This window comes from Lathyrus oleraceus, chromosome 1 (genome assembly GCF_024323335.1).
Source record: "Lathyrus oleraceus cultivar Zhongwan6 chromosome 1, CAAS_Psat_ZW6_1.0, whole genome shotgun sequence".
NCBI classification, from domain to species: domain Eukaryota; kingdom Viridiplantae; phylum Streptophyta; class Magnoliopsida; order Fabales; family Fabaceae; genus Lathyrus; species Lathyrus oleraceus.
In genome coordinates, this window is record NC_066579.1 from 450379743 (window position 1) to 450451831 (window position 72089).

A 72089-nucleotide genomic window follows, 5' to 3' on the forward strand; every position below is an offset into this window, starting at 1 on the left:
TACCGGTGTTTCACTTTCCCTGATTTTCAGTTGTTTCCTACCATGGAGGAGTATGCTTATCTTTTGGATATACTAGTTTCTAATATGGTTCCTTTTTGTGGTTTGGAAGGGATTCTGGAATCTCAAATTATTGTTGGAGCTATTCATCTGAAGAAATCTGACGTAGATGCTAATCTCACTGTCAAATAAGGTATCAGAGGGTTGACTTCAAAACTTATGATTGAGAAAGCCTTTTCTTTTGCTAATGCTGATAGCATGGAGGCCTTTGAAATTATTCTTACAAAAGTCATCTGTGGTTTGGTCTTGTTTCCTAACATTGACAATTTTGTTGATGTTAATGCTATTAGGATATTTTTGGTAGGGATTCATGTTCCAAATTTTCTTGGTGACACCTATTTATCCATTCATCATAGGACTTTTAAGGGGGAAATTAAATTATTGGCTGCTGTGCACCTTTGCTGTACAAGTGATTTATTTCGCACTTGTTGTAGTCTCCTACTTTAAAAGAAAACAAGGGTTTTTCAAGATGGTCTCAAAGTCTGATGTCTCTCACCAATGATGAAATCACTTGGTATTCTTCTGTTTACGATGATGTCAAGATTATTTATAGTTATGGGGAGTTCTATAATGTGCCTCTTCTTGGTACACAAGAAGGAATCAACTACAATCCGACTTTGACAACACGTCAACTTGGGTTCACTATGAAGGACAAATCTAACAACACTTTGTTAGAAAGTTTATTTTTCTAAGAAGGTAAAGACGCTCAAGGATTGAAGGCTATAATGGTGCATGCTTGGCACAATATTCATAGGAAAGGAAAAAGTGAGCTAGGATTGAAGAATTGTGTAGCTTTGGAGCCTTACACTAGTTGGATGAAGAAGAGAGAAAAAGAATTCAAGATGTCTTACGCTTATGAGAAACTTATGTCTTTAGTAGTTGTCAAATCACCCACTATTCATATTGAAGGCATATATGGGTTAGAAGAAGTTTTGGTTAGGATGGAGCAAGAGAAAGATGCTTGGGAAGACAAGTTTCACCCTTTAAACCTCGAGAAAATAGAGTTGCAGAAGCAACTAAAGAAAAAGGATGACTTGATAGAGTTGCTTGGGCAACATGCTATGAAAAGGTCAAAGAACCAAGAGGATTTATTTTCCTCTAGCATTTCATCATCTACTCATTTTCCTACTTCCGGTGTTTGGAAAGGCATTGTAGATCAACGCGTGATGGAGAAGGATGCCATGAAGATCAACTACGAAGAAGAGATCAAAAGACTTTGTAAGAAGTATCAGCTTGGAATTGGGTCATCATCGGATATGATTCCATAAACTTAGTTTCTTTCCGCTTATGTTTTAGGATTATTGAGATTATATTTCAGATTGTAATCCTTTCAATTAATAATAAAATGAGATTTTCAGTATTTCAAAATATATTATTTCCTTTATGATGTTTGCAATTTTGTTTATATCTTGAAGTCCCTTGAAAACTTTGCAATTGCATTTGCATATGAAGCATCATGTTGCATCTTGGTCTTGCTTTGTGTGAGTTTTCCAAGTGTCTTATTGCTTCATTTTCTTGGTCTTCGTTCAGACAAGTTATCTCACCAGTACAACACTCGTGCTAATCAACAAAAGAAGATGGATCATTTAGAGTAAGAGGATCGCGAACTCCACGAGCAAGTGACTACTTTGAGGGACAATTTTGTTAACTAATAAATCGAGCTCATTTTTTGAGAGAAGGTTTGCAAAACTTGTTTCTACCTTTTAACTATTATGATCTTTAAAATAAATTCTAATTTAAGAGATATTAGTTTCACACCAAAGTTGCAGTTTTTGGTATTTTTTTACTCTATTGTTCCTTATTTGCGATCTAGGTTGCTTTGTAGTTTGCCTGTTGTTAGCACTAGTTTGTGCATCACATTGAGATTCTCTTGTACCCTTATTTGATTACAGTGGAGTAATTTCTTTGGTATGAACGACCAATGATTTTTCATACTCACATTGAGGGTTTTACACGTTAAAATATTGACATTTTCTTGTGCCTTTACCTGTTCTATTTGCTGCCATATATTTTTTGTTGATCCTCATAAGTTCTTACAAATTTGAGGAATTTTATTTCCGTTGTGTATTGATATGTTATTGTGTGTTAATTTCTCATCACCACATCACTTAATTTTGTAAAGGAAGAGGGAGTCCAAGACTATATAATGAATTCAAGTTTTCATAACAAAATGCACAAGTCAAAAATATTTTAAGCATGTATTTGACTTTTTATATTTTCTCATATACTCTTGTATTAGTGTGTTGTGAGAGGTGAATAAATATTTGCTTTAAAGAGTATGAATGAATTAGAGCCTTAAAATAATTGAGAATAATATATATATTGTAATAATTTTCAGATATTAGTATTTTATTTCCTGATACGTTGAGTTCTTTTTCAATTTCACTATGCATTAGTTTTTCCTAACAATTATAACTAATTCAACCTAGTTAGTAACCAAGTTGTTTCGTGATCAAAGTATGTAATCAAGCACTATAAAAATACGTTGTATCACACCATGAATATACAACCATACAATTAATATACAACCATTTTGATTAATTACCTCCCTCTCTCAATTGTTCCTTTAACAAAAAGAACAGTTGAATCTTTGAAAATGATTCAAGTGAAGTTTGTAATCCTTTACTTTATACACATTAAGTAGATTGTATTTTAGTCATATGCAATGATTTTCATTTTCATTTGACAGTTTCTCAATCTACCCCATATGGATGAAGTGAGAAACATTCTATTACTTTTATGAATTTGGGTTCATCCTTCATTACATAAGCAAGAAAAGCATCAACTTTGCAAATTTGTGAACAACACTTTTCTCACTCATGATGATAAGGCCCATCCAAATTAGATACTCTCACTTTACAGGTAATGAGATTAAAAACTAGTCATTGCCGACTCAAAAAAGAATATATATCATTAATTTCCACCTATAAATAGCAAGTTTTTCCATTTCAATTTAGAAAATGGACACTTTATACCGACAGCTATATAACTTGCAATAGTATGTTACCAAATTTTTTTGTGACTGACACTTGAATCTCAAGTAAAGAACAATCTCTTAGCATCAAGAATCTCATAGATCTCTTGAGTTTCATGCACGAAATTCTCAAAGCAAAAAAGTGCAACTTAGTTATACATAGCATTATATATAAACATCATTTGATTTTCTTCTTCAATCATATTAACACTAGCCCTTCAAAAATGGCTCAACCTCTCACACAACCACAGCCTCAAGCAACCAAAACCAAACCAAAAACTTCAATCCTACGTTACATTGCTATGATAATTTTATTCTTAATAATTCTTGTTGGCGTAGCAGTTCTCATAATTTGGCTAGTTCTAAAGCCAAAGCATTTGCAATACAGTGTTGAAGATGCTGCAATCCATAACTTCAATTTAACTGATGCAAATCATCTCTATGCAAACTTTGATTTCACAATAAGATCAAACAATCCGAATTCAAAAGTGTCGATATATTATGATTCTATTGAGGTTTCGGTTCGTTACGAGGACCAAACCCTAGCAACAAATGCGATTCAACCATTTTTTCAACCACATAAAAATGTTACGAGGATGCATGTGAGATTAACCGCTCAAACTGTCGCGTTGTATGATTCGGTGCCGAAGGATCTCAAGCTTGAGAAAACTTCTGGAGATATTGCGTTGGATGTGTTCATTAGAGCAAAGATAAGGTTTAAAGTTGGAGTGTGGAAATCGAAACATCGGGTTTTGAAGGTCTTTTGTTCTAATCTGTTGGTGAATTTTTCTAAAGCCAAGACTTTTGAAAGAGACTCTTGTGATGTTGAAATGTAAACAAGCATGCAAATGGAGAAACACTCTATCAAGACTTGATACTCTCTATTTTTCTGAATAATGATGTTATTATTATTTGTTTTTTTTATTTTTTTGGTTTTTCTTTTGTGTTAATTTTTTATTTTTTTTTTGAGTTTGCTTTTGGTGATATGATTTTTCTTTCAGTGAGTATATTATTGTAAGAAAGTAAAATTGTTATTGTTCATCCAAGTTATGTTGAAAATTGAAAGAAAGTAAAATTGGCTATTATTCATCCAAATGATGTTCTAATTATAGGTAACATTTTTTGAATTCATGAACATCGTGCGCTACCATTGAACTGATCATGCATCTACCTCATAACATTAATATTAGAATAGAAAGTTAACATTTGTAAAATTCAATTCCTGCCAGATATTTTGAGTATTTGTTGCAAGGTTTTTAGAGATGATAATATTAAATTTATATAGCCTTTAGTTGACTGAGTTAGACGTGGTCGTAGATGGATTCAGGTGATGGTTTGATTCTGGCATTTTCTATTAGAATTCCATGTTGGGACCATTGTCGATTGAATCCTTTGCATTAATGATTGGTCTGAGAATGAAGTTGACATGCTCGTTTTGGTTATAATACATTTTTCCTATGTATCGGAGTCACAAATCATGCATAATTCTTCATGATTGTGTTTTGATCATGATTTTTCTTTTTTCTGTGTCTAATGTTATTGACATCCCAACATCTCTACGACCTAGTCATCGGCTAAAATGTAAATGTTATTGTCCCTCCCCCAATGAATAATCCTCGTATAGATGTGGATGTGGAGCCATTACATCAGGTGGATAGTCGGGAAGTGGGTGTACCAGATAGTTTCAAGATTCTCCCTCAATCAAGCATAAGAGCTTGCAGGAAAAATGCAACTTGTTAAAGTTGAGGGCCAGGTCTCTCACTTAACTAAGCTAGGATTTAAGACCGTTGGTGCAAATTGTTGATGGCGAGAGTCGAGATTCACATTCAACCAAATGTAAGAGCTTGAAGAAGAATTCAACTTGCAATCCTGCATTACTAAAATATGTCCAATTCTAGATAAATAATTGTTTGACAATACATATAAATTAATAGTTGATGGGAATTTAAATTGTCCAAGGTGTTTTGATTGGTTAACTTGGTCGAATGTGAATCCATTTTGGTGGAGTATGTGGCTATTTTGGTTTCACACAAGGCCTTGATAAATCGATCTCCTTTCATCTTCTGTGGCAAAAAAAATGAAAGATAATAAACTCGGGTGTTACTATCAAAGAGTTATAAGTTGGCTTAACCAAGCTTGAATGTTAAATTTCTTTTTCTGAAATAAAAAGTATATAGGCTCTTTTCATCAGAGCTAGAAAGTTAAGTGAAAAAGCTTAGTTTTCTCTGTATATGATCCTATTATGCAACATATTCCTTCAGAAATATACCACTTTCGAAGGAGATTAACGTTTCCATCCATTGGCCAGAATTTGAATCACTTGATCAGACCTACATTACTCCCCAGTAGAGAGATTGATGATAGAACTATTTTTAGATCATATCGAGAAGCCACCTTTATCATTAAGCCCCCAAACCTAGGAATCCTCTTGATTAGTTTAACCATACTTGTAACACCATATAATAAGTATTTATAAATTACTATATGATGTTAAACATAATAATATTTAGATGTAGTCCTCTAAAATATAATCAATATCATCTTGATTTCTCATATTGGTTTCATGGGTCTCCTCACCAAAATCCTTGAGATGATGATTTCTCAATGGCACATACATGAGTGGGACATCAATCACAATTTCACCACTAGTCAAATCAGACTTATCAACATGTGAAATATCATGGAGAGCAATATCTAGAACATATTTCTTAACATACAACCTATAGCAGGACTCCAAGACATTAAGAGTAACATCAATTTCGGTTTTACCAAACACACAATCATGTTTTTGGTTAATCAAGACTCCAGTCATGTGAGAAGGAATGTCATAATCCATATTCTTCTTCTAAACCACTTTTGGTTGTTCAATGTTGGGAGGACTTCCAGCTTGACCATCAGTCATCCCTTCAATGACAAATCCTTTCTTGAGTCTCATATAGTCCATATGTGGTAACTTTAAAGCATGAGTAAGATGTTGAATCCTATTGTATGAAATCTAGGTTTGCTTCTCAAGGTAACAAACTTCAAAACTACGTCCTTCTTCAGCATTGAGATCAATACACATACGCAGCTCTTTCTGCAATAACCCCCAAGCTTTTTGTGCCAATGCTTGGTTTCCGTTTCTAACCTATCTTCCACGATGTCTGAAACATGATCTTCAACAATCTGCTCTGCAACCACTATCTTCATCTTTACAAATATCTTTTTTTTTTATGTCTATCAGAAGGTGCAACAAAGTTTCTTTCTCCATCATTTGCCTAATGCGACTACTTTCAAGTTACCAATCTTCACAAGAAAACTCCTTGTGGGAGAAACAAGCAACAAGGATATTAGGCTTGCCAAGCCAGACTTACTGATGTTACCTTTGAAATTTCTCATTCCACTGAGGATACCAATGTTCATGGTGTGGTTTCCTACCATACAACTTACAATAGTGCAAGGGAATAGAGGAGACATACTTAACGTGTTGGTAATCATGGTTGACTAGACATTGAGACATGTTACCTGACATTGTGCGATCTATTTTTTGAAGAGGAGAAATACTCTTTGAATTTGATGTCTCACCAATGTGCATAACTTCTTTAAAGTCTTTGAAGGTTACACCATTGTTTGTTAGATTAGATTCACCTTCTTCATCAATAGAGACATTGGAGATTCTTCTTTTTTCCCTTGGAACACTCGATCACTCAACTTGAATATGTCCAAAATCTTTGTAATTAAGACATTGGATCCCTCTACACCTGTAGGAATAGTTGAGATTTTTCCTTTCAACATCCTTCTCTTTATGTTGAATGTTCTTTACATTGGTAGTAACTATATTCCCATATCCCTTTTCAAGTCTTCTTATGACTTTATTAAATCTCTTAACAAGCCTGAGATATCCTTCAGAATTCCATTCTTCTTGGACATCACAATCTTCATAACTTTCAACATTCTCTGGTGGATTCTAAGCACCATAATAAACCTTTGGTTGATGAACAACCCCTCCTTCATCGAAATTCTCCATCTTAAATTGAATATGAACCTTAGAACTCACCCAAACAGAACATGATTCTTTCTCCGATGTCAATTGAAATTTTGATCCTCAGGGGGACAAAAGATTGAACAGATGCCCAAGACAATAAGTACTTTTGGCTTAATACATATTATAGATTTTAGGGACAGAAGCCAGACACGACGTCAGGAACCTTGTAAACCAGAAACAAAAAAAAATAGTTAGAAAGCAAGATATTACATGTTAATTTATTAAGATGATGAAGCAGAAAAGGATTAAAGAGAACACAAGAAATTGGTAACCCGGATCGGTGAAACCATATCTATATCTGGGGGACACTCTACCCAAGAAAGGAAATTCACTACTTCGAATTAGTACACTTAGTCTTACAAGAGCCAATAAAACCTATGTTGTGTAGAGCCTCTTCCTAATCCTAGTGACTTTCTATTTAAGAACTCCTCTAAATACGAGAACCTACTCACTTTCTTCTCAATCACACAACCTGTATTGGTGTTTACAACTTAATAAACAATGTTAAATATTACAGCTTAACTAAGACAATCCAATTATACCAAGTTATTGAAACATAGAGTGGTGTACACAAATATTCAACCCTAATCTCGTTTGGCATTAGCGTGGAATAAAAGAAACTCTATGATCTTAAGCTTATAGACTTAACATCTTGGAACAAGGTTTACAACTCAATTAACAAACCAAACTTTATGCCTTAAGATATGAAAGGAGGTGCTAGAGTGGTGCACAAATAAAGTCTCAAAAGATAAACCCTAACACTAGGTATCTTCACAAGTTGCACACCTCAAAAGTGAGGTTTGAGTCTTGTTAAATAGCAATGCTTCTTCTGGATTTTTTCCAATGGGCAATTTATTTGATTTCGTCTAGAAATAAATGCAATTATTGTTGGATATAAAATTTGTTCCATAAAAATCTCCAACAAAAGATATATTTGTTATTAACTTAAATTAAAATTTAAATCTCCATTTAAATTGATTTGATCTTCAATAGATGTCAAACAAATAACACAAACTCATTGCTAAAATACAACAACAAATCTGATTGAATCTTAACCAGATTTTTGCTCCAAAAACCCAATAACATTGGCCTGTTGAACTAGTATCAGATGTTGCACACATGCTAGAACATCATGTTCCACATGTGTCTCTTCTTTGGTACAACTGCACTAACATTTGTCTGTTGATAAAAACCAGATGTTCCAGCATACTGATGACAGTCTGCCATTGCATAAATTTAGTCGAAGAGTCTGAGCAAAACAAGTGAAAGATGAGCCAAAATGAAAAAGAAAGACCAAAGAATGAGGAAGAAAATAGCTAAGTGTAAAAAGAAAGATGAGTGAAAAAGGATCCAAATAGGATGCAGCTTCAGAAATAATCACATGCATCATCGCGCAACATCACGCGCGATAGGGCCATAAAGGCTGCATCGTGCTGTCACACCCTAATTTTAACTAAATCCATTCCCCTTCTATCCAAAATTTATGGCAAGTTCATAAGAATACTTAACAAGAGATCAAGGAATAATATCACAAATAATGTTAAAGACAACCAACCTCAGAACTTCAAAGGTTTTAATCCTCGGTGCAAACGAAAAGATGGGGAAAACAAACAAGGGAAATGGAATACAATGTCATGAATGTGAAGGATTTTGGACACATTCAGGCTGAATGCACCATTTTTCTTATGAAAGAGAATGAGGGATATACTGCCACTTTTTAAGATGATGAGTCTGACGATGTGAGTGAAATTGCGCTAACCAGCATTGTGGTTGCTTTCTCAACTTGCATAAGGTTCAACCTAAATGTGCATAATGATGATGACAAAACCGATGACAGGTTGTCTGACGATACTCTTGCGGAAGCCTATAAATTATTGCATCACAATATCTTGTTAGCCATCTTAATCAGTACTCTAATAATTATTCCAGAGGATCATATGTATGTTTCTATTATGGTCGACAAGGTCATATATGATCGTATTGTTACAAATTATAAGGTAGAAGACCCTTTAAATATTATCAATCTCACCCTTATTGGAATACTACAAAAGTCTGCTCCCTTTTGGAAAGCTAATAAGGAAACTCTAATACATATAGCCTGTAATATCGTAAGAGTCTCGACACACAAGGATTGATATTTTCATAGTGACTGCTCCAAACACATTCCACTGAGGTATTTATGGACGATATTTCCGTTTTTGGTAGTTCTTTTGACAATTTCCTTGATAACCTCAATGTCGTTCTTAAGAGATGCATCGAAAAAAACTTTATTTTAAATTGGTAAAAATGCCACTTCATGGTGACTGAAAGTATTATTTTGGGGAACGAAATCTCTTCAAAAAGCATCGAGGTAGATCAAGAAAAAATAGAAGTAGTTGAAAAGTTTCCACCTCCCACAAGTCTATATCAGCGTTTCCTAAATGAGTTCTCCAAAATTGTAAAACCTTTGTGCAACTTACTCGTGAAAGAGAATGATTTTAAATTTGGTGATGACAGATTTTCTAATGATGCTCTTGCTGAAGCCTATTAGTTATTGTATCTCAAATGGAATGAAGAAGGAAAATCTAGTGAAAATCAAAAAGGAAATATTGAAGTTTTGTTTCAAGACAAGGCACACCTCATAGTTACAATCTCGAACATGAAGGAAGAAGTTGATCATTTAAACTCAAAACTTGACTATATGACTAAACTTGTTCGCATGCTAAATTCTGGAACTGAAAACCTTGATGAAATTCTAGGGGTGGATAAGATGGAAAGAAACATAAATGGAGTTGGATTCAATTATGATTCATAAGTCTTGACATCCTGTTAGCCATCTTAATCAGTACTCTAATACTTATAATAGAGGATCCTAGGTATGTCGCTATTATGGTTAACAAGGTCAAAGGTGAACCCTTCAAATACTATCATCATCGCCCTTCTTGGAATGCTACAAAAGTGTACGCCCTTAACAAGTGTGGAAAGCTAAGGAGGAAACTCTAAGTCATATAGCCTACAATTCCGTAAGAGTCTCGTCACATGAGGATTGACATTTTCATAGTGAGTGCTCCAAACACATTACACTGAGGTATTTATTGACGATTTTCAGCTTTTGGTAGTTCTTTTGATAATTTCCTTGATAATCTTAATGTCGTTTTTAAGAGATGCATCAAAACAAACTATTATAAATGGTAAAAATGTCACTTCATGGTGACCGAAGTTTGTTTTGGGGAATAAAATCTCTTTGAAAGGCATCAAGGTAGATCAAGCAAAAATATAAGTAATTTAAAAGTTTCGACCTCCGAAAAATGTGAAGGGAGTGAAAAGTTTTTTAGGACATCCATATTTTTACCTACATTTCATAAAAGAATTCTCCAAAATTGAAAAACCTTTGTGCAACTTACTTGTGAAGAGTATGATTTTAAATTTGATGATGAATGTTTAAATTCTTTTTTCATTATCAAATAAAAGTTGGTGATTGTGTACATAATTGTTGCTCCTAAATGGAAACTTCCCTTTGACCTTATGTATGATGCATGTGATTACGCAGATTAAGCAGTTTTAGAACAAGGATTGGAGACAGTTTCCATGCCATATACTATGCTAGAAAAGTTTTGAATGAAAATTAATTGGATTACAAATCAATTGAAAGAGAGTTTATAAGATGTAGTATTTGCACTAGAAAATTGTGTCCTTATCTAATTCGTTCCAAGATTTTCATTTTTACAAATCATGTAATGTTAAAGTATTTATTCACCAAGGGAGACTCGAAACTCCTGTTGCTAAGGCGGGTATTGTTGCTACAAGAGTTTAATTTGGAGACTAATGACATTAAAGGAGTGGAGAATGTAGTAGTTGATAATCTGTCAAGGTTGGACAATGCAGTAGTGACTCAAAAGGAAAAGTATATCACTGAGGAGTTCCTAGATGAGCTTTTGTTAGCCATCAATGAAAGACCATAGTGTACATATACGGTCAATTACAAAGCAACAAAAAAGTGTATCTAAATAGTGCATCTGGAAACTAAAGAAGAAATTCTACAAGGAAGCTCACTTTTATTTGTGTGATGATCCCCTAATTATTTAAGGTAAGTCTTGACGGGTTGATTAAACGAAGTGTCGTAGACAAGGAAGCTAATAGTATAATACGGCACTGCCATAGCTCAGCTTATGGAGGTCATCATAGTGGTTATTGGATAACAACAAAACTCCTCTAATGTGGTTTCTGGTGGCCGACTCTTTTCAAGGATTGTAGAATTTATGTGCAAAATTACCCTCAATATCATAAAAACAGGTAACATTTCTAAGAGGGATGAAATACCTCAAAATGGAATCCTCAAGGTAGAACCTTTTGATTGTTAAGGTATAAATTTTATATGTCATTTTCCTTCATCGCATTCTTTTCAATATATTATAAATTGCGTGGATAACATTAAGAAGTGGATTGATGAATTGTAATGAAAACTTAACTAAATCCATCGCCCTTCTAGCAAAAAGGTATGGCAAGTTCATGAGAAGACTTTATCTGAGATCAAGGAATAATATCACAAACAACGTTAAAGACAACCAGCCTCAGAACATCAAAGGTTTTAATCCTAGGTGCAAAGGAAAAGATGGGGAAAAGAAATTAGAGCAATGGAATCCAATGTCATTAATGTGAAAGATTTTAGGCACATTCAGGCTGAATACACAATTTTTATTAGGAAACAGAAGAAGGGATATAATGTAATTTTTTAAGATGATGAGTCTGACGACGAGAGTGAAAACTCGTGTAAGGTCAAAACTAAATGTGCATAATGATGGTGACAAAATCGATGACGGATTGTCGGATGATGCTCTTGTTAAAGTCTATAAGTTATTGTATCTCAAATGGAATGAAGAATGCAAAGCTAGTGAAAAACAAAAAGAAAATATTGAAGTTCTGCTTCAAGACAAGGCACGCCTCATAGCTACGGTCTCGAAACTGAAGGAAGAAGTTGATCATTTAAACTCCAAACTTGACTATATGACTAAGTATGTTCGCATGCTAAATTCTGGAACAAAAACTCTTGATGAAATTCTAGGGGTGGACAAAATGGCAAGAGACATGAAATGAATTGGATTCAATTATGATTCATTAATCTCAAAGAAAAAGTCTCTTCCTCCTATCAAGAAGACTGAATATATCATGTCAAACAATAAGTCTCAACGTTCTATTAATCATTTTAATAAGCACTTTAATACTTATACCAAAGGATATTAGGTATGTCTCTATTGTTAATTGAAATAAAATTTTGTTTTTACCCTTCCAAATAATTAACAGAATTTATTTCTTTAGAGTCACTTTAGTTGTATCATTTTATTCTCAATGTATAAATACTTGTGTAACATTCCAATTCAAAATTAATGCCAAAATCTATACTCATCAAATATTACTCTTTTCTCTATTTCTCTCTCAACTTCATCTTCCCCAATTTTCTTTTCTTCCACCATTGTCAAACCTTCCAATTTCAGTTTTATGTTCTAACATTTGGCATCAAGAGCCTTGGTTATCGATCCTAATCCGCTGCAACAATGGCAATTGTTTCCAATGATCGAATTCCCATCAATCTCCCGATTCTTGATTCGAAGAACTATGATAAATGGGCAAAACAAATGAGGGTTTTGTTTGGTTATCAAGAGGTGCTTGAGATCGTCATCAATGGAGTTACACAATTAGGGGCAGAGGCTACCGACATTCAAAGAGCTACACACAAAGAAGAGAAGAAGAAGGATTACAAAGCCCTATTCTTGATTCATTCTTGTGTTGATAACGATAATTTAGAGAAGGTTGGCAATTGTGAATCGGCGAGGCAAGCATGGGAAATCTTGGAGAAAGCATATGTCGGTGCCGTCAAAGCGAAGGTTGTAAGGTTACAAACTTACAAGCGACAATTCGAGTTAACACAAATGGAAGATAAAGAAACGATCAACGACTACATTACGCACATTACCCGGTTAGTTAATCAAATCAAATCTTATGGGGAAACGATTCTTGAGCAGAATGTTGTATCGAAAGTATTGAGTTCATCAAATGGTTTGTTGATTCTAAAAGCGCCAATGGCTGCCAATAGAACCTTTAAGGTTGAGTTAAAGGTTATGGAGCATCGTTGTTTAGCTACCGCGGCAAGTAGAGATGAGTGGTTATGGCATTACCGTCTTGGTCACCTTAATTTTAGGGATCTAAGAAAGTTGCAACAAAGTGAAATGGTAACGGGGCTGCCACACATTAGTATTCCAACTGAATTGTGTGAGGAATGTGTGAAGGCTAAACAGCACAAAAATGTGTTTAGCAAAGATGCGAGTCGAAGAACCAAAGGCTTACTTGAGGTGGTATGTTCCGACGTTTTCGGACCGATGCAAGTAGAGACTTATGGTGGCAATCGATATTTTGTTACGTTCATTGACAATTTTAGTAGGAAGCTTTGGACATATCTTATCAAGAGAAAAGATGAGGTATTTGGAGTTTTCAAGAATTTCAAATCCGTGGTGGAACGCCAAAGCGGTCGGAAGCTCAAAATTCTCAAAACGGATGGTGGAGGTGAGTATGCCTCAAGTGAGTTTGGGCAGTTTTGTGATCTTGAGGGAACTGTACGTGAGGTGGTGCCTCCGTATACGCCTCAACAAAAGGGGGCTACCGAGAGGAAAAATCGTACAATAATGAACATGGTGCGTAGTATGCTTTGTGGGAAAAATTTGCCTAAGGAATTGTGGGGTGAGGTCGTGTCTACAGCCACCTACTTGTTGAATAGGTGTTCCACTGAGAAGCTGGAGAAACTCACACCGGAAGAGGCTTGGAGTGGCTTCAAACCGAATTTGAATCATTTACACGTTTTTGGATTGATTGCATATCGTCATATACCGGACCAACTTCGAAAGAAATTGGATGATAAGGGTGAGAAGCTGATATTTGTAGGATATCACTCTACTGGAGGGTACAAGTTGTTTGATGGAAAAAATCGGAAGATCGTCATAACCCGGGATGTGACTTTTGATGAAGTAAAAAATGCAGAAAATGTTGCAGTAACTGATTACCCTACTGGGAGTAATTGATTACTCACAGAAAATGCAGCAGTAACCGATTACCCTACTGGGAGTAATCGATTACATAGAGACAAACAACAACAGCAATTTTTTGAAATTACTGATCCAGAGGCTTCCGACACCGTTGTACCAGCACCTACAGTAGCGCAAAATGATGTTGTTAATAATGGTAGACCAGTGAGGCAAAGAGCCTTGCCTCATAGACTCTGAGATTACGAAAGATTCCAAGATAACAAAGTGAATAACGATGGTGATTTTGTTCATTTCGCGCTTATGGCCGAATCTGAACCGGTAAATGAGGAAGAAGCCTTAAGTGATCCTAAGTGGATATGTGCAATGAAAGAGGAGTTGGAATCTATTGAGAAAAACGGTACTTGAGAGTTGGTTGATTTACCACGTGGAAAGAAACCAATAGGTGTGCGATGGGTCTATAAGGTTAACGCAAATCCCAAAGGTGAAGTAATCAAGCACAAAGCTCGATTAGTGGCAAAGGGGTTCTTGCAACGAGAAGGTATAACTATGAGGAGGTATTCGCACCGGTGGCTAGATTAGAGACTATTCGCTTGGTTGTTGGTATTGCGCATAGCAACAATTGGATGGTTTACCAAATGGATGTCAAATTTGTGTTTTTGAATGGTCCTCTTGTTAAGGAGGTCTATGTGGGGCAGCCACCCGGTTTCGTGATAAAAGATCAAGAGATGAAGTACTACAAGCTACACAAGGCGTTGTATGGTTTGAAACAAGCTCCAAGAGCTTGGAAAAAACGTATTGACGGCTTTCTTATTGACATTGGTTTCGAACGATGTGTATCCAAACATGGAGTTTATGTGAGATCGGATACGAATGATGGTGTGATTATACTTTGCTTGTATGTTGATGATCTCTTGATTACGGGCAGCCATGACAAGAGTGTTTCAAGGTTCAAAAGTGAGCTCATGAGAGAGTTTGAGATGACGGACCTTGGTGTCATGAATTACTTCCTTGGCATAGAGTTTCACAAGTCAAAAGTGGGGCTGCTTATGCACCAAAGGAGGTATGCTCTAAATATTTTGAAAAAGTGTGATATGGAGCATTGTAATGCTTCTATTACACCTTGTGAGGCTAGAGTGCAGCTGTCCAAAAGTGATGAGGAGGAGGATGTCGATCCAACGCTTTAACGGAGCTTGATTGGATCGTTATGGTATTTGTGCAATACGCAACCAGATTTGGCTTTTAGTGTCGGTATTGCGAGTAGATTCATGGAGAGACCGAAGGTGTCTCACTTGGCGGCGGTCAAGAGGATCCTTAGATATGTGAAAGGTACTCTTGGTTGCGGAATTCTCTTTCCCGCATCGGACACGGGGCGTAAGTGCAATTTACTTGGCTACACCGATTCTAATTGGTGCGGAGATAAAGATGACCGAAAATCGACGGCGGGGTACATCTTTATGTTTGGTAGTACACCAATCTCTTGGTGTTCGAAAAAGGAACCGGTTGTAGCACTCTCTTCTTATGAGGCCGAGTACATTGCGGCGTCGTTAGGTGCATGCCAAGCTATGTGGCTTATGAATCTATTGAAGGAATTAGGATGTGGTGATGATACTGCCACCACACTATTTGTAGACAATGTTTCCGCAATAAATCTTGCGAAGAACCCGATTGCACACGGAAGGAGCAAGCATATTGAGATGCAGTTTCATTACTTGAGAGAATTGGTTGGTGATGGAAAGCTTAGATTGAACTATTGTCGGAGCGAAGGCCAAGTCGCGGATTTGTTGACAAAGGGTGTGACAAATGATGTGTTCAAGAGGCTAAAGAAGTACTTGAGCATGGTGGACTTGGAGCAACTAAAGTGAGGTGGTGTGTTAATTGAAATAAAATTATGTTTTTACCCTTCCAAATAATTAACAAAATTTATTTCTTTAGAGTCACTTTAGTTGTATCATTTTATTCTCAATGTATAAATACTTGTGTAACATTCCAATTCAAAATTAATGCCAAAATCTATACTCATCAAATATTACTCTTTTCTCTATTTCTCTTTTCTTCCACCATTATCAAACCTTCAAATTTCAGTTTTATGTTCTAACCTCTACTCTACTGTGGTCTACAAGGTCATATACATCTATATTATTACAAATTATAAGGTAGACCCTTCAACTACTACCAATCTCGCCCTTCTTGAAATGCTACAAAAGTGTGTGCTCTCAACAAGTGTGAAAAGCTAAGGAGGAAACTTTAAGACATTAAACCTACAATTTCGTAAAAGTCTCGTCACACGAGCATTGATATTTTGATAATAACTGCTCCAAACATATAATAGGAGAAAAAAAAACTACTTGAATGACATAAAATCTTATTCCATCAACTATGTAGTTTTGGTGATGGAGCCAAAGACAAGATCGTTGATTCTAGTCCTAAAAATATGTCTCTCGTTTTTTTTCCAAATTATGGAAGCAATTATCCAAGCATTGACCTAGCAAAAACTGATCCTATTCACCCACATAAGTTAATAGCGATAGTTTGTTTTTCTGAAAGTGAAAATGATAAAAAAACCTTATTCAAACATGAATCAAAGTGAGTGCCGGGTCAACTTGTTCTTCTTTCTTCTCCACCTGCATTATAATAATTCCAAATAAATCATTATTAAGAACTACTCATTTCTCTTCCACATAAACACAAAACTAGACAATTCTCAAACATGAGAGGAGGTTTCTTCCTCTGCTTCTTCTTGTTCATCATCACTTCACTTTCTTTTCTCACAACAATCTCAACCTCTACCGTCACAGACACCTTAACCTCAAAACAAATTCTCAAAACAAATCAGACCCTTGAATCTCTTCAGGGATCATTCGTTCTTGGTTTCTTCTCAGGAACATATTCCAACCTTTATTTAGCCATATGGTACAAAAACATCCCAGACACAGTTGTTTGGGTCGCAAATAGAGACAACCCTCTTCAAAATTCAACCGACAGCTTCCTCAAAATCACTGACGATGGAAACATAGTACTTCTCAATTCATCCTCAGTTTCCGACAACAACAACAACAACATCGTTTGGTCTTCGAATCAAACAAATGCTAAAAACCAAGTTCTTGTTCTTCAGCTTTTAGATACTGGAAATTTAGTACTCAAAGAATCAAACGGGAACGATACAACAAAATATTTATGGCAAAGCTTCGATTACCCAACAGATACTTTGCTACCAAGCATGAGTATAGGTTGGAACTTTGACAAAAACACGGAAAAACACTTAACATCATGGAAGAACACAGGTAAAGATCCTTCATCAGGAGATTATTCATTCAAAATTGATTTTCATGGTTTACCAGAAGTTTTCCTGTGGTATGATGATACCATAGTATATCGAAGTGGACCTTGGAATGGTGAAAGATTAAGCGGTGTACCATATACAAGTTCAATGGTTTTAGATCTCTCATCAAACGAACACGGTGTAAACTACTCGTTTTCGTTCGGAAGTAACTCGATATATTCAAGACTGATTGTGAGTTCTCATGGTCAACTTCGAAGTCTTACTTGGGATCAAAGTAGTAAAATATGGAAAATTAATTGGTATATACCGGAAAAACAATGTGATGTTTACAAAGAATGTGGTCCTTACGGTGTATGTGATATGAACAATGAATGTGGTCCTTATTCTGTATGTGATTCTAATGCTACATCGATGTGTGAATGTGTGAAAGGCTTCAGTCCTAAGAATAAACAAGCTTGGAAATTGAGAGATGGATCTGATGGGTGTGTGAGGGATAAGGATTTGGATTGTGAGAGTGATAAGTTTTATCACATGGAGAGTGTGAAGTTGCCTGAGACAAGCTCCGTGTTTGTGAACAAGACAATCGGGATATATGAATGTGGTGAACTGTGTCATGACAATTGTTCTTGTACGGCTTATGCTAATGTTTATCTAACACATGGAGGAACTGGTTGTGTTATGTGGATTTCTGAACTTAATGATATCACAAGTTATCCCGGAGGTGGACAAGATCTTTTTGTTAGATTAGCAGCTTCTGCTTCTGATTTAGGTATGTTTTTTTTCTCTTTCTTTTAACTATTATTTATTTTATAGATTAAAAAAAAATAAAAGATAGAAAATAATATTTTTATTATTATACGTTATTATATATAAAAATAATATTAATTAAAGAATAAAATTAAAAAAATATACATTTTAGGGATTTTTTACCAATATACCCCACTTTTTCAAATAAATTCCCAAAATAACTCAGTTTTCAAAAAATTTCCCAATATACCCCACTTTTAGAGGGAGGCGCCAATTGGATTGGCGCCCCCTCTTAAAAATTGCAAGGAGGCGCCAATTGGATTGGCTAGGGCACCTGCCCTAGCCAATCCAATTGGCGCCTATGTGTAATTTTTAAGAGGGGGCGCCAATCCAATTGGCGCCTCCCTTAAAAAAGCCTCAAATGAAAAAACTTCCAACATGAAAGTTGTAGATCTTTTCAAGACAATGAATTTGGATATAAATTTTGCATCATTTGGATTTTTTATGAGAAAGTTATGAGCAGTTGAAGTTGGACTTCTGAGTTTTTTAACTGTTATCTGAGTCATAATGTTTTGTATTATTGCATGTGTTTCTTTTAGGAATATGAATTTTTGTCCAACATAACATTTGAAGTAGACATCTTAAATTTTCCATTGCACTTGGTCCCACCTCAAAATAATTAAAAATGACTGAGTTAGGTCCCTGCGAACTTGACCCAAAATTAGGGTTTCTGTCAAAACAAGTGTATGTGAATTTTGCCAAAAGGGACCAACTTCAAGCCCTTTAGTTTTAATGATAAAAGCCTCAAATGACAAAACCTTCAACATAAAAGTTGTAGATCTTTTCAAGATAATGAATTTGGACTAAAGTTTTGCATCGTTTGCAATTTTTATGAGAAAGGTATGGGCACCTGAACTTGGACTCTTTGACATTTTATCTGTTATCTGACCTATAATAATTTGTATTATTGCATGTGTTTGTGTTAGAGTTATGAATTTTTGTCCAACATAACAAGTGAAGTAGACATCTTAAATTTTCCATTGCACTTGGTCCCACCTCAAAATAATTAAAAATGAGTGAGTTATGTCCCTGCGAACTTGACCCAAAATTAGGGTTTCTGTCAAAACAAGTGTATGTGAATTTCGCCAAAAGGGACCAACTTCAAGCCCTTTAGTTTGAATGATAAAAGCCTCAAATGACAAAACCTTGAACATAAAAGTTGTATATCTTTTCAAGATAATGAATTTGGACTAAAGTTTTGCATCGTTTGCAATTTTTATGAGAAAGGTATGGGCACCTGAACTTGGACTCTTTGACATTTTATTTGTTATCTGACCTATAATGTTTTGTATTATTGCATGTGTTTGTGTTAGAGTTATGAATTTTTGTCCAACATAACAAGTGAAGTAGACATCTTAAATTTTCCATTTCACTTGGTCCCACCTCAAAATAATTAAAAATGAGTGAGTTATGTCCCTGCGAACTTGACCCAAAATTAGGGTTTCTGTCAAAACAAGTGTATGTGAATTTCGCCAAAAGGGACCAACTTCAAGCCCTTCAACATAACAATAACAAGTCCTTGAATTAGGGTATCTGACCTATAAATTTTTGTATTATGATATGTGTTTATTTTAGAATTACGAAAGAAACCTAATGTTTGGAGTTTACACAAAGATAAATTAGACATAATACGAATTGATATTAATAAAATTTGGATTTTACACAATGAATCCTAATGGTGATGACCGGGATCACCTAACCGACCTCCGGTCCCACATCCCCTAGCTACCCTAACCCTTGGCCCTAACCCACGTTGACGATTCTGCACCGGTGGTTGTTCATCTGATGGTCCAGGAGCGTCATTACCTCCTACAGGAGAAGATCCGTTGAGGTATTCAGCCAACTCAGCATAGTCTTCAGTATTCAATGATGGTGTACCGGCGTAGCTGAGCTCATGACCCATGCCAGAGAAGTTGGGGTGTGGTTGACTCATGGATGGGCGACCAGGACGGTTGAAGGGGGACATGGGTGACAATGATGGGTCTAGGAAAGGTTGGAAAGGTTGTTGGGGTGTTTGGAAGAGATATGGTTGTGGGATGTTTTGGTATTGTGATGTTTGGGGTTCTTGGCTACGGTAGGTGATGGGGCGGTTAGTGTTTTGGGTAAGGCGACTTTGGTAGGGTGATGGTGTGGGTGCGAAGTGATGTTCGGTCGAAGGTTGATGGTCCATTTGTTGGTGGTGGTATGGGGGATGTTCTTGGTTTTGGGGTTGAGTGAATGGCATGTTTTGGTTGTATGTTTGTGTGTTTGTGGAACGGAAAGTTTGTCGGATAGGTGGTTGTGAGTAACCAGGCTGAGAATGTTGTTGGGGGTTAGATGTTGAGCCTTCTTGTGTGTAACTTGTCTGGCGTGGGTCGTAGAGGTACATATCATCGGCGATGAATTGAAATCCAACTGATCTATACCAAGCCATATAAGTACGACTTGGTTTTACCTCATTTGGCATGACTGCGTCAGTTAAGACATGGTCATGGCGGTGCTTCCACTTGCGATACTCTGATCTTGCGAAGGTTTGCCAAGGGTTGTAGTTCCATTGGTCGTTCACTTTACGCATATGCCATTCTCCTAGGCTAGCTGGGGGATCTGGGATGTTCTGGACCATACCAAACTGCAGCTTCACACGATCGGTGTTGTGCAGCTCCACTGTTGTGAACCGTATTATCGGTGTGCATGTTGTCCATACGGCTGCGTCTTCAGGGTTGATCTGATGCTCATGATCCATATTAAGGTATGGACGCCAAATGAACTGAAATGTTAAAGACAATAGGATTTAAATGAATGTAGAAAAAGTCAACATAATATGAAGAAATAATGTAATTATTTTGCTTACGTCTGCCGGTCGAAGGTGATCCAACAGGTTGCGATATTGAGTAATACAGTGTCTCGGACATCTTTTGTAATTCATACCGCGTGCCGACCATCTACACCAAAAAGTTAAAATAAATTAGTTATGGGTAATAAACTGTAAGGAAGGAAGTAAAGATATAGCAATTTAAACAACTTACTTTTTTGCATATGGAAAAGTGAAGGGGTTATTATTGACCGGTGCTAGAGACGGTAGTCTTGACCATCCCCATGCTTGTAGCAAAACAGCACATCCAGAAAATGTAGAAGTATCTTTGTGGGAGTTTTTGCACAAAGAACTATAGAGATAGGCTAGACATGCGGATCCCCAACTATAACTACCTATTCTATCTATATGTCTAAGTAAAGGTAAGTACATAATATGCATGCTAGAACCACTACCTTCGGGAAATAAAAAGGATCCTATTAACAACATAATGTAACACCTAGTTTTGATGATTCGAGCATCTTCGGTGGAATGCTCATCTAAATAAAAACTATTATAATATGACTTTAGGCGTGAAAGTAGTATACCTTGTCCCCTAGCATTATCATCTAACAAATCAGTGTTTAAAAGCTCCATGCAAATTGAATTTGGAAAGTTGGTCTTACCATTAACAGCTTTGCCTTCAATTCGTAGTCCTAAAAGCATGTAGACGTCTTCTAACGTCACGGTACACTCACCGGTTGGAAACCAAAATGTGTGTGTCTCTGGCCTCCATCTTTCGCATAAGGCTAAAATGAACTTGTTATCTATAGACCAAGACATAATTTTGCTAAGGTGACCAAAACCGGCGAGTTCAACATAAGGTTGAATCATCGGGTCCATTGGGACAAATTCGTGGACTCGAGTGCGAAACCTTGAGACATCCTATAATAGAAATAATGTAACACTTGACTAAGTCGGTATTTCAAAATAAAATGGGGTTGGTGGAGATGAAACATAAAAAAGAAGTATAAGAAAAAACTTACGTATGTCGCGATGTTTGCAACTGTTCCTCTGTATGCTTCGCCCATTGTTAGTAAAGACATATTGTTGGGGAGTTGGTGTAGATGAAAATGGAAGATTTTGTTGAAGATGAAATTGTAAAAGAAGTAATGTAGATGAAGTAGTGAGAAATGTAGATGAGATAGTGAGAATGTTGGTGTGGAAGAATTGTTGAAGGAGTGGATCAATTTATAGGCAAATGGAGGACTGCATGGAAAATTGTGTTTGCATGGTGTCTCCACCTCATTTGGCGACCATGTACAACATTAAGGAGGTGGCGCCATTCAAATTGGCGACACCATAGGGTACATGCATGCAAGGCTAGTTCTGAATGCTTGGTTTCGAGGACTGACTACATGGGGGCGCCATTCAAATTGGCGACCATGTACAAGCCTTAAAGGTAGGCGCCAAACCAATTGGCGCCACCTTCTGCATGTCTGACACGTGGCATTGTTGTCTCCTGCATGCTGAACAAAACACTTATGGATGGCTTGCATGATTGACACTTCATCTCTGACCATCTTAGGTGTCCGACACGTGTCTGTCTTGTCTCCTGTATGCTGATGACTACCTTCTTGATAGCTTGCCTGGCTGACACATCAACTCACACTGTCTTGCAGGATTGACACATCATCTCAGAGACGTGGCTCTCTAGTATCCTGCATGCTGAATACTCACTTCTGTCTTGCATGACAGACACATCAAGTCTTGACTAGCTAGCATGCTTAGGTGTCCGACACGTGTCTGTCTTGTCTCATGTATGCTGATGACTACCTTCTTGATAGCTTGCCTGGCTGACACATCAACTCACACTGTCTTGCAGGATTGACACATCATCTCAGAGACGTGGCTCTCTAGTATCCTGCATGCTGAATACTCACTTCTGTCTTGCATGACAGACACATCAAGTCTTGACTAGCTAGCATGCTTGACACATCAACTCACACTGTCTTGCATGACAGACACATCAACTCTTGACTAGCTAGCATGCTTGACACATCAGGTCACACTGTATTGCATGACAGACACCTCATCTCTGAAATTACTTGCATGATTGACACGGTATCTCAGACTAGCTTCAATGTGAGACACTGATACCATCTATTTAAGTGTCTTACTATCACATTCATCTGCACTTGCAAAATCCTTTTCATCTTCACTCACATTCATCTTCACTCACATTAATACTTATCATCTGCAAAATACTTAGCATCTTCACTCACATTCATCTGCACTTGCAAAATAGTTTTCATCTCCAAAATGTCATCTTCATCATTATACAGTATCAACGTTCACTGCAACGGTGAAACTTTTGAGTCTGAGATTCATGGTTTTTGTTTTAAAAACACTGATACCATTAGAGTCACGATGAAGAGAAATGCAACCTTTTTGCATTTCAAAAAAAGAATACAATCCTTCATAGCATCAGGTAATGTGTCAAAGATGACATATCAGAATCCTATATTTTTTGAGAATGGTCAATGCAAGTTTTTCCCCCTAAAGATACGAGACGATGAAGATGTTGAAAGCATGTTTCTTAGTCATGAACATTCAGGCATGGATTGTATCGAGTTATACATTACTCTACAGCCATGTATACCGTATCAACAGTCTCAACTAACAGATCAGGATCCAGCTGGTGGAGATTCTGCAGATGATGCACAATGGTCAGATGAACTCAACCCAGAAGCAGAAGTAGAGGTCGACGTTATTGATGAAGAAGAAGAGGAGACTGAGATACAGGTTGATCACATCCTGAATAACGACGATGAAGATGAGGCTCAACCACCACCAATACCTCCTACTCATGCCTATATTCCTCCTCAACATATGACAAATATGGCTCTTAACGACGATGAAATGTCCGACAGTGTCTTCTATAATCCGTATCCTAGACCAGTAGGCGAATTAAAGGTGGGAGACATGTTTCGTACCAAAGAGGAATGTGTCTTGGCAATCAAAAATACCACATGAACAACTTTGCTGACTTTACGGTGAAACGCACTGATTCTAGAAGGTATGTTATCGAATGTCGTAACATGCTTTGTAAATTTCGTTTGGCTGCATCTTACAAGAAGAAAAATGACTCTTGGGAGATCGCTTCAATAGACCCACCACACAGTTGCGTCGCAACAACCGTTGAACAAGATCACCGTAAACTGAGCACAGCTTTGATATGTCGAGACATTCTGCCATTGGTAAATAAAGACCCATCAGTGAAGGTGAGTATAATTATATCCCATATCCGAACAACATATAATTATACTCCATCTTACAAGAAAGCATGGATTGCGAGGACAAAGGCTGTTGAGCAGGTTTTCGGAAACTGGGAGGGCTCATTCAAGGAATTACCACGGTTTTTATGGGCACTAAAAACTTATGTCCCAGGAACTGTGGCAATTCTGGAGACAGTGCCAGCAATGATGCCAGACGGAACCTGTGCTACAGGTAATAGAATATTTCACCGTCTCTTTTGGGCATTTGACCCGTGCATCAGAGGTTTCGCTTTCTGCAAACCTCTCCTACAAATTGATGGCACTTGGTTATACGGAAAATACAAGGGTACGTTGCTCATGGCAGTTGCACAAGACGGTAACAACAATGTATTTCCCATTGCCTTTGCTCTTGTTGAAGGTGAAACGGCTGGTGGATGGGGTTTCTTTCTTCGACATCTCAGAACGCATGTCGCTCCACAAGCCAATCTATGTTTGATTTCTGATAGACATGCTGCCATCGAAAGTGCCTACAACAACCATGACAACGGATGGCATGATCCTCCTTCTACACATGTCTACTGTATCAGACACATTGCACAAAACTTCATGCGTGCTATAAAAGATAAGAATCTTCGCAAGAAGGTGGTGAATGTTGGGTATGCTTTAACTCAACCGTCTTTTCAATATTATCGTGATGAGATTCGTCTGTCTAATGAAGACGCGGGGAGATGGATAAATAACATCCCAGTTGAGCAGTGGACAAGAGCATTTGACGGTGGTCGTCGATGGGGCCACATGACAACAAACATTGTGGAATGCATGAACGGGGTTTTCAAAGGAATTCGAAACCTGCCGATAACCGCCTTGGTAAGATCAACCTATTATAGGTTGGCTTCTATGTTCGCAACCAGAGGTGAAAGATGGAGTGCAGTGTTAATGTCTGGACAAGTATTCAGTGAGTGTTGCATGAAGGTCATGAAAGAGGAGAGCATCAAAGCTACGACACACGCTGTAACAGTGTTTGACCATCAAAGACAAAATTTCAGCGTCCAGGAAACAATGGGCAACAGCGACGGGAGACCAAACTTAGCCTACGCGGTTAAACTACACAGAAGTTGGTGCGATTGTGGAAAATTTCAGGCCTTCCGCATACCTTGCTCCCATGTCATTGCAGCATGCGCTTATACTCGTCAAGACGCTTACACCCATTTATCTGATGTGTACAAGGCAAACACCATCATGAATGTATATAGTCAAAGCTTTTCAGTACTACCAATGGAGGATTACTGGCCTCCATATGAATGAGATATTGTTTGGCACAATGAAGAGATGCGTAGAAAGAAGAAAGGAAGGCCAAACAACACACGTATCAGAACAGAGATGGATTCCACAGATAAAATGATAAGATTATGTAGTATCTGTCGTCAACCAGGACACAACAAAAATAACTGTCCCAATCAAGGAGCATCATCTAGATCTTAAGATTTTTGTAACATTTTATCTAGACCTTAAGCTTTTTGTAACATTTTGTCTTGATCTTATGCTTTTTGTAACATTGTATTTATGTAACAATCAATCAATATATATCATTAAGTTCTTGTTACAACGAGTTTCATAACCAACATCAGTACAAAACATCTGAAAACATAAATAATTCTAACTGATTACAACAATCAAATTAATGTCGTCTCGACCAAACATCATTTCCCTAGCATCCTTATCAGTCTTCATTCGCACCCAACCAAAGATACTGTCAAGTCTCTCAATACTTCTGATTTTTTCCCCTTCTGGTATTTTCCCGTCTAACCATCGAACCAGCTCCCTCTTCAGTTGATCTAACGTGGTGATATTCCAAAACAGCATCAGCAATTGAGGTTTGTCTCTCGCATAAATCACCTTACCGTATCGGCGACGAACACCAAACATGATAGCCAAATGATTATATGAGTTGTGGAACAATAGGTCACACAACGCATCTATTTATAAGACAAAAAAGGCATTTTATGAGGGACTCGCCAATTGAGTTGGCGCCTCCTTTTAAAACATACACATAGGCGCCAATTGGATTGGCTAGGGCACCTACCCTAGCCTAGGGCACCTGCCCTAGCCTAGGGCACCTGCCCTAGCCAATCCAATTGGCGCCTCCATTCAAGTTTTAACAACAGTCGCCATATGAACAACTTTCATGTTCATCAAAAATCCATTTGAAACTTGGAAGCTCATCATTCATTTCAAAACATTATAGATCATTTTGACAGAAACCCTAATTTTAGGTCAACTTCGCAGGGACCTAACTCACTCATTTTTAATTATTTTGAGGTGGGACCAAGTGCATTAGAAAATTTAAGATGTCTACTTCAAATGTTATGTTGGACAAATTTTCATAACTCTAAAAGAAACACATGAAATAATGCAAGACATTATAGGTCAGATTACAGTTGAAACCCTAATTTTAGGTCAACTTCGCAGGAACCTAACTCACTCATTTTTAATTATTTTGAGGTGGGACCAAGTGCATTGGAAAATTTAATATGTCTACTTCAAATGTTATGTTGGACAAAATTTCATAACTCTAAAAGAAACACATGAAATAATGCAAGACATTATAGGTCAGATTACAGTTGAAAAACTCAGAAGTCCAACTTCAACTGCCCATAACTTTCTCATAAAAAATCCAAATGATGAAAAATTTATATCTAAATTCATTGTCTTGAAAAGATCTACAACTTTCATGTTGAAGGTTTTTTCATTTGAGGCTTTTTTAAGGGAGTCGCCAATTGGATTGGCGACCCCTCTTAAAAAATACACATAGGCGCCAATTGGATTGGCTAGGGCAGGTGCCCTAGCCAATCCAATTGGCGCCTCCTTGTAATTTTTAAGAGGGGTCGCCAATCCAATTGGCGCCTCCTCCTAAAAGTGGGGTAGATTGGGAATTTTTTTGAAAACTGGGTTATTTTGGGAATTTCTTCGAAAAAGTGGGTTATCTCGGTAAATTTGCCACATTTTAGATTCAAATAAATTATTAATTTAAAGATACTCTTTCCATTATATCCTGACAAAATCATTTAAGGGTTAGGACAAGTAACAGAACAATGGAGTCGCAAATGTGATTACTAGCGCGTAGCACCAACCAAATAATACTGGAAATAGTAAAAGCTATCTAATGGAATCGCAACTATCGATTGGGATACTATGGAAAAACCTTACGTGGGAATTCACAAGGAAATCGACAAAAGCATAAGCATGTGCAAGTGAAACAACTCGGTTTAATTAGCAGCTTAAAAACATTAAAATCAAAACATTGATACTCCGAGTTCAATTCCTGATTGGAACAATATTTGATCTGACATATGATCTTTTAAGCCGAACTTTGAATTACTATTGTCCATTTCTCTTCTAGAGGGTGGAAAAAAAACAATGATACTCACGTTGAAAAATATGAAGTCGGGTGTATTAGATTGAATTGTTCTCTCTAATTTTTAAATATGTTAATTAATAAGTCTAACTATTATAAGAATGCGATAATGATATTCAATAGTGATTCATTAGTCTTTAGAAAGATTTAGATAGTGACTAATTAACTTATGTCAATGTTATAAATATGTGATTGGTGAATGTTATTATCATAAAAAAATAATAATGAATAAGTTAGTTTTAGGATTGTTAGTATCTTTTAGGACAACTTCTTTCTATTTCACTCAACACCAAAATAAATATACATAACAAATTGATACTTCTATTGTCATGACTTCACCTCTCATCCCTTCCATTGAGGAACTTTCTTCAACCCTCGCCCAACTTCTTCACGACCAACGATCTTTTCAAGTAAGTGTATTTGCTAAAATCAACAACCTCACCTCATAATTTCATGATGTTCGCACCCACATTCCACCACCTAGTATCCCTTTAACGATCACACCCAATGACCCTAACATTCATTCATTTCTAGCAACCACCATGAATTCTCTCCCCTACAATTATTACCATCATCAAAATTCATACATTGTTTAAACTATAAACCTATCAACGTTCAAGTCCCATGACTCCCAGCATCATATTCCATTCTTCACAACAACATCAACATGTTGTGTATAATTCTTTCCACTAACAACAACCTTTTAAAATTTCCACTCCTGAGCTTCATCCTCAACAACCCAGGCCATATCAATTTTGGGATTCTCACAACAATACATGTATTCTCCATCCAATAATATCCATTTCCACATACAAAACCAACAAACCCCAATTCCATTTTCCAACAAAAAATCTCAATTCCATGACCAAAAACACGTGTCACAAAGATCTTTTCAGTAACAACTAACTTATGACTCAATGAAGTCAATAACAACAAACTTCGAGATCCAAACACGAAACCTGTTGAGGAGGAAATAGAAGAACCTGTTAAGGAGGATGTAGAAGAATCATCAGATATGTGAAGAAAACAAACAGACCAATCCAATCTCTATGATGACAAAACAGAGTCACCATCGACAACAATCTCTTATCAACCTCCATTATCGTCGCCACCCTCGAAAACATCGAACATAGTCTCATCTTACTCTCTGCCTCCAAAACAACTATTAAAACCTCCAAACATAATCTCTACTCTAGTCCTTGAGTTACTGTGAAAACCACCAGATTTCAGTTTCTCAGCCACACCTACTCCATTTTCAAAAAATTTAGATCTACACTCCGACAGTAATATCATTACTCAAATTTCACTACATCTTAAGCATGTCAGATCGGCAACCAAAACCACCAGAACCACCATATCTTCCACTTGAACCACAAAATATGCTACCGGACTCACTAGAACCGCCACCAAAATGGACAGATCTACCAGGAAACCATCATTCAAACATTCTTCTTCACCTTCATCGTCGACTTGACTGCCAAAACCACATAATTTTCTAGTTAAAGCATAGTCTCCAACTATATCCCATCTTATGCGCACTTGTCACAACCATCATTTAGCCAACCACTATTGTCGCCTCCACCGAAACTATAACACCATACTTCTTTGACTCGGCATTTAATAAAATATTTCAATATAACTCAACAAATAGAGTGACACACATGCTTCACCATACCATATAAGGACCACAATTAATACTTTCAGAAATAAGCAGCGGAAAAACCAATGAGTTTAACATATAATTCTCAACAATGATAAATAAAAAAGTGCTCCGGCAATCCTCAAAAGGAATAAGACATGCAACAACAGAAAATATAGAATAGCTCGCTCCCCAGTGTTACATATCAGAGCGACTATACTAAGAGTCGAACGATAAATAATTAAAGAGGAACATCGATATCCTCTAGCATCAAGCATTTACTCTTGTACCCAATCACCTGTGCTCCAGAGAAACACATACGTAATAAAAAACAGAAATGAGTGAGAATACGCTCATATAATTAACGATGTAAAACATAATAATGGTAGTAACACATATAATAATCAACAACATACAACTATTACACAACAGCACCATGTACTCATCAATTACCCACACACCATCAATTCATACACAACTAACATCATTTGTCATAACAATAATGCAATCAATCACAATGCAGGTATATATGCAATGTGACAACACCTCGACTCTATATGAAAATGTGGTATTGACTCATTTAGACATAAGAGGTTTGTTATGAGTTTTGTCCAACTCGCTCCCGATCACACCACTAGACTAGAACACGCCAAAATTGTTATTGATCATCACCATAAAAATAGCAACGCTTCACCGAATCCCCATTTACGATTCAGCTACCCTCTTCCAATCCCACCAATGGATCAGAGCTCACCATCGAACCAAAGTTTGTACACCATGATGCATGACAAATGCAACAATATGCAAATATGATCATTCATAACGAGCCTCACTTCTGACTGTGTCACCGCGACTAAGGTCATCACCTCATCACAACAAATATGATGTGCAAATATATTCAACAATACATAATCACACAATCATACACACATTTCGAATATTATATAACTCATCATAATATCTTATCACAACACTTTGTCGCACTCTTCGGCAACACATAACAACCTGGAAGTTCATGATTATATAATTATTCGATAATCATCTCATAATACTTTCACAAGTAAAACACATTATTTATATTTTCATGTACATGTTTAATCTCTAAAGCATTATTATCAGGTATTGTTACGCGACATCTATCCAACGCTTCGAGTCGCATCTCAAACGGAGTCACCGAACGTAAGTTACGCGCGAAAAGATATTACTTGGTACAAAATCCAGGGAGCAGCTACGGCCGCCTGTAGCAACTGCTAAGGCCCGTAACACTCTCTAGTCATTCGCTCCTTTGGGCACGCCTCTGGAACAAAAACCAGAGGGTTGCTACGACCCGTAGTAGTGCCCAGTAAATCCAAAAGTTATTTCAAGATTTTGTGTGATCACTCTTGTTTTTCAACCCTGCATCAGACCTCAAACCTTGATTTTTGACCTTTAATAGTCCTAAAACATATCATACATAATTGTATATGAAAACATATGAAATTTATCATCTTTCAACATCTAAGTCAACAATGTCTCATCAATTGACCATGATCATAATACCAACACTCCAAACACATGGACAACATCTCAATGAATTTATACAAACCAAGGCATATGCAAATCAACATCAAAATCAGCACCCGAAATCACATTTATCACAACATATAGATTAAGTTTCACATAAATCTTACTCAAACACATCAAGCATTCAATAATGGTGAAACAGACAACAAAATCTAGAGGAGTGTGAAGATCTCTCTCTACCCTTCATGAAATTAACACATATATTTAAGTAATTCCATCTTACATTAGATTTCTAGCATGTAAGCTCTCTCTTTGCCTATGACTCTTCTTCTTCCTCAAAACTCTTGTTTCTCTTCTCACTCAAATGTTTTTTTCTCCAAATCTCCATTTTCACGTATTGTCAAACTAAAAACATAATCTTTCTCTTAAAATTTATATTAACCTAATTTATCTTTTAATTATTACACTTAAGCCCAACATTTCCTTAATCTCTCACCACTTTACCACACTAATTAATTATCCTCAATTTCAACCAAGACTCTCCAACTTCTTCTTTTTTATTAATTTAATTATTTAAAATAGCCAAAATTCTCATTAATTCTATATATTCTTCAAATAAACTCTCAAAATCATTAAACCCACAAAATACACCAATAATCAAATAAAAATTGATTATAATTTAATAAAATAAATATACTAAAAATCGGGGTGTTACATAAACCACCATATCCGTCACCGAAACAACCAAATATGTTACTAGACTCACGATAACCGCCACCTAAATCGTGGGATCTTCTATGGCTCATCTTCACCCTCCATCGACGCCTCGACCACTAAAACCATAGGATTTTCCTATTAAACCAGAGTCTCTGACTCGACTCACAACTTATACTCATTATTCACAAACATCATTCAACCGACCACCATCGCAGCTGCCATCGAGACTACTAAATATGCTAGTAGGAAGGTGGTAATTTACATGTACTCGATCGCGCTATAATCTTTATTATAGTTGAATACAAATGTTATTATGAATTTAAAATAAAAAATATTAATCTATTTTTTAGGCTAGATATACTTTATCAACTGATCCATTATCATTAGTTTTTAAAAGTATCTAAATAGTGAATAATTAGTTTATATATATATATATATATATATATATATATATATATATATATATATATATATATATATATACACGATTGATAAATATAAAATGAATGAAAAAGTTAATTTTAACGCAAATACTATTTTTTTCACTCAACACCAAAATAGATATTCATAACACTTTCAATATAGCTTAGATTTTTTATATGAGACTTGATATTTCTCTATCTTTTACAAATCATTTGTACTAATGTTTGTTGATCATTCTAGCTTAACTAAATTTTCTATGGTAACATATATATATAATAATAATAATAATTATTATTATTATTATTATTATTATTATTATTATTATTATTATTATTATTATTATTATTATTATTATTATTATTTTACAACTAACTAAATTGAACTATTATAGTGAGTTATGGAGGCAATCTTGCGTACACTATATGGATCAATAGGATTAATGTTGTGAAGCAAGTTGTTCAACAATAAGACTATGATGTATATGGTATTTGTGGCCTAAATGAAAACTATTTTAAAATTTTACCAAAATATGTACATTTTTAGAGGTTAGAGCTTATATATGCACAGATTCCAAAACACAGTTGAAAAAAACTCTAACCTTGATAATCTAAAAAAACATAAGATATTGACATTGCTCCATCTATGATACCAATATTTAGGTTTTATTTATCTATCTACAGTTAAAAAAATTAAAAATATTTTAATTATAATTGTTCTTAAAATATATTATTTAAATATATGTTTAACGTAGTTGAGATTTATTTAAAAAATTGTATAAAGTGTGTTAAAAAAAAGAAAAACAAGTTTTTTAAATATTGATTTGAAATGTCAAACACAAAAAAAAAAAAAAAAAAATATATATATATATATATATATATATATATATATATATATATATATATATATATATATATATATATATATATATATATATATATATATATATTTAAAATAATTATTTGATTTTTTTTTTATATTTTTCAAACTTTTCAACATTTGTTGTATCGATGTCATAAAAGTGTCTGATATTGACACGTGTCGGAGATTGCAACATGATTTTTCCTATAAGTAAAACAAACTCTGATAGATCACTAAGATTATCATAAAGAGCTTCAAATATTTTTTTTAATATTTATATGATTTTAATTTATTGACTTTTAAAAAAACAATTTAAACTATTAATATATTAATTGAACAATAATATTTATTTAAGATATATAATAATAACTACTATTTATAATGTGTATTGTATGAATTGCAATGTGTAGTGCATGAATTATTAGCTTAAAAATTTAGTTCTTCAATATAATAGAGTACTTATCAATTTTATTTTTTTTGGCTATGTTTTTTAATTATGATTTTTTATGAATTATGAGAAGAGTGTTTAGATTAATTGATTTTACTGTCAAATAAAAATAAAATATTAAATAAAATTGATTATAATAATTTAACAACTTTAATCTTCCAAAATCTGAAATTTAAAATATATTAATTTTAAAAAACATATTATATAATATAAAAAATATTTAATTTTAAATTTCGTCTTAAATTTTAAAATGTGGTAAATTGGCGAGTTTTTCACCTCAATGTCCTTTTTTGAAAATTAAATCCTAAAATACCCCAAATTGAAAAAAAGAATTATTCAATTGCTCATTTTCTCGCTCATTCATTGGACGATGACATGAAAGGAGATTCAACAAAAAAGGAGTTCGGTCATTAAACGATCGAGTGTTTACCGTAAAAATTAATTAGTCACAGGATCGATCAGATTGATCCTAGGACATGTACTATTATTTAAATTTGTATATTGAATAAATGTGAACACTTCGACTTTATTCTTAAATGAGGAATATTTGTTTAAAGCTTTTTCAGAAGAATAAATTGCAGAAGTGTAAGAAAATTGTAAAACAAATGCTGGATGAATGACTTGTAATAAAAGATAATTTCTCGACAAAAAATATAAATAGACTTTGATTGATATAAAGACACTGGTGTTATCAAGCATACATTATCAATAATACCCGTTTCTCTACACGCGGGGTATTTTGAGTAAATCTGATTGATTGTACATCAATTTGAACACCCTTAATCCTAATACTAAGACACTTATATATACTAAATCGAAATAACCGTCGGCAACGGCTTTTCTCCTATGTACTGACACGTTGCACTCGACATGTCTGCAGTTCAGGACAATACTTCACGCGTCTTTCCTTCAAAATTGGATAAGAATGAAATACGGTATCCCTCTTTCATTCAAATTCAAATACGTGTTGAACGAACACTTATGTCGAAATAACAGTCTGGACTTGAAGTATTTCTAAGTCTCACATCAGTCCTCTATTACAGAAGGCAAACTTCGACAATTTCTCACACCATGTTTTCTCTATGTCGAAGTCACAAATATCTTTAAAAGCATTCTATTCTTAGTTTATTAGCTTCTTCCTGATGTCGAAATTCCCACCTAATACCAAGGGATTAATATATTTTTATTTTTTTTTCGTTTTACATTATTAATGTCCTTCTTCTTTCATTGGTCGAAATCCCCCCAAAAAAAATATAGGATACCATCGACCATTCAATAGTCAAACTCTTTTTCTAAATTGTGTATTTTGGGATTTTTCTAAAATAGGATAATTATGAAATATTTTTAAGCAGGAAAAGTGTCTAAATTGGCCTTACCTAGAAGTATCCTTCTTTGTGATGGTTTCTATGCATGTGGGAGTATTATATATGTTTACAGCTTTTATTCTTGAACTTTAGGTCAAATAACCTGAATTTAAACTAAATGTTGTTATCAACTGTAGATACAAATGTGAATTCTGATAGAAAAAGAAATGTTACACCAATCGCCGTAGCTAGAGTTGGAAAAAGAAATGTTACAGCTAGGGGTGTTCAAAACCAAACCAACCCAATAGAAAATCGCAAACCAAACCAAACCAAACCGAAACCGCAAAAAACCGCATTTGGTTCGGATGTGTTTGGGTCATTTTTTAACAAAACCGCACGGTTTGGTTTGGTTTGCGGTTTGTATTTTGCAAACCGAACTAAACCAAACCAAACCGCATTATGTTACCATCTAAACTTCACTTATCTCACATCCAATCCAAAACTCAAACCTAGTATGTCTTAACCTTACAATTACAAACGATTTTCTCTTACTCACACTTAGGGTTTCAATTTCAACCATCTTAAATCTCTCATAGTAGTACCACACATTCTTTTCGTCTTCTTTGCCATGTACATTTCACATTTTCTACTCGAATATGTCCTCTCTTATGTTCTTTCTTTTTCATATTTTGTATTATTGTTTTATCTTCTAATTACATTTTTAGCGCACATTTCTTCTTAATCTCACATCTCTTATTTTTTTTTATCTTCTCTAATCTCTCTTCTCATATGTTTTTTATGTTTTATTATAATGTTTTTGATATTATTTTATGCTACTTTTTTATATATATTTTTTATTCCACTTTTTTCTAATCTAATTTTTTTATATTGAATGAGAAGTTTTTCTCTAAATATGATGAGTTTTGATGTTATTTACTAATGTATGAATGGCTAAACACAAAGTTATGTTATTCTCTATAGGTGTATGTATGGCTAAATAAAAATATTATAAAAAACCGAACCAACCGAACCAATCCAAACCGCATTGATTTGGTTTGGTTTGGTTTGGTTTTATTTTTAAAAGTCAACCGAACCAAACCGAACCGCATGTTTTTTTCTCTTGCGGTTCGGATGATTTTTATGGTAAAAACCGCCCAAACCGCACCGCGAACACCCCTAGTTACAGCAATCATCATAGCTACGGTCATAGTGGCAACATTTATTGTTGCTATTTGTTCCTATATCTTATGGTCACGATGTTCTAAATATCCAGGTATTTCTATTTCTTCAATTCTCATCATTTCTACCTAAAGAATATAAACACTCTCTTTTAACATTTTGTCTGATATTCATTTTTTTACTAAATAAAACACATGTCGGTTTTACTACTTAATATGAGATCTATTTTAAAATGAAAGATATATATATGTTTCACTTAATAAGAAAATAAATAATAGAAAAAGTATTAAAAAATAATGTTTTTAATATTTTTCTTTTATCATTACTAGCATATTGATGGTTTCGATTTCACAAAACAACTACATAACTTTCATATTATATTTTTAAATTTTCCAGCATCTATTTCATTCATAATAGTTCAATAAGTTCTAGTGCCATAACTCTAAATTTTACTTCAATACTTGATCGAGTACACATTGTTTTTTAATCCTTCGAACAACAAGATATCCACTAATAAAAATATAATAGCATGAAGTAGATCTTTTATAAACCATTGTACACGCATAATCAACATTAATATAAGTCTTCATAGTTATACTTCGAACTCTTTTAAAAAAAAGTCATTTTCAAATATTAGCTCTGGGATATTGTAGAACACGGTTTACATCTTACAAGTGTATCACCCTTCTATCATTCATGGATTGGCTCAACACATTGATTCCATATGTCAAATATGGTCTGGTACGTATTAAGTGAAGGTGTGAAAAACATAAAAAATTGGGATTTGAATTGAGTTTTACAAACAAATTTTTTTTTCTAAACAAGAACACCACTAACAAGTTAATAACAAAGAAATAAAAACACAAATATATTTATCCTGATTCGCTTGAAATTCAAAGCTACTCCAGTCCATCCGATAAGGTGATTTTGCCTTATACACAAAGAATTAATCCAATATAATCAACAAATTACAATAATCACAAAAAATAACCTTATTTGTCTTCTCAAGGATCCAACTATACCCTAGTCTCCTTAAGAACTCACAAAGAACAACATTCTTTGTCTTCTCAAGGATTCAACTATACCCTAGTCTCCTTAAGGACTCACAAAGAACAACATTCTTTGTCTTCTCAAGGATAACCTCCTCAATGAATCAAACAAACAGTTTGAATAATATTTTGTGTGTTACAGGATGCTTCTATACAAGCAACTTCTACACAAACGAATAACAAACACTTTAATGAAAGATTGTGTACAAACAAATGATAACTTCTCACAAAGAAAATTGACTTGTCAAATATTGTGTCATCGACATTTTTCTTCAAGTCTCACTTATATAGCATAAAAAGAAGACTGTTTGAGGGGAAAATGGAGAAAGCCCATAGAGCGGATGTCCACTATTGGATGGGAAAGGAGTGATATTGTGTACTGTCCTTCGCCCACAAAATCAGTGACAGATGTGATGTATAGTACTGTCCTTGTCCACGAAATCAGGTAGTGGAAAGGATGTTTTATTTGATTTGTACTATGTACTATTTGATCATGTTCCCATTTGATCTTATCTTCAAGTTCATTGACTTCTGATGAAAGTTGATGAAGCATGAAATGAAGAAACATAAAGTTGAATTCAGAAACTTCAGAATCCTTGGATAGAAGTAGTTTTCACTAGTCCAAACAAATCAATGTGCAGAAGTCTAACGGTCTAAAGGTAGAAACAACAGTTTTTGTTTTGAAGGGTGTTTTAGAAAACTTGCCTTTCTGACATGCTTCACAAAGAGCATCTAAAGCGAACTTCGGGTTGGGTAGACCTCTAACTAATCCAAGCTTATTTAGATGAGAAATCTTTCTCATGCTAACGTGGCCCAAACTTCTATCCCATACCCATTGCTCCTCATTAACAGACATTAGACATTTTACATTTTGATCTTCAAGATCAGAAAGTCTAATTTTATAAATGTTATTCTTTCTCTTTCCGTTAAAAAGGATTGTACCATCTTTCTGAATGACGGTCTTACATGACTTTTGATTAAAGATGATATCATAGTCAGTGTCACTATATTTACTAATAGACAATAGGTTATACACCAGACCATCAACTAAAAGAACATTAGTAATAGAAGGAAGTTTACTGTTACCAATGGTTCTAGAGCTAATGATCTTTCCTTTCTGGTTTTCTCCGAAACCAACGAAGCCTTCAGGCTTAAGTTCGAAATCATGGAACATAAACCTTATTCCTGTCATGCGTCACGAGCATCCATTGTCCAGGTACCATGACTGGTGTTTCAGCTGAGCTGTTAAGGATGTCTGCAACATAAATTATTTTATCCTTAGGCACTCACTTTCTGACCCACTTTCTGGGCCCTCTCTTGTTATTTTTCCCAAAGTTTCTTACAACTTTGGATCTTTTAGAAGAAGCATAATCATGAGAGATTTGTGCATGATACTTAGGTTTCAGAACTGAGTTCTTATCCTTTGTATGTTTCTGTGTCTATGCAGAAATATCAAGCTCAGTACCAGCAAACACGAAATGCACATAGAGGGGTTTTGGTTTTACCTTCTGACTTTCGTTAGGTTTTATAGTTTCTATACATCCTAAACATTTCTTTCCATTTTTGCTAACTCTATAGATCTTCTATAGTTTCTATACAACATTGACTTTTTCTTCGTCAGAATCTTCTTCTTCAGATTCTAAGTCATCCCATGTAGCCATCAGCCCATTCTTTCCTTTAGAAAAATTCTTTTTAGGCCTTCTGTCCTTTTTCAGCTTAGGACAATCATTTTTGTAATGACCTGGCTCTTTGCACTCGAAGCATATAACTTTTTTTCCAGAACCTTGCTTCTTCTGTCCAAATGAAGAATCAAAGCGACCAACAGTCCTTCTGACTCCTCAGAACTTTCCTTGACCATTTTGCATGTGCTTCCAGAGTCTGTTGACTCTCTTTGAAATTAAAGACAACTCACCATCATCTTCTGCGTCTTCATCAGATCCTTCTGATTCTTCCTTAGTTTGATAAGATCTTGTCTTCTCAGACTTGGATTTTAGAGCAACAGATTTACCTCGCTTCTGAGGTTCATCTTCTTCAAGCTTAATCTTGTGGCTTCTTAAAGAACTAACTAGTTCTTCAATACTGATGATGTTGAGATCCTTTTCCAACTTTAAGGCAGTTACATAGGTCTCTATTTTTTAGGAAGACTTCTGATAATTTTCTTGACATGGTCAGTTGTGAAGTATCCTTTGTCCAGAATTTTAAGTCCGGCAACAAGCATATGAAACCTTGAGAGCATAGTCTCAACTGTTTAATCATCTTCCATTTTGAATGCCTCATATTTCTGAATTAAGGCCAAATCCTTTGTCTCCTTTGCTTGAGTATTTCCCTCATGAGTCATCCTCAGAAAGTCAAAAATGGATTTGGCATAATCTTTATTTGTTATCTTCTCATACTCTATATAAGAGATAACATTGAGCGATATGGTTTTGGCTTTATGATAATTTTTGAAATCTTTCTTCTATTGATCAGTCATAGCACTTCTTGCTATAGTATTTCCTTCAGCATTCACTGGGTGAATGTAGCCATCGACTACAAGATCCCAGATATCAACATCATAACCAAGAAAGAAACTTTCTATTCTATCTTTAAAATAGTCAAATTTCTCATCATCAAAGATTGGTGGTTTTGAAATGTAGTGATCTCTTTCATTATTGTTAACAATGTTAGCAGCGTTAGCAACGACCATTGTTTCTCACACAATTGGATCGGTACTAAACACTGTGAGATGTTGATAAAACTTTTATCACAATCAGAATCGGAGCTCTAATGCCAATTGAAGGTGTAAAAGACACAAGAAATGAGGGGTTTGAATTGGGTTTTACAAACAAAAGTTTTTTCCAAAACTAGAACATCACTAACAAGTTATAAAAAAGATATAAAAACCCAAGTATTTTTATCATGGTTCGCTTGAAATTCAAAGTTACTCAATCCACCCGCCAAGGTGATTTTGCATTATACACAAGGACTTAATCAACTATAATCAATAGATTACAATAATCACAAGGAATAACCTTCTTTGTCTTCTCAAGGATCTAACTATACCATAGTCTCCTTAAGGACTCACAAAGAACAACATTTTTTGTCTTCTCAAGGATCCAACTATACTCTAGTCTCCTTAAGGACTCACAAAGAACAATCTTATTTGTCTTCTCAAGGATAGCCTCCTCAAGGAATCAAACAAACACTTTGAAAAATATTTTATGTGTTACAAGATGCTTTTATACAAGCAGATTTTACACAAATGAATAACAAACACTTTAAAGAAAAATTGTGTACAAACAAATGATAGTTTTTCACAAAGAAAATAGACTTGTCAAATATTGTGTCACCGGCTTTTTTCTTCAAGTTTACAAGTCTCACTTATATAGCATAAGAAGAAGATCATTAGAGGGGGAAATGGAGAAAGCTCAGAGAGAGGATGTCCACCGTTGGATGGGAAATTAGTGATACTGCATATTGTCCTTCATCCATAAAATCAGTGACAGGCGTGATGTATAATACTGTCCTTGCCCATAAAATCAGATAGTGGAAAGGATGTTTTATTTGTACTATGTACTATTTGATCACATTCACATTTGATCTTATCTTCAAGTTCATTGGCTTCTGATAAAAGTTGATGAAACATGAAATGAAGAAACATAAAGCTGGATTCAGAAACTTCAGAGTTTTTTGTCAGAATCTTGACAGCATCAGTAGTCTGGCTTGAGATATTCAGAGTCTTCAGAATCTTTTGTCAGAACCTTGATAACTTCAATCGTCTGGCTTGAGATCTTTAGAATCTTCATCTACATAACACAACTTCAGAAGCTTGTCATTCTTCAGAAATTTGTTGATCAGAGTCACGTCCAGAAGCATGAACTGAGAGAACATTGCAACAACAACATTGTGTCTCCTCAAAAGCTTCTCAAGAGTGAATTAGCACAGAAGCAGAAAGATCATTGCAGCAACGATATTGAACATATTTCAGAACTTCTAATAGTTGGCATATAAATGAATTTGGAACACATAGTTCAGAAATTGATGACGTTGCACATCATATATTTAGAATCAGAACTGGTTGTTAAAGTTACACAATAATAAATCATTAGGGTACCAAAATTTTTCTCACACAAATACAATATTGTTATCATCAAAACTCAAGGTATAGATGCAAAACTAAATCTTGTTCAAACATTAAGTAAATTAACTTTTTAAATAACCTCTAATGATGACCCTTGGCCCACTTTGACACTTATTCCTTGTAACTCATCTTATGATACTATTTAATGGGAACACTTGTAAGCTTCTATTCAATTTTTCCCATTTCCTACATAAGATCATTCATATATTTCCTCTGAGAGATAAATATTTCTTTACTTAAATGGACTATCTCAATTCTAAGGAAGAACTTGAGTTTCATATGGTCCTTCATCTCAAACTCTATATACTTTCTTTTTGAGTATTTATGTCTCTATCAAATCATCTCATGTAACAATATTATCATTAATATAGACAAGTATAGTTCATTTTCCTCCTTGCATATGTTTTTAAAAAGTATGGTCTTCATGGCTTTGTTTATAGCTCACACACAATATTGCCTCTGTAAATCTTCCAAACCATGCCTAATGTGACTACTTTAGTTCATATATGGCATTCTTCAATCAACACACCTTGTTCAGTCTACCTGTAGAAATAAAATCGCATGGAATCTCTGTATACACTTTCTCCTCTAAGTTTCCATGAAAGAATACATTTTTCAAATTCAAATTGTTGTAATTACCATCCAGAGTAAGTAGCAAGAGATAGTAAAATTGTAACAATATTTATCATTGTCACTGATCAAATGTCTCATTGTAATCAATGTCATATGTCTGAGTATGAGCTTTTGCCGCTAGTCTTGCCTTATAAGAATCAAGTTTGCCATCTAGTTTGTACTTTACATTATATATATATATATATATATATATATATATATATATATATATATATATATATATATATATATATAATATATATATATATATATATATATATATATATATATATATATATATATATATATATATATATCTTCATCCAATTGGCGTTTTGTCTCTTCCCTCTCAATAATTTCCCAAGTACCATTTTTTTAGGAGCTTTCATTTTCTCACTCATAGCTTGGACCTAAATTTTACGTTTTAATTCTTCTTCAACAAATGATGGGATTTTCACATAATCAAATCTAGAATAAAACTATGATAAGGCATGGACATATGTTTAGAGTAGACATATTAAGCAATACAATATTTATACATGGAGGGACAAGATCTTTTATCTTTCTCAAAGCAATAGGTAAATCATTCAGATAAATATCACAAGTATTATAAAATATGAGAATCATTAATAAGGGAATCATTAACAATACTTACCTTCGACTCGGGTGATTGAAGTTGTTTATGGAGTAGATCAAACTAACTTTTTCTTTAATACACTATAATGGTGTCACGAGTGTTGATTCCAATAAAATTGAAGGCAATTGAAGAGCCAAAATAGGACCATGAGTATACAAAAAACTATGACTAGGATTGGGATCACTCATAATAGGAATCAACTCTCATTTATGAGTAGTCTCAAAACTAGGAGTGAACTCAATATGACTAGGAGTGGATTGACTCAAAATAGGAACTACATCAACTATTTTAGCAAGCTATGACTAAGAATCAGAAACTCAAACTCATATTCAGAGTCACTCATTTTCTCCAACTAAGGTTGAGGATGAGTGAAGTAAGACATATTTTCATTAAATGTGACATGTTTAGAAACAAAGTACTTACGATTGGGAGGATGATAATATTTTATCCTTTTTTATTAGGAGGATAACCCACAAAGACAATCTAAGTGCGTGATAATATAAATTAGTTTGGTGTTTCTTATGGACATAAATAAGATCTACACACCCAGGTATTTGAGATTCGAGACCCTACGACATAAAAGCATAAGGAAAAAGTGGTCATAAATTGAACAAGATTAAATGTTACTTGGGACTTGAAATTTCTCCATTTAGACACTTTATTCTCTCTTCATAATAAAGTTGACTTTAGAAATCCAGCAATCTAAAAATGTCATTTTGTCACATCTAATACGGTTAAAAACTACTGAGTGATTAGAATTTTTTTGATCGCACTATTCATCCACTCCTAATTGAATTAAGAGCCACTTGAAAGTTGAAATTTCTTTAATACAACATTACTATCTCTCTTTATCTTAAAAATAATGACCTTAGAAATCAAGTTATTTAGAAAGGGTATTTCCGTTCAACTGAAAATTTATCGAGTGATTTGAATTTTCTAAATCACACCGCTCATTCACTTTTTATTATAATAAGAGTCAATTTGAGAGATGGATTTTTTTTCAATTAAGCCTTTCAAACTCTCTTTTAGCACAATAATGATGACCTAGAAAATCTAATTATCAAGAAAAAGGTAATTTTGTCACACCTAATATGTTAAAAAAAATGAATGATTGAAATTCTCTTGATCGCATTGTATATTCACTCCTAATTGTAATAAGAGTCACTCAAGTCTGAACTTTCTGATCAAACATCTTAGTTTTCCTTAGCTTAACAATGATGAATTTAGAAAACTCATTTTCTAGAAAAGATCTTAATATTGGTTGAAAAGTTATTGGTGTCATTTCTTGTTCACCCTATTCTTTCACTTCTTGAAATAAAAGTTATTTGAGAGTTGTATAAAAATTATTTAATAATTTCTTTGTTATGTTAAAAGTTAAATTAAAAATAAATTTGTGAAATTGTATAAACATAATTTTAAAAATTAATTTATGAAAAAGTATAAAAATTAAGGTGAACAAAATGGTACCTAAGAATTTTCCAAAAATTAATAATTACTTTATATTATATTTAGTTCTTCTAATTTTTTGTTTTGTCTTTTTTTCATTATAAATATGAAAGTTATTAATTATTGTTGTTTATTTTAATCTTTACAAAATAAATTTATATTAGAATTAATAGTTTTATAATATATGAAATATTTGATTTAAATTTCTAACATTTTAGCCGCTCGATTATGTACAACATAAAGATTAGAGTGGATTTACAAAGATCAATTTTAATATGAATATATTTATTGTGATTATATGTATTAGATTAATAATATAATACTATTATTTGTTTTGAAAACATACTTGAAAGAATTGTGGAAAAAAAATAAAAAAATTTACACTCGCCTCCTCTGAGATTTGGTGAAACGATTATAAATTTCATTTGTGGCAACAAGATTTTAAGTGATAATTAGTCGATCACCTGACAACCTATAGCAATTATCAAAAGGGTAACAAGTTTATTTCAGTCACGTTCTATAGACTTATGACTACAAGTGGGTGAAAGCATGAAACACCCCGTATAATATATATCTAAAAAATACATTATATGAAATATTAATTAGTATTGATAGAACACAAGTGCCTAACAACGTCATTATATACATGTCCATAACGTAAAATACAATGTATGGCACATGATATACAATAGTGTCTAAATGAAAACTAAGATCTATGTACAATATCCCCATTGCCCATAATCCACGGCGTAAGATCGCGATAATAAAATCTACGAAATATTTTGGAAGCTAAGCTAGGATCCATACCAAGCTACTTATGGAGAAATAGGTACTTGTTGGGATGTAGGCAATATAAACAATATCAAAATATGGGAATACAAATGGATGCTTAAAGTCCTAACATAAAACCCTTAGAAACAAGGGTAGTTCAGTTAGGGATCTCATTGATAAGGCTAACGGTTGTTGAAACTAGGACGTGATAACTAATGTGCCCATACTTATGGACATGCTTAATATCCTACATATACCACTCCATAATATAGAAGAATAAGGCTACATTAGCTAGAGGGCTAGGAAAGATGGCCATTACATGATCAAAACTGGTTACTATGCATTTAGGATTGAAAGGATAGTAATGAGGAGGGTAGTTCTAACATCTTCTTCAATAGAGACTACTCCATGCTATTCTCCATGTCAAGGAGAATATTTGTAAAAGGTGAATAACGAAAGATATGTTATGTCAAAGATGCAATTCAAAAGTAGATCATTGCTTAAGAATTGTTGGTGGACTAACTACATGTGGTTTGGGTCATAACTTAACATCAACATAAACCTCATTCCTACCATAAACCTTAAGGAGTGGTGCAAATACAATGTTAAATACATGAATCATTAGAACCTCACGTTATTAATTAACATACTTGATAACATATGGTTAGCTAGAAACAAACTTACCTTTGATCATAAGGAGTATCAAGCCACAAAAATTATCAATCATGCCCACAAAAGTTACAACGAAGAGTTATCCTGCTTGGGCGAGAAATTCTAGCATAAGAAGGAAAAAGACACCAATTCAAGGAAGAATCCTAAAAACAAAGACATAGAGATAGATCAGAACCAGTCAGAGGTTAAAAATTACAAGGAAATGGTGAATTGTGAGAATTTCCAAGATCATAATGAAAGTAAGACAAAGAGAGGTACAAATAATGATAACATTCTAAGAGAGGAAAATAATACTTATATGAAGCACAATGAAACACATTAGGAAACAGTTAAGTAGGATGGGCAACCTAAAAAGGGTTATTCGAAGATGAGAGGTCAGAATAAAAATCTAGTTAACAAAGATATTGATAAGGGAAATGACACAAAAAAGAACCATAATAGTTACTAGAATAAGTGTCATCCTTCGACTAAGTGTCAGATTCAGCTAATACAAAAGAATATCAGTAGCAATGAAAAAGGAAAAACTAAAGTAACTGGTCAGGAAACAGAAAATTCGAATGACAACAGGCAACCAGAAAATCACAAAATTCAGAAACTCTACCTAGGGAACATGAAACAAGACAAACACCAGGGAATAAAGGCACATATGATAAAATGGGTGGACCAACAATAGGTGAATCCACCTGTAATACTAGATAAAGTAGAGAAAATATACATGCAAAGAAATATTAGGAAAATTTATTTCAAAAATTCAATTTCGGAAAATTTCTGAAAATATATTTCTAGAATCTGCTGGAAAAAAAAAACAGAAACTTATATCTAAATCTCCTCAATTTCGCCTGTAAAACCCAAATATAACCTAAATCTTTTTAAAGTTACATATATGATTTCAAAATAAATATAATCATTTAAATAATATGACAAGTTCATATTCCTAAATCATTATCTTTCAAACATATGTTTTTCTTATAAGTTACTTATTTATTTTCATCATGTATTTAATATTATATAATTGATATCATCGAGAAAAAAAATTATTGGTGTTGCACACAGGAGAAATCCATCAAGAAAACCAAGTTAAAGTAGAGGACCTTCCTGTATTTGAATTCAAAAACATTTTAACCGCAACAAATAACTTTGATTTAGCTAACAAGATTGGGCAAGGTGGTTTTGGTACAGTGTATAAGGTAAAGTAAATCTTGTGATGTTTTTATCTTTCATATGAAATTTTTATCTTTTACAAATATTTTGTATTATATTTAATCTTTTAATTCTTTTTAAAAAATATCTCAAGGGACAATTGCCTGGTGGATTAGAAATAGCAGTGAAAAGGCTTTCGAAAACTTCAGGACAAGGGTTAGAAGAATTTATGAATGAAGTGATTGTGATTTCAAAGCTTCAACATCGAAATCTTGTAAGACTTTTAGGTTGCTGCATCAAAGGGGAAGAAAAGATGTTGGTCTATGAGTACATGCCTAACAACAGTTTAGACTTTTATCTATTTGGTAAGTACTTCTTAAATGGTTCTTTCTTGTTTGTGTTTGAGGTGAAGTAATTTTTAATTAAAAAAAATTAGTTGCACATTATGTGATACACTTTTTACTTGACATTTCCTATTACATCCGATTGAATTTATTTACAATTGACAAAGAATATGTTTGGATGCCAAGGTAGATTGGTTCAATTGGTAAAAAATTGTCAACAAAAATTTCTAATTTTTGTGATTATAATTTGACTTAATTCAATTATGTCAGCGTACATGCTTTTTTTTCTCTAAAAGAAATGGGGAAAAAGAGATATAAAGATACAATGAGAGGGATATAAGTAGTGATACAATATTAAATTAGGCTTAGTGATCAACACAAACTTTAGTTAGATCATTAAATCATGTTGCTAACTAACTTTTGGATAGTAACCACATATCGAGCTAGTAGTAACCATATATGAAGTTGTTATAACTACCTAACCGACATATTTACTAACTATTAAATAACTTAGGATTGATTATCTAACAAACTTCTTTAATTTAGTTCTATATCATTCAGTTGACATCAAATACACCTAATATATTCATTAGAATAAACAATATGTAAGTCTTCAATCCTTTGGTTAACACATCTTCCACCTACCCAATGGTACGACAATGTGCAACCTCTAACTTTCCTTATGAACCCTCAAGAAATGGAACCTTGCCTCAATATGTTTCCTCCTACCATGCAAAATCTAGTTCTTTACTATATTGGTAACTAGTTTGTTATTAATTTGTAGCTTGATTGGCCTCTTGACTTCAATCTTAAATTCCTATAGAACTGACTCCATCCATATGGCCCGAGATGCATCACAAGATCCAACTATGTACTCTGACTCGCGTGATAAAATGGACATTTTCGGTTGTTTCCTTGAGCACCAAGAAACTGCTGAATCAAGAAACTTAAAGTAATATCATGCAATGCTTCTTCTGTCCACTTTGTCACCATAGAAGTTTGCATATGAGTAGCAAATAATCCATACATCAGAGTTCCTTGCAAATATTTGGAAAAAATCATATAGTCAATTGTGCCCCTCAAATACCTCAACACTCTTGTAGTTGTATTCATCTGAGTTCTCCTTGGATTATCCATAAACTTGCTCACAAAACCAAAAACAAAATAAATGTTTTGCATGCAACTATGGAATCCACCCTTTCTTCCTTGTCTCCTTTCTCTAGCTTTAGATTTTCTTCAATAGGTGTAGTTGCAGGGGTAAATTCTTCCATATTAAACCTTTTAATTATTTACCCAACATAATTTTTCTAGTGTAGCATCAAACCTCTTGAGGAATTGAGAATTTCCATTCCTAGAAATAGGATAGCATGCCTAGATCATTCATCTCAAATTCTGACATCATGAACTCCCTAATCTCCTTGTAATAGAACTATATGGATTATGCTTCAACTTTAACATCCATTTTACTTTAATAGACTTTCTTATCATAAGTAAGTTATATCCGCTCCCTATGTATCATTCCTTTCAATTGAGTGCCATATGAACTTAATCACCTTCCGCGGTCACCTTATTGTCAATGTCTAGTTCAAATTCTTATAAACTTCTTGGGATGCTTCTTATTCTTAGAGTTCTCTCATTCACCTCAAGATTTTATGCTTCCACATCTTCTCCATATGATTCATCATTATCATCATTGTCATTAAGTAATGAACTCACCTAAGACTTTCTAGAATTGATCCCTAATTTCCAATCCCATGATCTTTCCTCATTTATCACTAAATGTTTATTGATAGACATACTTTGAGTGGCAGTATCATAGATTTTATAAGAACTAGTTTCATGATAACCACCTAAAATTATTGGTGTGCTCTTTTCATCCAACTTTCTTCTCTTGGCATTAGGTACATGTTTTTGACATAGTGCACAAATTACACTGAAATGATGCATACTAGGCTTTTTACCATTCCAAACCCCCTCAGGTAATTTTTTCTTTAACCTTCTAGTTTGACATATGTTCAACACATATTTTATACTGTTAACTAATTTTTCTCAAATATTTTTTGGCATACCTCTTTGCTTTACCATTTATCTGGCCAAATCTAAGATAATTATGTTTCTTCTTTCAGCTAAGCCATTATGTTGTGGTTTATAATGAGTTGTGACTTAATTTTGTATTTCTTGATCATCACAAAATAAGACACAAGACTTGGATGTGTATTTACCACCACCATTAGTTCTCAAAACCTTAATTCTTCGAGTGTGCTAGTTCTCAACGTGAACCTTAAACTTATTGAACAAGCCAAACACTTCATCCTTATATTAAATCAAATAGATCCATATATTTCTTCTATGACATCAACAAATATATAATTTTTTTCAAAACACACACAATTTAGTGGAAAAATTCTAGCACATAGGTTGATCTCATTGGTAAGTTAGCCTTAAATGAATTCCTAGGTTGCTTAACAACCTAGCAACCACCATGTGTCTTATTGAGAATTTTTAAACTTGGAAAACCTAGTACCATATCTTGAATGACTAATTGGTTCATGAATATTAAGTTAAGGTGACCAAACCGTATATTCTATTAGCATATTTTCTTGTCCTCCACCAGAACTTTCAAGCGCTCTACTTATATGGTATTCATCAATGTTTTGAAGATCTTATTCTTTACAAGTGGCAGCCTTGAGGCAAGGATGTTGGTAGGATCATATAGTTCAAATACATCATTCTTCATGATTACAATAATATTTTCTCTATAAGTTGGCCAACACTTAGTAGATTGCACTTTATTCCTGTACTAACGACACATCCTCAATGATGGCAGGTCTTCCACAATTACTTCAGGTCACCATGTTCTTAGTTCCTTCACCCTGTAGAGTTCTATTATCTTTTAATCTCACCTTGATTTTTCATGTGCTATTAAACTTGAACAATCAGTTTTTGTGGCTTGCCATATTATTTGAGCAACCTGCATATATGAACCATAATCCTGCTTTATGTTGATCTTCATACATTACAACCATGAACACTACAGTTACATCATCTGAATCATATTGGATTATCTTAGCTTCATCATCACGATTGTCTTGATCTTATCCTTTCCTTTATTGTAGTAGAAATCTAAGGCATAATGACCCCATTTTTCAGACTTATAATACTAAATGTATTATTGTCCTTACCTAGAGTCTTTTGTCGATTGAATTGTGAAGTCCTTTATTCTTTCTTGAAGGATTCATGTTTACCATCAAGCTTAGAACTCTGGGAGCTTGAACCTATATTATTCTTGAATTTATCTTGAATTTTCTTGACTATGTGCCTTTGAAAACCACAAGTCTTCTTAAATGTTCGAGCTTGCAAAGCTTGAACAACTCTTGTATTCCCTTTCTTTCAAGAATCATCAACTCGTGTGCTTATAGATACCCTTTAATATACTCTATCTTTATAGTTTCTAAGTTTCAAGATTCTCGTAGAGAACCTATCACATAATCAAGATGAGGAGTGAGTCTCCTCATCCCCTTTTCAATCACCATTTTTTCAGTCATCACTTCATCATAACTTTCCGTCATGTGAACTAAGCCTTAATCTTTGATGCATAACTGACAATAGTTTCATCATTCTTCATTGCATTATCTCTTAATGTCTTCTCAGAGATTGAATCTTTTTATTCTTCCCTTTGTCGACTTCTTCATAGTATTTTATCAATATGCCACATGCTTCTTTTGCATTCTCAACATGAGAAAAATTGTCAAAATTTGCAGCATATAATGCTTATTGTATTGAGTACATAGATTTGTAATCCTTATTGATCTCTTTTTTATGAATACCATTTTGTGCTTCTGTTGCATCTCCTACGAGTTCTTGAAGTCCATTTGCAACTACATAGAATGTATCTTGATAGCCAAACATAGCCTTCATTTGTTTATAACATCTCTCTAAATTCTTTCCATCAAGGATTGTAAGTAAGTTTCAAAGGTCGTTACCACCAATCATCTTTACTTGGTGGGTAATTGTAGAAATTTTCTAAATCTATGTATTCTAAGCAATCAAGAACAAGACTCAAGATATTAAATTTGTTAAAGCACAAATTTTCTTGTTCTATAAGAAATGAGAGAAATAAAGAAATAAAGAGAGAATGAGAGAGATCAAAGTAGTGATAGTAGTAACCACATATATAGTTAGTAGTAATTACATAAAGGATTTAGTTGTAACTACCAAACCGCCATATTAATAAACTTTTACACAACTTAAGATTGATTAATTACCCAACATGCTCTATTAAATAGTAATTAAGTATTTCATTTCCCATCCATCATACAAGAGATTCATGGCATTTTTATCAACTTCTAAATTGAGTGTATAAAGTGAAAAGAAATTATGAAAATCGTTTTTCATTTGAACTCTTTAAAATCTTGTTAAATGACCAAAAGTGAAATTTAACCTATTTTTCAATGTATTTACAGACCCAATAAAAAAGAAGGTTTTAGATTGGCAAAAACGTTCATACATAATTGAAGGAATCTCTCGAGGACTGCTTTATCTTCATCGAGATTCAAGATTAAGAATAATACACAGAGATTTAAAGCTAAGTAATATTTTGTTGGATGGAGATTTGAATCCTAAAATATCTGACTTTGGCATGGCGAGAATCTTTGGAGGCACTGAAAACGAGGGCAATACAAGAAGAATTGTGGGAACATAGTAAGCATACTTTGACTTTATATATGTATGCAATTGGAAAGTCGTTTTATGATATATTAACATAACATAGTATATAATTATTTTGATATTGAAATTAAACTGCAGTGGATATATGTCTCCTGAATATGCAATGGAAGGATTATTTTCAGAAAAATCAGATGTATTTAGCTTTGGAGTTATGCTCCTCGAGATAATAAGTGGTAAAAAGAATACAAGTTTTTATAATCACGAGGAAGCAATCAACCTTTTAGGATACGTAAGTATTTACAAATTAATTAATTCACATTTAGATTCGTAATAAAATATGGTTAATAATCTCATTTGTTTGATTTTTTTTAAGGTATGGAAACTATGGAATGAAGAGGATATAGTATCTTTGATAGATTCGGAAATATATAATTCAAATAATATGGATCAAATTTTGAGATGCATTCATATTGGACTGCTTTGTGTGCAAGAACTTGCAAAGGAGAGACCTACTATGGCAAAAGTTATTTCAATGCTTAATAATGAAATTGATAAATTTCCTCAGCCATGTCAACCTGCATTCATTGATAGGCGAATTGAGGATATAGGAGAGTCATCTCAAAATATTCGCCTCTTGACTTCGATGAATGATGTCACTATCACAAGCTTGCATGGCAGATAATTAGCTGACACAGACGATGCCATGGTTGAAATAACTACATATTTTAAACGATGGCAATGTTGTTCTCCCAAGACTTTAAATTAATATACATCTCTATATTGAATTATACATTGTCCTACATCTGTCTACTAAGAAGAAAGACATAGTTAACGCCTGACCATGGAATTATTATTGCTGAAAATTTGAGTACGATAAAAAGGTCTCATTTATACTTTATATTTGTTTCAAAATATATGCCTTTTATTGTATCAAATGAATATTTATTATTTTTACTTATAATTAAGGAAAAAATTAATACATGATATTCCAACTATAAATTAATTAAGTTAGTTTTTATAGATAAAACATTTCACCACACTTGATAAAAGGAACCGTAGTCAAATGTCCCTGATATTTAACCACAGTTGTTTATATGGACCATGGTGAAAACTCCCTTTTTGTAAAGAAAAAACATAAAATTATTGGTCTTGTGATTTAAAGCGTGTCCCCCTTCACATTTCACCATAGTTTGAAAGAAGTCCCTTGACATTATGTGACTTTGATTCGAGTCATGGAAATGTGTGATTCAAATCACATTTTCAGAATCTTAATTTTTTGCAAAATATAAAGTTTTTTGAGATTCTAACATTGTCATGACTTGAACTATTCTCAAAATTGGTTCTTAATCCAAAACTTCGATCAATTAACTTAGAAGCATCTTACTTATACCATAATCAAGTTGTTTAATTTATGCATGCGTAAAAATTAATTTAAAACTCAACCTTAAGTTGCACAATAATAATGTGAGATTCAATATCGATATAAACAAAATCAAAAGCTAAAGTACAAACAATAAAAATGAGGCTTCTTTTAAGCCAAAATATATGTGGTACATTCCTTCCAATTATCATGCTTCTTACCATATTCATCAAAGTACTCTTCTTTTTTTCCTCATAAACAAATTTTCTTTTCATGTCATCAGGGACGGAACCAGAGATTTTGAACTGTGGGGGTAATATATTAATATATAAAATTATTTTTATTTATTTTTAAAGCATAAATATATATGATATTTATGTTTTAATGAAATTTATATCTAAAAAAATATTTAACAATTTTCTAAACTTTTTATTTTTGTAATTTTCTAAAAACATTTATCAAGAAAAATAGTTATCTATTATATATTATGATTAGTTATATGATTTTTTTATGAGATCATAATATTAATATAAAATCCTATAAATCAATTTTTTTAAAAGGTTTAGGAAAAAACTATTTTGGAATTATAAAAAAAATACAATTTGACTATATTTTAGTCTGACATATTATGATTTAATTATTGATATTGAAAATAAAAACTCACATTAATTTCGAACAGGTCCCTAAAAAAAATATTTATATACTTTATGATTTTCACCTAATTTTTAATAAAATATTCATAATAATAATATTATTTCAATTGATTTAAAATATACGATTTTAATTAAATATATTATTTTGATTAATTTATATATATATATATATATATATATATATATATATGTTTTTTTTAAAACATAGTGGGGGCATATGCCCCCATGGTAACACATGTCCCTCCGTCCCTGCATGTCATGCATGCTACATAACTCATTTAGTGCAATAGATGTGAACTCACCACCTCTAGTAGTCGTAAAAGGATGAATTTGACAACTTGACTCTTTTTCAACTAATTCCTTTATCATCTTAAAAACATCAAATGAACTTGAATTTTCATATAAGGGATATATGTCCATGTTTTTCTATAAAGTCACTAGTGGATATAATGAAGTATATGCTTCCTCCATTAGATTTTGGATTGATTAGATCACAAATATTCGAGTGTATGTGCTCCAATTTCTCAATGGTCCTCCACGATGCTCTTTTTGGAATAATATCTTTATTTTGTTTCCAGTCATACAATCTGAACAAATCTCTTCAAGGTCCTTCAAATCAAGAAATCCATCGACACATACTTCTTAGTAAAAGTGTTCAGTCATTTGAAGCTTAAATAAGCATATCTTTAACGAGTATGTCTTCAATGCCACAAATAACTATTTTCATTTTTAAACACACAATATTTGGTGCAAATATCACAAACATTTCATTAAAAGATATTTCTAAGACATAATAAATCATTTTCTTTATGGAAAACCTTGCAATTGTCATTGTGAAACACAATGGTGAGCTTATTTTATAACACTTGACCAGTACTCAAAAGAGTATTCCTCAATCCTGAAAGTAATACACATTAGGGTTAACTTGTACTATTTTGCCTATGCACAACTTCTGGTTTCCTTTTCCCCCGAGTGACATCTTGGAATCATCTCACATGTTTACATATTCTATAGTAATTCCTTGGTTCATATCGTATGATTTCGACACCCAGAATCAAGGAACTAGGCGTTTGTTCTCACTTGATCTTAATCCATAAATAATATAATTCTTCACTACCATCAAATCCAATAAAAAATTCTTTCTCCTTGGAATTACGAAACTCATTCTAATAGGAAATTATTCTTTACATCCTTAGTGGTGCTCACCCACCCTAATGAAAACCCAATAATGCCCATAGTATCCAGAACGTAAACTCCGGACGCACCTAAAATGCAACCAATTATGTGTTCTTCTGTTTTTGTCTTGTATAGAAGTTAACTTCCAGATTATGTACGAAAGTTAACTTCCAAAAAAATTCTAATATGCATAGTTTGTTTGATTTTACATGTTATGTCCCCTAGGTTTAACTTCTTTGTTTATGATATAATATTTTTGGTTTAATTAAAGGTAAAATATATAACAACCAAGAAAGAATGAGAGATGGTAGAGTGGCCCAACATGCATCATTGATACCACTTCATTTGAGGTACAAGCACCGTCTTCCTGAGTTCACGTCTCTCCGGCATCGTCTTGCCAAAGGCATGTGTTCCCTGTTGCTTCTTGTTAGAAGATGTAATTCATTGCTTTGTAGAAAAGCTAGTATTAACTGTGTTGAAGTAGCTAGTCGAAGTAGAAGGAGTCAATTGTATTCGATAGAGTCGAATACATCATTTAGTTATTATGTCGAAGCCAAAATATAACTTTTTCTATTTTGGGCATTGGGTTGTACGTTTGGGTTTGGGCCTCGGTTACCTATATATAGGGATGACTTTGTAGTTTTCAAATAACAACTTCATTGTAATCACTTCAGTTTTTACTCATTAATATTCTTCTCTTTTCTCTCTTCTTCTTCTTCATTCTTCTTGAAACCCTAATTGTTCCATCAGTTTCGATAAATTGGTATCAACGAGTCCGATTGCGATTCAGAGAGAATCTGTAACGGCAAACAGAAACACAACATCAACGCAATTTATTAGAACAAGATTTGGTTATGCATCTATACCTTGAGTTTTGATGATAACAATGTTCTATTTGTGTGAGAACAATTTTGGTACCCAAATGGTTTGTTATTGTGTAACTTTAACAACCAGTTCTGATTCTGATCATATGATGTGCAACATCATCAATTTCTGATCATAGAAGTTCTGAAAGACGTCAATATTGTTGCAACAATGTTCTTTCTGCTTCTGTGTCATTTCACCCATCAGAAGCTTCTAAGGAGACTCTCTATTGTTGCTGCAATATTCTCTCAATTTTTGCTTCAGAACGTGACTTTGATCACCAAACTTCTGAAGAATGGCAAACTTCTGAAGTTGTGTTTTATAGCTGAAGATTCTGAAGATCTAAAGATAGACGATTGATGTTATCAAGGTTATGATTGAGGATTCTGAAGACTCTGAAGATTTTGAAGATACTGAAGAACTCAAGCCAGACTAGTGACGCGGTCAAGGTTCTGACCCAAGGTTTTGAAGTCTCTGAATCTAGCTCTCTACTTCTTCACTTCATGCTTCAATCATCTCCTATCAGAAGCCAATGAATATGAATATAAGATCAAATGAGAACCTGATCAAATATACATGGTACAAATCGAACAACCTTTCTACTACCTGATTTCGTGGGCAAGGAAAGTACTATACATCACACTTGCCACTGATTTTATGGGTGAAAGAACAATGTGTGGTAGCATTCATTTCCCATCCATCAGTGGACATCCGCTCAAGGAGCTTTCCCCATTTTGCCCTCCAACGGTCACATGCTTACACTATATAAGCATGCATTGGAGACTTGAAGAAAACGTTGATTCTGCACAAGTATTTTGACAAGCTATTTTTTCTTTGTGAAAAGCTATCATTCTTTGTATACAGTGTTCTTTAAGTATTTGTTATTCATTTGTGTAAAAATCTTCCTGTTTAGAAGCATCTTGTAACACACAAACTATTATTCAAACTATTTATTTGATTCCTTAAGGAGGTTATCCTTGAGAAGACAAAGAAAGTTTTTCTTTATGAGTCCTTGAGGAGACTAAGGTTTAGTTGGATCCTTGAGAAGACAAAGAAGGTTATTCTTTGTGTTTATTGTAATCTATTGATTATAGTGGATTAAGTCCTTGTGTATAAGGTAAGTCACCTTGGCGGGTGGACTGGATTAGCTTTGAGTTTCAAGCGAACCAGGATAAAAATCTCTGTGTTTTTATCTCTTCATTATTATACTTGTTACTGGTGTTTTTGTTTTGGAAAACGCTTTTGCTTGTAAAACCCAATTCAGAACCCCCCCCCCCCCCCCCCCTCTTGTGTTTTTCATACCTTCAATTGGTATCAGAGCCTGGTTCTGATTGTGATAATAATTTTTATCAACACCTCACAATGTTCAGTAACGATCCAGTTGTGTGAGAAATAATGGTTGTCGCTAAGGCTGCTAACATTGTTAATAATAATGATAGAGATCATTACAGTGTTAAACCACCTATTTTTTATGGTGAAAAATTTGACTACTGGAAAGACAAAATAAAAAGCTTCTTTCTTGGTTACGATGTTGATCTTTGGGATCTTGTAGTCGAAGGCTATGTTCACCCAGTAAATGCTGAAGGAAATACTTTAGCAAGAAGTTCTATGTCTGATCAACAGAAGAAAGATTTCAAAAATCATCATAAGGCAATAACCATATTGCTTAATGTTATCTCTTATACGAAGTATGGGAAGATAACAAATAGAGATTGTGCCAAATCCATTTTTGACTCTCTGAGAATGACTCATGAGGGAAATGCTTAAGCAAAGGAGACAAAGGTCTTGGCCTTAATCCAGAAATATGAGGCTTTCAAGATGGAAGATAATGAAAAAGTTAAGACTATGTTCTCAAAGTTTCAGATGCTTGTTGCAGGGCTTAAGTTTCTGGACAAAGGGTATTCTACAGCTAATCATGTCAATAAAATTATCAGAAGTCTTCCAAAAAATGGAGACCTATGGTAACTGCATTAAAGCTGGCTAAGAATCTCAATAGCATCAGTCTTGAAGAACTTGTTAGTTCTTTAAGAAGTCACGAGATTGAGCTAGAAGATGATGAACCTCAGAAGAGAGGTAAATCTATACCCCTAAAATCCAAGCCTGGGAATACTAGAGCATATTAAGCTAAGGAAGAATCAGAAGGATTTAATGAAGACTTAGAAGATGATGATGACTTGTCTCTAATCTCAAAGAGAGTCAACAGACTCTAGAGACACAGGCAAAGTGGTCAACGGAAATTCAAAGGAGTCAGAAGGACTACTGGTCGCTTCGAATCCTCATATGGTCAAAAGAAGCAAACTTCTAGAAAAGAAGTTATTTATTTCGAGTGCAAGGAGCCAGACCACTACAAGAATGATTGTCCCTAACTGAAGAAGGACCAGAGGCCCAAGAAGAACTTCTCCAAAGTCAAGAAGGGAATGATGGCTTCCTGGAATGACTCAAAATCTGAAGAAGAAGATTCTGACAAAGAAAAAGTGAATGTTGCACTGATGGAAACTACTGAGGATCCCACTAGCTTTGAGGAACCAGAAGATAAGGTTTTATCAGAATCCGACTATGATTCTGAAGAGGTATTATCTAATCTATCTCGTTCTGATGTTGAAATTTATCTTTCTGAAATGCTGGAAAAGTACCAGAGTCTTCAAAGTAAATACAAGGACCTTAAACAAGTCCAAGTAATTGCTTCTGAAACTCAGAAAGAGCTTTAGAATGATATTTCCTCTCTAAATGAAAAAATATTTTCTTTAGAAAGTAATAACTTTGCTTTGAAAAGAAAAATTTCAAAATTAGAGGAGGAAATAACTTCAAAAGCTTCTGGTACTGATTGCATCATCATATATGACAGAGTATTTCAGTACTTTCTGGCTAAATGCATGGATAAATGGCTTCCTTGATCAATGGAGTTAACAGAAAGAGCTGGAGAATGATATTTCCTCTCTAAATGAAAAAATATTTTCTTTAGAAAGTAATAACTTTGCTTTGAAAAGCAAAATTTCAAAACTAGAGGAGGAAATAACTTCAAAAGCTTGTGGTACTGATTGCATCATCATATATGACAGAGTATTTCAGTACTTTCTGGCTAAATGCATGGATAAATGGCTTCCTTGATCTATGGAGTTAGCAGAAATGGCAAGAAAGGTTTGGGTTGTATAAAAACTATAAAACCTGACGAAAGTCGGAAGGTCAAACCAAAACCTCTTTATGTGCATTTCGTGCCTACTGGTGTAATACCCCAAAATTTACCCTTCATTTTTCCTGAAAAAAAACGGGAAAAAAAACGAAAAAAAACGAAAAAAAAAAACGAAAAAAAAAAATATATATATATATATAATTTAATTAATTAATTAATTAATTAATTAATTAATTAATTAATTAAATAAATAAAATAAATAAATAAAATATAACAAATTATTTTGGATTTGGGTCTCCCTCATTTGAGCCCATTACCCACGAAAATCAGTCTATAAATACTGAAGTTTCAGTAGAGGAAAACACACTTGGAGTTACACTTGGAGTTACACTGGGAGATTTACTGGAGAAAGAAGGAAGAGAAGCAAAACACTCTGAGGTTTACTTGGAACAAAACCCTGAGGAAAAAGATAGTGAGAGAAAAGCCAACAGAGTTCAGAGCAACCTCCAAACCCTGAAAGGAACTCAACTTGTAAACCTCACGGGTGCAACTCAATTTCAATCAAGCTCTCCAATCAGGTTTGCCCTATATCCATCATCTTTATGCCTTTTATTTGAATGCTCTAAATGTATGAGGTATTATGGGTGAATTTGATACCTTTTTTTGTGAGCCTTTTGTGAATTTTGATGGAATTATTCTTGTGATTACATTTTGATTTAGGGGCAACTCTGGGTTACCCTATTTTGTTTATTCTAACCTGTTTTGTGTTTCCATGGCATTGTTTTCTCTTGATTTCATCCTGCTGCTCTAACCCTTTGTCGAGTTTTGTGAGGGCTCATATGGCTTTCGCAGAGACACTCGCGTGGTTTCCCACTTTATTTGTGGGATACCCCCTGGAGTTTTATTCTGATTATTCGTGTTGACTGATTTCCTTTGACGGTCCAGCTGGAGACATTTCAGGGTTTCTTGCCCCTTTAACTGCTATAGCTTCGGATCTTTATCCGTGTGGTAATTTTTTCCCTTTCTCATACTTTATCACTTTCTTAGCTGGAAGACCTCGATAGGAGGCAATGTTTGAGCCCCTTGGTGGCATTTTACTTTGAGATACATGTTTTGTGTTTTGTATTCATATCCCTGCAGGTAGCGCGGTTCCTTCGTCAAGGACTGCCTTTTTGCCCTCGAGCATCCCAAACCCTAAAACCCAAAGCAACACGTTTACTCCTTCTACTACAGGCGAGTAAGTCTCCAAAGGTCGAGCATCCGGTAGATTGCGTAGTGACGTCGTTCGTCCAAAACCCAATCCATAACCCCGTAGTTAGCCGAACTACGGCTTGCTCTGATTCTCATTCCAGATGAGATACGTAGGCATAAGACGCGATGTCTTAGCGAGCACAATCCCCCCAACTCATAGGTCAACCGAGCTACGAAGACTCTGATTCTCATATTCAGATGAGATACGTATGCAGTGGATGCGACATCCGCGCGAGTCATTTCTCTTAACCTTTTTAGTAAATAAACACATTAGGTAAACCCACACCCTTTAGACAAAAACTACAAAAGTGGATCCCGTAGAGTACTACGGATGCGTAGGGGTGCTAATACCTTCCCTTCGCATAACCGACTCCCGAACCCAAGATTTGGTTGCGAGACCCCGTCTTGTCCTTTCCTTTTTTCAGGTTTACTTCGAGCGTTTCCTTTCCCTCCTTTGGGATGAATAACGCACGGTGGCGACTCTTCTGTCATTCTCTTTCGCCGGTTGTTTTTTCGCACACTGTATTTTTCAGGTTGCGACAGTTGGCGACTCTGCTGGGGATTTTAAGAAGTTGACCTCTTGCTGGTCCATCTTCCCTAAGCGAGTCCCTCCTAGCTTTTGTAGTTTGTTTGTTTATTGGGTGTTCATGCTTTTGTACAGTTATTTATTTACCTGCTTTACCTTATTGCATTGTGTACATATCATTGTTGTTTCTGTTGGCTGGCTGCTTGGTGATCTTTGTGAGATGAGTTCTATACCCGAACTCGAGTGCACTTAAGATAGGAGAATGGCATAGTCCTGTCAACTTGTGTGGAGTATTCCTTAGCGAGTTGACTTGCAAGCCCATTCACTTGGTGGAGGTCATGTTGAGATCAATAATGTCACATAAGTAAGTTGTGGTTAGACATTACTTGTTCCAATATAGACCTAAGAAGCCAAGGACCTTAGTTTACCTAACCCATCTTGGCCTATTCGTAGGACGTAGTGCGAAAGTCGTTCAAATGTAAGATTTGATACGATTGTTACGCGATACTACACTCATAAGAGTCTCTCTTGAGAATATTGTTGGAATACGAGTAGTCGTTCCTCTAATAATATCCGAAAGATGGGATTATGACTATGGGAACCTTTTTGTAGAACATGTTTGGCAGGTTTAAACCTTAGTACACTCCTTTTGGGTGGTTCTTAACCTAAACTCCATGCTCGTGACTTGCGACAAACCCTTGATTCATGGTTGATCCGATCAGGTATCCTTAATATCAATGAAACTCGGGTGTTGATAAGGTGTAAACCATAATCCGCCAAAATAGGTGGTTGATATTAAGGATAACATGATCCATCCCATGACCTTTGTTTGGTGTGCTCTTAATTTCTCTCCAGACAGTGCAACCTGACAGATGTTCAAGCAGATACAGCAATCCTGATTGACATGCCACTGCACTGCATTCACATCATTTTGCATCACATCATTTGCATTCATAATCATTCACACATGTTTATCCATTTCTGTGGGGTTTATATCTTCCACTTGATTCTAGTTGGAATTTTCTTGGTTCTCATCAACGGCTTAGTCTTTTCTTACACTGTTTATCAAATGTGAGACTGGAATCAAGGGGGTAGAATACCTTTGGAATTGATAAACATGTCATTGCATTTGCATATTCATTAGCATGTCTTGCATAACAGGTACTGCCGCAGGGGTGACCATTCCAGCTGCAGCACCACTACAACAACAACAATCACAACGTCAACCAGCTCAGTATCAACAGCAGCAACAACCGGGTAACAGACCCGCTTATCAACAGAGGCAAAGGATGATGGACCGGCGTTTCGACACCCTTCCAATGTCGTACGCTCAGTTGCTTTCTAGTCTTCAACAACTACAACTTGTGCAATTGCGTACTCTGGCTCCTCCTGTTGGTAGACTTCCGGTGGGTTACGACGCCAACGCTAGGTGTAGCTTCCACTCTGGGGCACCTGGCCATGACATTGAGAACTGCAAAGCTTTTAAGCACGTAGTTCAGGACCTCATAGATTCGAAGGTCATCGACCTTGCACCAGCTCCGAATGTCGTCAACAATCCCATGCCCCAGCATGGTGGTGCGAACGTTAATATGATAGAGGGAAAAGCCAAGCCCATTAAGGATGTGTTGAAGTTGAAGACTCCATTGTTGGATATCAAAGGATGCTTGCTGAAGGCCGATGTCTTCCCCGGTTGTGGGAAGGGTTGTTTGGATTGTGCTACTCAGGGCGGAGGTTGTTTGAAGCTACAGCAGGGTATCCAGGCCTTGCTCGACAAAGGTATCCTCCAGGTTGAAGATTTGTCTGTCCAAGAGTCTGTGGAAGAGGTTAAAGCGGGTGCCTCTATCTCATCCTTTAAGCAGGCACGGGCCGTGGTGGATTCAGGTGTTGCTCCCGGTTGGAGGCGTCTGTTGGAATTACCAGTGAAAGAAGATAAGTTCGGGATTGGGTATCAGCCAGCTCTAACTTCTACAACTTCAACACTTCAGACTCATCAGGGGTCGATCACTTTCTCCAGTGCTGGCATCATTCAGTATGGTCAAGTCTCTGCAGTCGACGAGGAAGATGGGGATAGTGATTGTGACATTGACAACTGGGTGCGTCCGAGGATCCCGGGTGAAGTTCTCAATAATTGGTCTTCTGAGAAGATTATCCAAGTCACTCTTCTGGAAGAGTAATTTTCTTTGTTTATTCATGCATATCCAAGTCTTACGTTCCGCCCAGGGCGTAATGACTCATTGTAGGGCCCACCTATGTGACACTTGCATTTTTTATCATAAATAAAGGACGTCTTTTTGCATTCAAATATTTCGTTCCCTGTCTTTCTATTTTTGCAGTTTTTCAAAATAAAAAAAATGGCAATGTTTTGTTTAGTTTTCACTTCTTGTTCGCACTCATAAGCACATACCATCACTCATGCAGATGCACAACACCGGATCCTATTGATAACGGTTCTGCTATGGCTCGTTTCGACTTTGAAAATCCAATCTTTCAAGCTGAAGAAGAGGGTGATGAAGACTGTGAACTCCCTGAAGAGCTTACCAGGTTATTAAAACAAGAGGAAAGGGTTATTCAACCGCATCAAGAGTCTGTTGAAGTGATTAATCTCGGCACCGAGGACACCAAGAGAGAAATCAAGATAGGGGCTGCTTTGGGAGATGATGTGAAGAAAGGGCTGATTGAATTGCTGCAAGAATACGTTGACATCTTCGCCTGGTCTTATCAGGACATGCCTGGGCTGGACACAGACATCGTGGTACACCGCTTGCCTCTCAAAGAAGGTTGTCCTTCGGTCAAGCAGAAGCTCAGAAGAACAAGACCAGAGATGGCTGTCAAGATAAAGGAAGAAGTGCAAAAGCAGTTAGATGCAGGGTTTCTAGCAGTCACCAATTATCCGCCATGGGTTGCAAACATCGTCCCAGTACCTAAGAAGGACGGAAAGGTACGGATGTGTGTCGACTACCGGGATCTGAACAGAGCTAGCCCTAAAGATGATTTCCCATTACCTCACATCGACGTTTTGGTGGATAATACAGCTCAGTTCTCGGTATTCTCCTTCATGGATGGCTTTTCTGGCTATAACCAAATCAAGATGGCACCAGAAGACATGGAAAAGACAACTTTCATAACCCCATGGGGCACCTTCTGCTACAAGGTGATGCCGTTTGGTCTGAAAAATGCCGGAGCAACATATCAGCGAGCAATGGTGACTCTGTTCCATGATATGATTCATCATGAAATCGAGGTTTATGTGGACGATATGATTGCCAAATCTCAGACAGAAGAAGAACATTTGTTGAATTTGCAGAAACTGTTTGAGCGTTTGAGGAAATTCAAACTGAGACTTAATCCGAATAAGTGCACTTTCGGGGTGAGATCGGGAAAATTGCTGGGTTTTATTGTTAGCGGAAAAGGGATTGAGGTGGATCCTGACAAAGTAAAAGCAATACAGGAAATGTCTGAGCCAAGAACAGAGAAGCAAGTCTGTAGTTTCTTAGGGAGGTTGAACTACATTGCAAGGTTCATCTCTCACCTAACAACCACGTGTGAGCCAATTTTCAAATTGCTGAGGAAGGATCAGGCTATCAGGTGGAATGAAGATTGTCAAAGGGCTTTCGAGAAGATAAAAGAGTATCTACAGAAACCTCCGATCCTTATACCTCCAGTTCCTGGGAGACCTCTGATAATGTACCTATCAGTGACCGAGAACTCGATGGGGTGTGTATTGGGACAGCATGACGAGTCTGGTCGAAAAGAGCATGCCATATACTACCTTAGCAAAAAGTTTACCGACTGTGAAATCAAATATTCGCAGCCTGAGAAAACTTGCTGTGCTTTGGCCTGGGCTGCTCGCCGACTGAGACAGTATATGTTGAACCATACTACCTTGTTGATTTCTAAGATGGATCCAGTGAAATACATATTCGAGAAGCCAGCTCTCACCGGAAGGGTCGCTCGTTGGCAAATGATTTTAACAGAGTATGATATTCAATACACGTCACAGAAGGCCATCAAAGGGAGTATTCTGTCAGACTACCTTGCCGAGCAACCGATTGATGATTATGAGCCAATGAAGTTTGAATTCCCAGATGAAGACATCATGTTCCTCAAGATGAAAGACTGTGAAGAGCCAATTGTTGAGGAGGGACCTGATCCAAACGAAAAGTGGACTTTGTTGTTTGATGGGGCTGTCAATGCTAGAGGTAGTGGAATTGGCGCTGTCATTACTACTCCGAAGGGTGCCCACATGCCTTTCACCGCTCGTTTGACTTTTGAGTGCACAAATAATGAAGCTGAGTACGAGGCCTGTATCTTGGGTATTGAGCAAGCCATTGATCTGAGAATCAAGACTCTGGACATCTTCGGAGATTCAGCTCTGGTGATCAATCAAGTGAATGGTGATTGGAATACTCTCCAGCCCACTCTGGTCCCCTACAGAGATTACACGAGAAGACTTTTGACTTTCTTCACAATAGTAAAATTGTATCATATACCTCGTGATGAGAACCAGATGGCAGACGCGCTTGCTACTCTATCCTCCATGATCAAGGTAATTCGTTGGAACCATGCTCCCAGGATCGATGTGATGCGCCTTGACAGGGCCGCGTATGTGTTTGCTGCTGAACTGGTAGTCGATGACAAGCCCTGGTATCACGATATCAAGTGCTTTCTGAAGAATCAAGAGTACCCTGCAAGGGCATCCAACAATGACAGAAAGACTTTGAGAAGATTGGCAGGCAGTTTCTTCTTGAACAAAGACGATGTGCTGTATAAGAGGAACTTCGACATGGTTTTACTCAGATGTGTGGACAGACACGAGGTAGACATATTAATACAGGAAGTTCATGAAGGTTCCTTCGGTACTCATGCCGGCGGACATGCAATGGCTAAGAAATTGTTGAGAGCGGGTTATTATTGGATGACCATGGAATCAGATTGTTTCAAGTATGCTCGGAAGTGTCATAAATGCCAGATTTATGCTGATAAGGTGCATGTACCGCCGAATCCTCTGAATGTGATGTCTTCGCCGTGGCCGTTTGCCATGTGGGGCATTGACATGATTGGAAAGATTGAGCCGACTGCTTCCAATGGGCATCGCTTCATCCTTGTTGCCATCGACTATTTCACCAAGTGGGTCGAGGCAGCGTCGTTCGTGAATGTCACCAGACATGTGGTTGCCCGTTTCATCAAGAAAGAAATCATTTGTCGCTATGGGATTCCCGAAAGAATCATTACTGATAATGGTTCTAATCTCAACAACAAAATGATGAAGGAGTTGTGTCAGAACTTCAACATTCAGCATCACAATTCTTCCCCTTACCGCCCTAAGATGAACGACGCTGTTGAGGCGGCAAATAAGAACATAAAGAAGATTGTGCAGAAGATGGTCGTCACGTACAGAGATTGGCATGAGGTGCTACCCTTTGCCTTGCATGGGTACCGTACTTCAGTACGTACATCGACCGGGGCAACCCCTTACTCCCTTGTGTATGGTATGGAAGCAGTTCTACCTGTTGAAGTGGAGATCCCTTCTCTAAGAGTCTTGTTGGATATCAAGCTAGACGAAGCTGAATGGATTCGGACAAGGTTCAATGAGTTGAGTCTTATCGAAGAGAAGCGAATGGCAGCCATTTGTCATGGGCAGTTGTATCAGAGTCGGATGAAGAGAGCTTTTGATCGGAAGGTGCGTCCTCGTTGTTTCCAAGTCGGAGATTTAGTGTTGAAAAGGATCCTTCCTCCTCAGACAGATCGCAGGGGCAAGTGGACTCCTAACTATGATGGACCGTATATTGTCACCAAGGTTTTTTATGGTGGGGCTTTAATGCTTGCAACTATGGATGGTGAAAACTTCACTTCCCCTGTGAACTCAGACGCAGTTAAAAAATACTTCACATAAAATAGACCCGCTGGACAGTAAAAAGAGTAGTCCAGGCAAAAATGGGCATCCCGACGAACCAAGAAAATGAAAAGGTTCGGGCAAAAATTAGGGATTAAAAATGAAAAGATCGTACACCCGGTAAGTTGAAAACCTGAAAAGGCAACTTAGGCAAAAATGGGTATCCCGGTGGATTGAAAACCCGAAAAGGGCGATCCAGACAAAAGTTAGGGATTAAGCGAATGACTGCGTTCTGAGTAGTTCTGAATCTCATCTCGTGCCAATGACTGGAAATTTTTGAAGGATAGGAAACAGTCCAATCACTCTATCAGAAGGCTGATTATCTGGAGGATCTTGAAGACGAGCAAGTCATAGCAGAATTGGAACCCAATAGAAATCCATTTCACATTGCCATTAGATTAATTTCTGTTTTTATCTATTGTGCGATTACCTCTTTCTAGGGATTGCTTCCTAATGTAAATGCCTATTCAGAGGCCATTCAATCAATAAAATCATGTTATTCAGTATATCTCTGTTTTCATTTTCATTTTACTGTTTTGTTTGCAAAAATGACGTTCGAATTTTTGATAAACATTGCATCATGACACATAAGGGCTTTACAGGTACAGGCTTAATAAACATTTAAAATTGCTGTAAATTTTAAGTGCTTTGGATCGTCTATTCAGAACAGATACCCTCGGGGCATTTCCTTAAAATCTCCTGCAGATGGTCGTGAATATCTTCCCCAGTGAAGTCGCCAACAGACGAATTCAGTGTCTTGACCCTGCAGAGCTGATCAGAGTGTTGGATTCTTCAATCCCCAGCAGTTTCTCACCACCGTACTTCCCTAAGCGGTTGTTTCAAGACATACACTCCCCAGTAGAGTTGACAGTGTCCGACTATATATCCCCAGCGGAGTTGACAGTGCCAGACTGTATCTTCCCAGCAGAAGTGGCTGCTCCTTAGAGTTCGATGCCAGATCGATAATCCCAATGCCAGATCCATGGTTTCTTTCCTTGAAGCAGAACCTCGGTACCGTATCAGTGTTTGCTCCCCCTGCTGAGTCATCTCTCGCAAATCGTGGTTGCCAGAACCATTGTAGCTTTCCTCAGCAGCAGGCTTCCAATGCCATTCTTTCCCCGATCAGAGTCTCGGTATGGCCAGAACACCGCATGGCTAGTCATCTCCCCACAGAGTTCTTTGCGCTGTGCATCTCCAACAGCCTTGCCAGGGTCCAGAAGATGGTGATCATTTCTCCAGCAGATCCCTTGCCTCAGCTTGGCATTCTACCCAGCATTTCGCATCCCTGCATGTAGAATCATATTGCATTGCATCCTTCCAAATCGCGTAGCATTTCCATTTTCATGGAGCATTACGCCATTGAAAAATTCAAACATACGCATGTAAGCATAAAACATTCTCGGTATCCCAAGTGATAAGCTAGAAGTTGTTTCCAGTACTCAGACTGAAGATTGTTCATGACTTACCTTTGTTATCCCCAGCAAGTGTCATTGGCCCATGCGCCGCCTCTATTATCATTCCCTATTTCTGCCAATGCTGACAGGCATGAAATTTTCCGGTATCCAGACCGAAGTGGCATTCAGGCCAGTTTTCCGGTATCCAGACCGAAGTGGCATTCAGGCCAGTTTTCCGGTATCCAGACCGAAGTGGAATTCAAGCCAGTTTTCCGGTATCCAGACCGAAGTGGCATTCAGGCCAGTTTTCCGGTATCCAGACCGAAGTGGCATTCAGGCCAGTTTTCCGGTATCCAGACCGAAGTGGCATTCAGGCCAGTGTTCCGATGTTCAGATCGAAGAAGTTTCCGACGTTCAGGTCGATGCAACTTGTGGCATTCAGGCCAGTTTTCCGGTATTCAGATCGAAGTGGCATTCAGGCCAGTTTTCCGGTATTCAGATCGAAGTGGCATTCAGACCAATTTTCCGATGTTCAGATCGAAGAAGGTTCCGACGTTCAGGTCGATGCGACTTGTGGCATTCAGGCCCATTTTCCGATGTTCAGATCGAAATCCTTTCCAGTATTCAGACTGATGAGCGGCATTCAAGCCATGGTTATTTCTGTGTTACCATTTATTTTGGTATCCAGTTTAACATTCTTTTTCGATATTCAAAACTGACTCTCACCGTACCAGACGAATTCTTCTTTCAAGACCACCTCTTTGCTGATTCTGACAGACATTGTTACTTCCCTTCACTTCAGTGCAAATTTTTGGGCTTTTATTGTATTCAATCCCTTGATACCTCGAAAGTACGAAAGCAACTGTCATCTTCTTTCCGGGTCTCCAGTTGATTGAATAGGGGCAGCTGTAATACCCCAAAATTTACCCTTCATTTTTCCTGAAAAAAAACGAAAAAAAAAAAAAAAACGAAAAAAAACGAAAAAAAAAAAACGAAAAAAAAAAAAAAAAAAAAAAATATATAATTTAATTAATTAATTAATTAATTAATTAATTAAATAAATAAATAAAATATAACAAATTATTTTGGACTTGGGTCTCCCTCATTTGAGCCCATTACCCACGAAAATCAGTCTATAAATACTGAAGTTTCAGTAGAGGAAAACACACTTGGAGTTACACTGGGAGATTTACTGGAGAAAGAAGGAAGAGAAGCAAAACACTCTGAGGTTTACTTGGAACAAAACCCTGAGGAAAAAGATAGTGAGAGAAAAGCCAACAGAGTTCAGAGCAACCTCCAAATCCTGAAAGGAACTCAACTTGTAAACCTCACGGGTGCAACTCAATTTCAATCAAGCTCTCCAATCAGGTTTGCCCTATATCCATCATCTTTATGCCTTTTATTTGAATGCTCTAAATGTATGAGGTATTATGGGTGAATTTGATACCTTTTTTTGTGAGCCTTTTGTGAATTTTGATGGAATTATTCTTGTGATTACATTTTGATTTAGGGGCAACTCTGGGTTACCCTATTTTGTTTATTCTAACCTGTTTTGTGTTTCCATGGCATTGTTTTCTCTTGATTTCATCCTGCTGCTCTAACCCTTTGTCGAGTTTTGTGAGGGCTCATATGGCTTTCGCAGAGACACTCGCGTGGTTTCCCACTTTATTTGTGGGATACCCCCTGGAGTTTTATTCTGATTATTCGTGTTGACTGATTTCCTTTGACGGTCCAGCTGGAGACATTTCAGGGTTTCTTTCCCCTTTAACTGCTATAGCTTCGGATCTTTATCCGTGTGGTAATTTTTTCCCTTTCTCATACTTTATCACTTTCTTAGCTGGAAGACCTCGATAGGAGGCAATGTTTGAGCCCCTTGGTGGCATTTTACTTTGAGATACATGTTTTGTGTTTTGTATTCATATCCCTGCAGGTAGCGCGGTTCCTTCGTCAAGGACTGCCTTTTTGCCCTCGAGCATCCCAAACCCTAAAACCCAAAGCAACACGTTTACTCCTTCTACTACAGGCGAGTAAGTCTCCAAAGGTCGAGCATCCGGTAGATTGCGTAGTGACGTCGTTCGTCCAAAACCCAATCCATAACCCCGTAGTTAGCCGAACTACGGCTTGCTCTGATTCTCATTCCAGATGAGATACGTAGGCATAAGACGCGATGTCTTAGCGAGCACACATCCCTCCAACTCATAAGTCAACCGAGCTACGAAGACTCTGATTCTCATATTCAGATGAGATACGTATGCAGTGGATGCGACATCCGCGCGAGTCATTTCTCTTAACCTTTTTAGTAAATAAACACATTAGGTAAACCCACACCCTTTAGACAAAAACTACAAAAGTGGATCCCGTAGAGTACTACGGATGCGTAGGGGTGCTAATACCTTCCCTTCGCATAACCGACTCCCGAACCCAAGATTTGGTTGCGAGACCCCGTCTTGTCCTTTCCTTTTTTCAGGTTTACTTCGAGCGTTTCCTTTCCCTCCTTTGGGATGAATAACGCACGGCGGCGACTCTTCTGTCATTCTCTTTCGCCGGTTGTTTTTTCGCACACTGTATTTTTCAGGTTGCGACAACTGGCACTGAGTCTGATATTTCTACACAGACACAGAAGCATACTAAGGATAGGAACTCTGTTCTGAAACCTAAGTATCATGTGCAAATCCCTCATGATTATCCTTCTACTAAAAGACCCAAAGTTATGAGAAACTCTGGGAAAACTAACAAAAGAGGACCCAGAAAGTGGGTACCTAAGGATAAAATCATTTATGTTGCAGACATCCTTAACAACTCAGTTGAGACACCAGACATGGTACCTGGGCAGTGGATGCTCGTGACATATGACAAGCAGAAGGTATATGTTCCAAGATTTGGAACTTAAGCCTGGAGGCTTCGTTGGTTTCGGAGGAAACCAGAAGGGGGAGATCATTGGCTCTAGAACCATTGGTAACGATAAACTTCCTTCTATTACTAATGTTCTTTTAGTTGATGGTCTGATTCATAATCTATTTTCTATTAGCCAACTTAGTGACAATGATTATGGTATCATCTTTAATCAAAAGTCTTGTAAGGATGTTAGTCAGAAAGATGGCACAATGCTTTTTAACGCAAAGAAGAAAAATAACATTTATAAAATTAGACTTTCTGATCTTGAAGATCAAAATGTAAAATGTAAAATGTATAATGTCTGTTAATGAGGAGCAATGGGTCTGGCATAGACGTTTGGGTCATGTTAGCATGAGAAGGATTTCTCAACTAAATAAGCTTGAATTAGTCAGAGGTCTACCCAAACTGAAGTTCGCTTCAGATGCTCTTTGTGAAGCATGTCAGAAAGGAAAGTTTTCTAAAAATTCTTTTAAAACAAAAACTGTTGTTTCTACCTCTAGACCGTTAGAACTTCTGCACATTGATTTGTTTGGACAAGTGAAAACTGCTTCTATCAATGGAAAGAAATATGGATTAGTTATAGTTGATGACTACAGTTGATGGACATGGGTAAAGTTCTTGAAACACAAGGATGAGTCTCACTTTGTGTTCTCTACCTTCTACTCACTAGTGCAAACAGAAATGAATTGCAAAATAGTCAAAGTCATAAGTGATCATGGTGGCGAGTTTGAAAATAAACATTTTGAAAATTTGTTTGATTCAAATGGTATTTCCCATGACTTCTCCTGTCCTAGAACTCCACAGCAAAATGGAGTTGTAGAAAGGAAGAATAGGATGTTGCAAGAAATGACCCGCACCATGATCCAAGAAACTAATATGGCTAAGCATTTCTGGGCAGAAGCAGTTGACATAGCGTGTTATATTCAGAACAAGATTTCTATTCGACCTATTCTGGGTAAGACTCCTTATGAATTGTGGAAGAACAGAAAGCCCAACATTTCTTACTTTCATCCTTTTGGATGTGAATTCTTTATGTTAAACACTAAAGAGAATCTTGACAGGTTTGACTTTAAGGCATATAAGTGTTTACTGTTAGGATATTCTGAACGCTCTAAAGGCTACATAATCTTTAATACAAAAACATGAATTATTGAGGAATCAATTCATGTTAGATTCAATGATAAGCTTGACCCTGAAAAGTCAAAGTTATTTGAGAAATTTGCATATCTGAAGATCAGCCTTTCAGAATCCAAAGATATTGTCTCTGGAGAAAAAGACTCAGAAGGCAAAGCCAAAGAATTTGAAGAAACGACTCAACCATAAGCAATTGTTGATCAAACTCATCATAAGAGGAGTAGATCAAGAACTTCTCATTCTGAAGAACTGGTTCTGGGACACAAGAATGCTCCAGTCAGAACTAGATCTTCATTCAGACCTTTTGAAGAGACTCTTCTAGGTTTGGTGTCTCTGATAGAACTCACATCCATTGATGAAGCTCTTCTAGATAATGAATGGATTCTGGCCATGCAAGACGAACTGAATCAATTCACCAAAAACAACATTTGGGATCTTGTTCAGAAACCAAAAGGCTCCCATGTCATTGGAACCAGATGGGTTTTCAGAAATAAGTTGAATGAGAAAGAAGAAGTTGTCAGAAACAAAGCTCGACTGGTAGCACAAGGTTATAGTCAACAAGAGGGTATAGATTATATAGAAACCTTTGCTCCAGTTTCCAAGTTAGATTCTATTCGTATTTTAATTTCTTTTGTAGTCAATCATAACATCATACTTTATTAGAT

The 72089-nt window shown here is 35.5% G+C and overlaps 2 protein-coding genes across 4 annotated transcripts; both read left to right on the plus strand.

The window, feature by feature from the left end:
* Positions 1–3224: 3224 nt before the first annotated feature.
* LOC127083054 (uncharacterized protein At1g08160) lies at positions 3225–4126 on the plus strand. Its single transcript, XM_051023288.1, has one exon. The coding sequence runs from the start codon at positions 3256–3258 to the stop codon at positions 3865–3867; it is 612 nt and encodes a 203-aa protein (XP_050879245.1). The 5' UTR covers positions 3225–3255; the 3' UTR covers positions 3868–4126.
* A 12555-nt stretch (positions 4127–16681) lies between these two features.
* On the plus strand, positions 16682–52026 carry LOC127083065 (putative serine/threonine-protein kinase receptor). 3 transcript variants are annotated; one of them, XM_051023299.1, is made up of 6 exons: positions 16682–18117; positions 46050–46183; positions 46291–46501; positions 50944–51181; positions 51287–51437; positions 51522–52026. In XM_051023299.1, the coding sequence occupies exons 1-6, from the start codon at positions 16776–16778 to the stop codon at positions 51828–51830; spliced, it is 2385 nt and encodes a 794-aa protein (XP_050879256.1). In that variant the 5' UTR covers positions 16682–16775; the 3' UTR covers positions 51831–52026. The 3 variants fall into 3 exon arrangements, 2 of the variants coding, with proteins under 2 accessions (XP_050879256.1, XP_050879265.1); XR_007788298.1 differs by having other exon boundaries at positions 16685–18117; positions 50944–51170; positions 51522–51669; XM_051023308.1 differs by lacking the exon at positions 51522–52026 and having other exon boundaries at positions 16685–18117; positions 50944–51206; positions 51287–51440.
* Positions 52027–72089: the final 20063 nt, after the last annotated feature.

Bases quoted from the DNA above. Each gene is read 5' to 3' on its own strand.
- LOC127083065 (XM_051023299.1), top strand. From the start codon at position 16,776: ATGAGAGGAGGTTTCTTCCTCTGCTTCTTCTTGTTCATCATCACTTCA. The intron at 46,502-50,943 runs GTAAGTACTTCT...ATGTATTTACAG, and splicing joins TTTAGACTTTTATCTATTTG to ACCCAATAAAAAAGAAGGTT. The intron at 51,182-51,286 runs GTAAGCATACTT...ATTAAACTGCAG, and splicing joins AGAAGAATTGTGGGAACATA to TGGATATATGTCTCCTGAAT.
- LOC127083054 (XM_051023288.1), top strand. From the start codon at position 3,256: ATGGCTCAACCTCTCACACAACCACAGCCTCAAGCAACCAAAACCAAA.